The following is a 72089-nucleotide window of genomic DNA, read 5'->3' as shown; positions in this document are numbered from 1 at the left end:
TTAACCCAACCAAAGATCATAATGCATTAAAGTTAAGAAATACAATAAGATACTAGGTTATGGGGATGATATTATTTTCAATATGTACGGTTTTGTTCTTGTAAATTTGTACAGAAGGTAAAACTGTATAAAATTGAAACCCAATTCCAACTGTGTTCTCTTTTGCCATCCTAATAAAAGGGGTTATATATACAGCCTGGATGTCTCTCCATATTGGCCTTGGTCTTACGTTAAATTATGTAGCATATAACAGGTAATGCAAAGAAAAGATAAAGGGAAAACTAACACATAGAGGCCCTAGTGGAAAATGACTGTAAATAACTTGAGCATGAAACTGAAACACATATACAAACCACTTCTTCATAACTTGGTACTGGAGGAAGCTCCACTACAACCCAATCACGTAGAACAATTGTAACATATTTATTAACACTTTGAGGAGGTTACTGTCTCTTAATTATTCATTTTAGTGCTCTCAATTCCTGATAGGACCTCATTTGCTTGCCACCACTATCTATGCAGTCATAGACAAACAAGGTCACATGGAGAAACTATTTTTTGAATGAATCTGGAGATTACCTGATGCTCCAGATCAAATTCTTCAGAAAATGCCAATAGGTTCACCTGTATTGCCCTTGCCGCTGTAAAGGACCAACGTTCAACAGAACAACAAATATGGTTACACAATGCATTATAAATAAATATCCCTTCAAAAAGAGAGTAATTCCAATATGCCATCCATTTTTAGGAGGCTTTTAAAATTACCATGTGCATAAATATTTGAGTGGTCTCAGTAGGGAAGTTCTAATGTCATTTCAGTTGAATAAGATTATTAGCTATCCATGAAGCTACTCACATGTCTCGAAACATTAAATGGCAATAACTGAAGTAGTTAATTAGGAAATATGAGGGCTGCAGCACACCTAAATTCCTATGACATGTGAATTTTCAGCCAATGCTTTTTCTTTAGTTTATCTTTTTTGTCAAAGATGAAGGGATAATATGTACATTAGATCATGTAGAAAATGATTGCTTTTTGTTTACCTCCCATTGCTTGATAACCAGTTTGAGATCTACATCCATGTCCCCAGTCTGAGATCTGCAACCATTTCGCCCATGCATGAGTCCCTTATCGGTCCATCGTCATGAGCACTCCGGATCAAGTCTCAGACTTGGACGAATAAAAGAGAGCATGCACATTCTCTGTAGAATAGAGTTTCAATTAGACCATTATAAAAAGTTACCAGGCAAGTAAAGTTGAGGATAGCATAGTAATCTAAACCTAGCATAGTAATAGGATGTCAATCTTAGCCCGTTCGGGAGGCCGTAAACGATCGTGGATTATTTACTGCTTGCTGGTTTGGTGTGAGAGAAAAACACTGTTCCCGGCTGGAAATTTACGATCGTTTACAAGCAAGCGAACAGGCTATATTTGGCTAAGTAGAGCCTCTAGGCGGCATCAGGGTCCTAACAAAAAAAAAATTGAGCCAAATTACAGTATTGAAGCGAAAGAGAATAGGCTACATAAGCCGACGTATTCTGAATCAGAGCTCACACGGCATGCATATTGAAGTCAAAGACACTGACAAATGATCAACTTCCTGGAGATTTGAGAACTCCTTCAGTGGTAGAACTAAGCCCAACTCTTACATTCATGGTGCAAGATCAGGAGAAACTGCAGATGAAATGCTATAGCAATTAAATAACTTGTTTTTATTCAGTTGAGTACATAACAATGTTTAGGACAAGGCTTTGCAAGGCAGACAAAAAAACCACAGGAACATCAAATTAGAAAATGGTAGGCATGTATTGCTCGGAAGAACACACGCCGTGCCGTAGAAGAGTTGCAGGGTATTTCTGCCTCATAGGCTAAATAACAGCGTTGACTTGAAAGGATGGAATATACCCAAAGACTTAGCCTTAGATAGGAGTACTTGAAAAACAGCTATTCACGTGCCTGAACCTTGATTGCTTCTACCGAATTTCAACTCTAGTCTACCACAACTTATTTAGGACTTAAATGCTTTGTTGTTGTTGTTGTTGTTGTTGTTGTTGTACAGGAGAACAGATTTCGCAACCAGTCATCAGGTAGAGCTCTCTCGGACAGGCTGTGTATTCTATTGTCAGATCCGGCTTTATTCCATTCAAACGACAAAGCAAAGAGCAAGGCTATGTATTAGGAAAAGGAACTATAGAATCAGAATGGGCTCACCAAAAAAGCAGCCACCATGCTTGTCGCAGAACCGACCAATTTATAAGAGTACAAGTACAATGGCAGCCCGCAAGCGATCGCACTGTAATACTTGAACCCATATAAACCCGGTAGTCCATCGAGTACCACGACGGGTCTCGATAAACGATTTACAACAACCAAGATCGTACATGATTCAACATACATGCCACATATTACATAAAGTTCACAGATACATTTCATCATCAGAGTACGAATAAAAGTTATTACAAACCGAGTTTGATAGATAAAGCGGAAGCAATTAAGTTCGAAAATAAAGTTTCCAACATAGTTTGATATAGTGCCAAGTAGGATCACGGTCCACAAAAGCAAATATAGGGATTAATAAAGAAGCCTACCCAAGGCTTACTCCTCATCCACGGCGGGATAGAAGCAACTCTTGCAATAACCATGATACACAGTGCTATCTGCAACAATGGGAAATAAAACCCTGAGTACGAGAAGGTACTCAGCTAGACTTACCCGTCATAAACCAGAAATAAAATGACTCCAAGGATTATGCAAGGTTGTATAAGTGGAGATAACTCGACAACATTTTGCATAAAAGCAATTGACTCATTGTACAATTACGATTCCTTTATCGAGTTAATTATAACTATCCATTTCTAAATTAGCAACTATCCTGTGCCAAACATGTGGTACATCATTTAAAAGCATACAATAGTAACCATAGCAGGTATTGTACTTCCATATTCATTCGAACCGTCATGTTCCATAACACAGTTACTACGATGTTAGGACTAGCCAAGTTTCTCACTATCCGAGAGAGACGGCGATTCGAATCGATTTCAACCAGCTGGGAATTTATTCCTAACACAAACCCAGGCATACCGCGCGAAGGCAGCCTTAGGTCACCTTTGGTACAACTCAGGTTTACATTTCGTGGGTCCGTACTACGCCGCACAATCTGGGACACCAGATGCCAGGATGTTCAGGCCTAGCCTGCCCTTGGACTCAGTCTGATCGCCCCTCGCAAGGAGCGCACAACAAAACGGGTCTTGGCCTGAGTTGAATTACTCGGCTTCGCAGTCGGAATGAGTTATCCGGCCAGCTAAGTGAGAGGCATGCGTTCAATCTTGTCAGAAGCGCCAACAACGGTACGGTCCTTAATCGACATAGACGGGGATAGATCCACACCCAAGACCTCCATGTCTTGTTGCTTCTCTATCGACATTCCGCCCGGTCTCGATTTTCTTTTACCCCATGGTTCTGTTCCACGATAGCAAATATAGCCAACCGTGCTCCGGTATCCACCTATATCTCGCAGGTGACAGGACATCACCTGACTTCTATCGATCTAAGCATGGTAAGCATATATTCGATCCTGGACCTATACCGGTTAAAGGTGTAATATCTGGACAAGGAATTTATATGCATCAAGTGGTTCCATTCAACTCTTATAACCTAATGCATCAATCATAAGTACTTAAGTAATCATTTGTAAAATACTGGGAGACTTAGAATGCTTCGAGGCTTGCCTCGCAGAAAGGAAGTGGGGCGGTGGTCAGGACACTCCGGAAGCTCTTCAGGATTCTGCTCCGCGCCTTCGGGAGCTGCGACTTGAGGATTCTCCTGCTGGTCCCCTTCCTCTGCTTCGTCAAATTCCAGCAACGTTATTTCTTCCTCCGATCCTAGATGCATGAATATGGCATAAGATATCATGAATGCATATATGTTAACAAGTGCATCATGTTCTACTGAGTAGGTGCATATCTCTTCTTGATTATTTAATTAACTACTTCCACAATACATCTACTATATCACAAAACAGCAGCTACTTGTTTCACTCATAACTGGAGTTCTACTAATCCAAATGCAGTGATCCTGGACTTTCTGGAAAGCTTATCAATTTATCTACAACTTTGTTATTAACCATTTTTACAGCAAACATCATCCCTATCATGCAACAATACTTCTACTTCATGTAATCACTCAAAGTTTGACAACATAAAGCCTACCAACAGTTTAAGCATACAAAATACATCCAAGAAAATATAATTATGAAGCCCAAACTATTTCTTTATATGCCTTTATTATTTTATTTGGATACATAGGTTAAATAATAAACATATACCAGATGTACTTCATAAATTCTTAAAAATTTACAGTGCTTTACTAAGGTTACTAAAAGACTACTCTAAAAATTTCATGCCATTTTATATAGTAAAACATTCTATACAAAAATGACAAGACAGAAAGGCTTAAAGTAGCATAAATAGAAAACCCTAGTGAAAAGTGTCAAGCAACAGATTTCCTATTTTTCTTATCATCCTTATTGTACTAAGATATCCCCCAACAAATTTCATGAATAATGGATCCATAAATAATTTATAAAAATTCATACAAGGATTCACTATTTATAAAATAAAAATCTATAACTACAAATCTACACATGCACTTATCCTCAAATTTTTATCAGAGCTCATATATGTTAAGACTAACTTACCACAAAAATTTCATAATTTTTGGAGCACAGGAACTCTAGATATAAAATAAACAAATTTGCATGCATTCAAAAACACATTTCAAATCTCTATTTAAATCTCCTAAAATTTCTACTGTAAGTGTCAAGAATATATTTTTCTTAAATACTTCACTTCCTAAGGAACACTACACAATTTATTGCACAATTTTTGAAGCTACCAAACTGGAGATCTAAAATTCACAAAACACATGAAATCTAAATTCAAAATGAACTAGCTTTCAATACTGCTGTCGCTGACCGGTGGGACCCGCTGACAGAGGACCCCACATGTCATTGAGACAAGAATAGAGCAGGCGGCGCTACTCTACTGGCGCGGCCAGAGCTCGCCGACGACGAACCTGCCGGCGGTGACATCTTCACACGGTGATCTACTCGACCTCACGCACACAATGCACTACTTGGTGAGACCTCTCGTCGGAGCTAGCTACTACGGCGGCGCCAATGGCGGGGCGGAGGTGTGGGTCGACGGTGAGACGCCGGTGGAAGCCACGGCGGCTCAATCAAACGCTACGCCGAGCATCGACACACTACGATGAAGCTAATGCACTCACTAACACTGCTAGCGGTGGTCGGATTAGGTCTGACCACGGCGACGAAGGTGGTGGCGGAGCTCTGGCGAGGCTGTGCGTGGGGCTGGAGCTTACCGAGCTCAATCAGTGGGCACGGGCTGGCGTAGGGAGTCGCTGGGATGGCGGTGGTGCTGTTGCGGTGATGGAGAAGCGGCTAGGCGTGGCTTGTGCCGTCAACGACGACGGCGGCGCTGCGGTGCCGAGGTTGCAGCTACTGCGGGTGCTGTGAACGGCGAAGGAGAAGGCGAAATGCAAAAATGGAGGCGCGGCTGAGTGCGGGCGGTAGCTGCGGTGATAACGCCGAGCTCAGGCGCGTCGTGGCCTGCGCGGTCAGGGCAACGGCGACGCGCGGCCATCGCGACGTCCCACGCGGTGGCTCTATCCTGGTGACGGTCGGCCACTGAACCGGCTTTCAGTTCGTTCAGTTAACCCCGATACGAGCCTGACAACGAGTTTACACGGCGAATTATCTGCTAAACCATAGCTCCAAAGTGCAAACGATCTACACGACTTGCGTAGTCCTATGTACCAGCTACAACTTTGGTTAAGGGAGCATGCTCTAATTCACAACCAACACTGAGTAATGTCATCCCCAATATCGGCCTGTCAGTCTGTTAATGAACAATGACTTAGAAAAATTCATAAGTGTTGAAATGTTGATTTTACTAATTTTTGTGATCCAATTTCACACATGTTAGGAGCTGAATCAATTAATGACCCAAAAATAAAAGTTGTTCCTTATAGCAAATACTACAACTTTGCTTTAGTGATCTCCTCCATGCAAGGTCTCTAACACCTAGTTCAAATTTGGTCAAACATGTCACATTTAAATGATGATACACTTCAAATCATGGCTTAATGACCTAATTACCCCTAACCATGAATATCAAAGTTGTTCATAATGATACTCTAAACATGTTTAAGAAATTTGCAAGGTCATTCAATCATTTCATGTATTAGTCACTATAGAGCTATTTAGTGTAATCACATGAAACATGACTTAAGGGCTTGATCATGGGAAGTGACATTCATGAACCATGTTCCATTTGTGAACCTAAGTATTGCCAATATATTTTTGTGACTCATATCAACCATCTACATGTACACACTCATGATCATATGCATAGACACATGGAGTCATGAAATAATGAGAAAGTTGCATATGTTCAAGGAAACATGCGATAACAAGCAAATGTTGCAGATGTTTCAATCCAATGTTTCAATTGTAAATGCTTGTTTATGGATGCTTGATACTCATGCTCATGTTATGCAAGTCAAGTTATGCAAGGCTAACACTCGAGGTGTTACAATGCTGTACCATGAGAAGGGCCCTGATCAATGAAGCTGCACAAAAAAAATTCCAAAAACTTGTCAGTAGCTATGACAACCAAAACGGTAGCTAGCAACATAGAACCCAAACTCTAGGCATGCCCTTAGGATTGAATCGAAACAAAAATCCAATCACAATATAATAGCAGTTAGTGTGGCCCAATCCGAGGGAAAAAGGACCAAAGCAAGAAGGGGGATACCTTTTACATTGACATGGCTCTGATAGTGAATCGTCGGACACATGGTATGGGAACGCAGTAGACACTTGGAGTAGTAGTGCAGCTAGGCAAAAAGAGAAGCCGATTATTGGTGTTTCGAGTAACCACCGATGAGTAAATTTCTTATATTGCGCGTCTGGCTCGGATGGTGTGCTTAGGGGACACAAGGTCTATACTGATTCAGGCAGAAAGTCTCTACGTCTAGTTCGTCGCTGCTGCTCATGTTACTAGCACAGAAAGTTTGCAGTAGGGGTTACAAAACGAGCGAGAGAGGGAAAGGATTCCAAGTCTCTGATGGAAGGAGTGAACGGGTGCCGAGAGCTCGGTTGCCGCTCGGTCGTGTGCTTGTGTTGTGTTCTGATCGGTTCGAGGTGATTCCGATCGGATTGGAGTCCCCTTCATGGGGACGCCCTGCTTTCCCTTTTATAGATCAAGGAAAAGCATGGGTTCAGCGGAGGAATAGAGGAGAACGAGAGAGAGAAGAAGTCCTTCAGGATCGCTGGGTCCTTCTTCTCCTTCAGGCAGGTTCCACCAACCCTATAGATATCAATAGGGATGGTGCCATGTCGCAACCCTGTCCATCACTGGTGCCATGCGCAGGCATTGTCTTTCGGTTATGGCGCTCCACTCCATCCTGGTGGACATCGTGGTCAACTGATGCGCCTATCAGTATCCATATGAGGGGTAGGTAGAATAGCACCGGTATGCCCAACGCTGTTCTTGATGTGAACCATCAGGTATGGCCCGTCGTGATCGTGGGTTACATCAAGACGTGCCAGTCTTCCCTGGTGTCAGAGTTTTGACTTAGGCCCATACACTTGGACCTGGAGTGGCTGGCGGTGGTATGGGACCCCATTGGGCGAGACAGAGCCCCCACCTGAGGGGTCAGGTGAGGCGGAGTGTAAACCCAAGGGTCGGGCGAGGCGGAGCCCATAGCCTCGGGGTCGAGCGAGGCGGAGCATAAACCCAAGGGTCGAGCGAGGCGGAGCCCACGATCTTAGGGTCGGGCGAGGTGGAGCCCATGGCCTCAGGGTCAGACAAGGCGGAGCCTACCCCTAGAGGTCGGGCGAGGCGAAGCCCGCAGCCTTGGGGTCAGGTGAGGCAGAGCCCACAGCCTCGGTGTTAGGCGAGGCGGAGCCCACGGTCTCGGGGTCGGGCAAGGCGAAGCTCACAGCCCTAGGGTCAGGCGAGGCGGAGCCCTCCCTCAAAGGTCAGGCAAAGCGGAGCTCGCGCACCTGGGGGTCAGTTGGAGCTATAGTCACACTCTTATCTCTTGGATGAATCAATGCTAATGACCATTAGCTCCTCCTCTTCGGGTACCCTAGTATTGGTTCCTAATAGTAGCACCCGAGCCTACGGAGGAGTAGAATACTCCTTCAGAGGTTTTTCCAAACGAAAGGACTTTGAGGGCCTTGGCCTTCTTTTGTCATCCACGGCATGACCTAGGATGGTGATTCCCTTTCGTCGAGATCGAACCCTTCGGGGGTATAGCCATGACATTTGGTGGGTCGAAAGAGGTCTTTTCTGATTTTGTCCCCTACCAGGATCTGTCATTCTGTGACTGTATGTTCGGTCTCTGTGCGAGCCCAACTTTCCTCGAGCCCCTCGCCCGTAGCAGGGGTCAGGTCATGGATCGACTTGTCTTTTCTCAAGCATTTTTTCCAAAAAACAGAGGGGCCAAGCCATGCCATGATTTTCCTTTATGGACGAATCATGGTGCTCAGTGAGCTGTTAATGGGCTAGTCCGAGCGGGGCCTCGGCATCCCATTTGTGGGGATCCATCTTGGGTCATCTGGTGACTGACTCCGGATTCTCAGTGGTCAATCCATATCGTTCTCGGGTCTGTTCGACTAGTCCCGAGGGCTCTGTGCCTTTCTTCAAAGCAAAACTATGGATTGTATATGGCTAAGACTCGAACGTGGGCCAGGATACCCACGGCGCTCATGTGCCCGGGTACTGGCCGCTAGTGGGCCCACCCCTTTCCACCCCTCACTCTAAAGGTGTCCGGAGCGGTTATCGAACCCGTTGGTGGGACAACCTTCAAACTCCTAGGCCTAGACGGGCCGCTGTAACATTTTTAGCTCCGTATCCCTTTTACCTATGATGGGTCGTGGCCTGTCTAGAGAGGCAAAACGTCCGATGAGTTTTTTGAGGGAACAGACATTGGTTGCGTCCGCATGTATCGTAGGGAGACGTGGTAGGCATAGAGATCTAGGCGGGCGGTTGGTTTCCTCGCACCCGTCACCCCTATAAAACCAAAGGGTTAGCCCCTCGGGTTCCATAAGTTGCATCCTTGCCTCCGTAGCAATGCCCGCCGCTGCCAATCGCTTAGGTTTCTTGCCTCCGCATCTCTGCCGTCATTGACCTCGCATCCATACGCCCCCACCTCCAATGGATCTATGGTGCCGTTCTAACATCACCTTCTAGCATATCTCCTCCATCACGATCTTCTCCGCGCGCGGACCTCGGCCGAGGAGTGCCTGTTGCCCGGTGAGGAGGATTTGCCGTCGCCGCCCGATGGCTATGTGGGGTCGTTCGCCCACTTTTACGAACGTGGGTTCACGACCCCCGCCCATAAATTTCGTCAGGGGTTGCTGCACTACTACAAGATCGAGCTGCAGCATCTCAATCCCAATGGGATCTAGCACATGGCGACGTTCATCGCCTTGTGCAAGGGATTCCTAGGGATCAACACCCACTTCGACTTATGGAGGTACTTCTTCGCCGTCACCCTCTAGAAGAAGAGGGAGAAAAGCGGCAGGCAGGAGCTGCATATGCCAAAGGGGTGCATCCGCATCCAACTTCGAAACAATCAGGTCGGCGAGTACCCATCCAAGCGGCTCTCAACGTCCAACAAGGGGTGGCACTCGTAGTGGTTCTACCTCAAGAACAACGCTGCTGCCCTCTGTCGGAGTTCACCGGATGCCTGATCAAAGAGGCCCCAGAGCCGTGGAGGAAGTGGGGCATCCCGGAGAAGGACAAGAAGAAGATCCGAGACCACATCGCCGCCATCCACATCCTAAAAGAGAACGGCCTGAGGGGGTTGGGTGTCATTGAGGCCAACCATGCAAGGAGGGTGGCGCCATTGATGACGCGCGCGCTCCCGCTATATGCGATGGCACCTGAGGAGTCGTTCGATGGAACGGCGCTCGCTAAGGGGACGCTCCCCAACTTTGAGATCACGCAACGCATCAAGGAGGCGATGGAGCCTTTATGGGACGACACGGGTGCCGCCCTCGACTTCATTTACCCGGTGCCAGGGCATCCTCCGATGCGGTCGGAGCCAGGCCACATCGTCTTCATGTGTTTCCCTTTCTCTTGCCTTTTCTTCAATTGATTTCCTGACCTCTTGATACTAACTTTGAGAGGGGCGGGACCAGTCGAGGGACCTCATCCTCACGGATCACCTAGTGCCATTGCCGAGGAGTTCGGCTATGAGGACGGTGAATTGTGCTAAGGGTGAGCGGCTGAAGAAGGCAAAGGAGGACAAGAAGAGGAAGAAGCAGCGGAAGCTGCTGGCGTGGGAATGAGGGGAGAACACTGTCGCAGAACCAACCAATTTATAAGAATACAAGTATAATGGCAATCCGCAAGCGGTTGCACTGTCATACTTGAACCCATATAAACCCGGTAGTCCGTCGAGTACCACGACGGGTCTCGATAAACGATTTACAACACCCAAGATCGTACAGGATTCAACATACATGCCACATATTACATAAAGTTCACAGATACTTTTTCATCATCAGAGTACGAATAGAAAGTTATTACAAACCAAGTTTGATAATTAAAGCGGAAGCAAATAAGTTTGAAGATAAGTTTCCAACGTAGTTTGATACAGTGCCATGCCAGATCACGATCCACAAAAGCAAAGATAGGAACTACTAAGAAAGCCTGCCCAAGGCTTACTCCTCATCCACAGCGGGATAGAAGCAACTCTTGCAATAACCATGATACACAGTGCCATCTGCAACAATGGGAAAATAAACCCTGAGTACGAGAAGGTACTCAGCTAGACTTACCCGTCATGAACCAGAAATAAAATGACTCCAAGGATTATGCAAGGCTGTATAAGTGGACGTAACTTGACAACATTTTTGCGAAAAAGGCAATTAATCTTTGTACACTTGTGATTCCTTGATCAAGTTAATTATAACTATCCATTTCTAGATTAGCAACTACCCTGTGCCAAACATGTGGTATATTATTTAAAATCATACAATAGTAACCATAGCAGGTATTGTAATTCCATATTCATCCGAACCACCATGTTCCATAATATAGCTGCTACGATGTTGGGACTAGCCAAGTTTCTCACTATCCGGGAGAGACGGCGATTCGAATCGATTTCAACCAGCTGGGAATTTATTCCTAACACAAACCCAGATCTACCAGCCACGATAGTCTTAGGTCACCTTTGGTACAACTCCGGTACACATTTCGCGGGTTCGTACTGCGCCGCACAATCTGGAACACCAGATGCCAGGATGCTCAGGCCAAGCCTGCCCTTGGGCTCAGTCTGATCGTTCCCCGGAAGGAGCGCACAACAGAACGATTCCCGGCCTGAGTTGAATTACTCGGCTTCGCGGTCGGAACGAGTTATCCGGCCAGCTAAGTGAGAGGCATGCGTTCAATCTTGTCAGAAGCGCCAACAACGGTACGGTCCTTAATCGACACGGACGGGGATAAGTCCACACCCAAGACCTCCATGCCTTGTTGCTTCCCTATCGACCTCCCGTCCGGTCTCAATTTACTTTTACCTCATGGTTCTGTTCCACGATAGCAGATATAGCCAACCGTGCTCCGGTATCCACCTATATCTCGCAGGTGACAGGACATCACCCGACTTCTACCGGTCTAAGCATGGCTAAGCATATATACATTCGATCCTGGACCTATACCGGTTAAAGGTGTAATATCTGGACAAGGAATGTACATGCATCAAGTGGTTTCATTCAACTCTTATAACCTAATGCATCAATCATAAATACGTAAGTAAACATTTGTAAATTACTGGGAGACTTATAATGCTCCGGGGCTTGCCTCGCAGAAAGGAAGTAGGGCGATGGTCAGGGCACTCCGGCAGCTCTTCAGGGTTCTGCTCCACGCCTTCGGGAGCTGCGGCTTGCGGATCCTCCTGCGGGTTCCCTTCCTCTGCTTCTTCGAATTCCAGCAACGTGATTTCTTCCTCCGATCCTATATGCATGAGTATGGTATGAGTATTACGAATGCATAATGTTAACAAGTGCATCGCGTTGTTTGAGTAGGTGCATATCTCTTCTCGCTTACTACTTAACTACTCCTACAATGCATCGACTATGCCATAAACAGTATCTACTTGTTTCACTCATCACTGGAGTTCTACAATTCCAAATCTAGTGATCCTGGACTTTCTGGAAAGCTTATCAAATTTTCTACAACTTTGTTATTAACCATTTTTACAGTCTACATCAATTTCAACATGCAACTCATCATTTTCTAGAATCAGTCCGGAAATGACTTAACATGCAATATAAAGTAATAACACCTCTACTTCATGTAATTATTCACAAATTGACAACCTAGAACCTACCAACAGTTTAAGCATACCAAACATAGTTAGGATAATATAATGGCAAAGCCCAAACTATTTATTAAATTGCCTTTATTATTTTATTTAGATATCTAGGTTAAATAATAAATATATATCAGATGTGCTTAATAAATTCTCAGAAATTTACAGAGCCTTAATAATGCTATCACATGACCACTATAAAAATTTCAGGTCATTTTACTAAGTAAAACATCCTATACAAAAATGATAAGGAAGCAAGGCTTGAAATAGCATAAATGGAAAATCCTATTGAAAAGTGTCAAGCAACAGATTTCTTATTTTTCCTAACATCCATATGGTACTAGTATCATCTCCAATAAATTTCATGAATTTTGGACTCATAATTAATTTATAAAAAATCATGCAAGGATTAACTATTTATAAAAGAAAAATCTATAACTATAGATCTACACATGCACTGGTTCTCAAATTTTTATCCAAGCTCATGTATGACAAGAATAGCCTACCACAAAAATTTCATAATTTTTGGAGCACAGGAACTCTAGATATAAAATAAACAAATTTGAATGCATTCAAAAGCACATTTGAAAACCCTATTTAAATCTCCAGAAATTTCCACTGTTGAAGCCAAGAACATATTTTTCCTAAATACTACACTTCCTAAGGAACACAACCATATTTATTTCAACATTTTTGGAGCTACCAATCTGCAGATACAAAAATAACAAAACCAATCAAAAACTGGATTCAAAAAGGTTTAGCCTACACTACTGCTGTCGCTGACAGGTGGGACCCGCTGGTCAGGGGACCCCACTCGTCATCGACACAGAGCAGAGCAGCGGCGCTGCTTCGTCACGGCGCGGCGAGAACTCGACGACGGGGAGTTCGCCGGCGGTGAGGTCATCAGGGTAGGACCTACATGACCTGGCGAACCTATTGAGCCACTTGGCCGGCCCTATTGCTGACCCTAGAGCTAGCGGCGGCGGCCATGGCGGAACGGAGGCGCGGGACGACGGCGTTACGCCGGTGACGACCTCGGCGGCTCAATCAAACGCGCGGACAAGCATCTACGAGCTACTGGAAACCTAGCGCATCAACTAACGCGTGGAGTGGTAGACTAAAACGGCGTGGCCACGACGACGAGGTTGGCGGCGGAGCTCCGGCGAGCTAGCGCACGGCGCTGGGGCTTACCGAGTGCTAACAGCGGGCACGGTAGGGCGCAGGGGGTTGCTGGGAAGATGGTGGAGGGTTGCGGTGGGGATGGAGGAGCTGGGCGCGAGCTGGCGCCTCCAATGGCGATGGTGGGCTCTCGGCACCGGGGTTGCAGCGGCTGCGGCGAGGTGAGTGGCGAAGGAGAGCCGGGAAAAACGAAAATGCAGGCGCTGGGCGTTGCGGGCGAGCGCGGGCGACTTGAAGGCGTGCCCAGACGCGGCGTGGCCTGCGCGGACAGAGCAACGGCGACGCGCGGCCGACGGAACCTCCACGCGGCGGCTCTGCTCTGAAGCTGGTCGGCCACTGTGCCGATCGGTTCAGTCGATTCAGTTACGCGATGCAGGCCTGACAGCGCGTTTTCAAGTCGATATATCCGCTGATCCGTGGCTCCTTCGTGCAAATGCCCAACATGAGTTTTGTAGCCCAAGGTACCAGCTACAACTCTTATTCAAAGATCAAGCTCAAATTCCCAACCGAAATCGAGTAAAGTCATCCCAAAGATCGGCTGTCAGGCTGTTAGTGAGCGAACCCTTAGAAAAATTTGTTAAGTGTTGAAAACTGGATTTTGCTGGTTTTTGTGGGACCCATCCAAGCATGTTAGAAGCTAAATCAGTCCATGACATAAAAATAAAAGTTGTTCCTTATGTCAAACACTACAACTTTGCTTTAGTGAACTCCTCCATGCAAGGTCCCTAACACCTAGTTCAACTTTAGTCAAACATGCCCCTTTGAAATCAAGATACACATTCAAACCATGGCTAAATGACCAAACTAGCCCTAGCCCTAAATACCAAAGTTGTTCATGATGATACTCTAAGCATGTTAAAACAATTTGCAAGGTCATTCAAGCATTTCATGAAGTAGTCACACATATAGCCATTCAGGTCAACACATGAAATAACACTTAAATGCTTGATCAAGAAATGTGGTCTTCATGAACAAGGTTCCTTTTGTTAACCTAAGTGTAGCTAAGGTGTTATAGTGACCAACATTACACACTAGCATTTATTTGCACATGATCATATGCATATGTTACAAGAAACACGAAATAACAAGAAATGTTTCATGTGTTTCGATCAAATGTTTCATAGGTAAAGGATGATTTATGAATGCTTGATGCTCATGCTCATGTTATGCAAGTCAAGTTATGCAAGGCTAACACCCGAGGTGTTACAGCCCCTCCCCCTTATAAAAATCTCGTCCCGAGATTTGCAAGACCTACCATTCTTGGAAAAAGGCGGGATAAACTTCTTGCAGATAATCTTCCCTTTCCCATGTAGCATCTTGTTCACTGTGATTGTTCCACACCACCTTATAGAACTTAATGATCTTACTCCTTGTTACTCTCTCCATCTCTTCTAATACTCGAATTGGCTTTTCTTCATAAGTCAAATCCGATTGAAGTTGCACGTTGGTGGGTGCAATAGCTTCTTCCGGTACTCGAAGACATTTCTTTAGCTGAGAAACATGGAACACATCAAAGATTGCACTCATCTCTGGTGGTAGTTGTAGCTTGTACGCAACATTTCCTTTTCGTTCCAATATTTTGTATGGCCCTACATATCTTGGTGAAAGCTTCTTTTTCATCCCAAATCTCTTCACACCTTTCATGGGTGATACTCTCAAGTACACATAGTCACCTACTTCAAAAGTTAGTGGTCTTCTTCTTCTATCGGCATAACTCTTCTGTCTTGATTGAGCTGCCTTCATGTGTTGTTGGATGATACGTACTTGTTCTTCGGCTTCATTGACAAAATCAATACCAAAATATCTCCTTTCACCGGGCTCAATCCAATTCAATGGAGTTCTGCACTTCCTGCCATACAGGGCTTCAAATGGAGCCATTTTGATACTCGCTTGATAACTGTTGTTATAGGAGAATTCAGCTAAAGGTAACCATTTCTCCCATGAACCTTTTGAAGATATTACACAAGCTCTAAGTAAATCCTCTAGAATTTGGTTCACTCGCTCTGTCTGTCCTGAAGTTTGTGGATGATAAGCTGAACTTCTGATTAGTTTGGTTCCCAAAGCTTGGTGTAAGTGCTCCCAGAAACGAGCTATGAACTGTGGTCCTCTATCTGAGATTATAGTCCTGGGTACTCCATGCAATCTCACGATCTGGGCAACATATATTTCCGCGTATTTCCCAACTATATACCGCGTGTTCACGGGTATGAAGTGTGCTGACTTGGTGAGACGATCAACAATGACCCAGATTGAATCGTGACCTTGTGGTGTTGTTGGAAGGCCTGTAATAAAGTCCATACTGATCTCTTCCCATTTCCATCCTGGAATAGGCAGTGGCTGAAGTAATCCAGCGGTTTTCATATGGACGGCTTTCACTCTGCTGCAGTTATCACACCTAGCAACATAGGCTGCGATCTCTTTCTTCATCTTAGTCCACCAAAAACGGGTTTTCAAATCTTGATACATCTTACTACTACCCGGGTGGATAGACAATTTGGAGGAGTGAGCTTCTTCTAAAATTTGATTCCTTAGCTCACGGTCTTTTGGCACCACTAGTCGGTCCTCAAACCATAATACACCTCTTTCGTCCAATCTAAAATGTTTGGTTTCTTGCTCTTGCATTTTTCTCTTGATGTGACTTATTCCAACATCTGTCTGCTGTAGCTCTATGATTTTGCCTTCAAGCGAACAACTGATTGTGATATTGTGTAATACAGCAGGATGTAGCAAGTTGAATCCATCTTCCAATAGCGCTTCCACTGTGTTGCAATGGGACTTTCGACTAAGTGCATCGGCTACTACATTAGCTTTACCCGGATGGTAATGCACTTCCAAATTATAGTCCTTAATCAATTCCAACCATCTACGTTGTCTCATGTTCAGTTCTGGCTGGGTAAAGATATACTTGAGGCTTTTGTGATCAGTATAGATATGACATACATTGCCCAACAAGTAATGTCTCCATATCTTTAGTGCATGGACAACGGCTGCAAGTTCCAAATCATGTGTAGGATAGTTGACTTCATGTTTTCTCAGTTGCCGAGAGGCATATGCAATTACTCTCCCTTCTTGCATAAGTACACATCCCAAACCTATTCCTGATGCATCACAAAATACATCAAAAGGCTTTTCAATGTCTGGTTGTGCTAGCACAGGTGCTGTAGTCAACAAAGTTCTGAGAGTGTGAAAAGCTGTTTCACATTCTGGTGTCCACTTGTATTTCTCATCTTTCTGAAGTAGTCTGGTCATAGGCTTGGCTATCTTTGAGAAGTCTGGAATAAACCGACGATAGTATCCTGCTAACCCTAGGAAACTCCGAACTTCATGCACCGAAGTTGGGGCTTTCCAATCCATGACCTCCTGTACTTTTGATGGGTCTACTGAGATTCCATCTCTAGATAAAATGTGACCTAAGAAAGGCACTTTGCTCATCCAAAATTCACATTTGCTAAACTTGGCATATAGCTTATGTTCCCTCAGTCTGGATTGGACAATCCTCAGATGCTCTTCATGATCTGACTCATTTTCTGAATAAATCAATATGTCATCGATAAACACGACCACGAACTTGTCAAGTTCGGGCATGAATACCGAGTTCATTAGGTACATAAAGTAGGCTGGAGCATTTGTTAGTCCGAAAGACATAACCAAGTACTCGTATAAGCCGTACCTAGTAGAGAAAGCCGTTTTAGGTATATCCTCCGGTCTAATCTTTATCTGATGGTAACCTGACCTCAAGTCAATTTTGGAGAATACCTTTGCCTTCGCTAGCTGATCGAACAAGATGTCGATGCGGGGTAACGGATATTTGTTCTTGATGGTCACAGCATTGAGTGGTCTGTAATCTACACACATCCTCAGTGACTTATCCTTCTTTTTCACAAACAGTGCTGGACATCCCCACGGAGATGAGCTAGGTTGGATAAGACCTTTGTCCAATAGATCTTGCAATTGAACCTTCAGTTCTGCTAACTCATTGGGTGGCATTCTATATGGCCTTCTGGATATGGGTGCGGTACCTGGCACTAATTCAATCTTAAATTCCACGTCCCTATCCGGTGGTAGACCTGGTAATTCCTCTGGAAATACATCCGGAAACTCACAAACCACGGGGATATCACATAAGGTGGTGGTTTGGATAGCACAGGCTAAATGTTGGGGTTCGAAATCGCGGGAGAGTGGAACTAGAAAAGCATTCCCTCCCGTGGGTTCTCGCAACATGATAGTACGGGTGCTAGTGTCGATAAGAGCACCATGATACTTCATCCAATTCATGCCTAAGATTACACTTATCGACAATCCCGGCAATATTATCAAATCTGTTGTGTACTCCCTCCCTTGTATCAAAATGAGTACATTTTTGACTATCTTTTTGGTAGTAACAGTACCCCCTGCTGAACTTATGTTAAAACCCCCTTTGCTTACTTCAATTATTTCTTGATTATGTCTAGATGCAAATGCTTGACTCATAAATGAATGAGAAGCTCCTGAATCAAATAAAACAACAGCGGGGTGCTTGTTGACAAGAAACATACCAGCCGTGACAACTTCTCCAGCGGGCACTTCCTCCACAGCGGTATAGTGCACTTGTCCTTGACGTGCCCTGGCATTCACCTGCCTCTGATTGTTCTGCGTGGGGTTGCTATTCCTCTTGGGGTGGGGGCACTCCTTGGACCAATGACCCAGTTGGTTGCAGTTGAAACAGGGTTGATTACTTTTGAATCCGGCTGAGCTGTCCTGATTGCCATTTCCTTTTGGCAAGGCAATAGTGAACGCCTTACGAAATGGTTTCTGTGGCCTGTTATTCTGAGCTTTCGGTGGTGGAGGCCTGAACTTGGGTGCAGGTGGACGGAATTGTGGCCTAGCTGTGATAGGCGCTTTCGACTGGAAAGATCCGGATGCACCGGCCTCATAGGCCCTCTTGCGACCTTTAGCAACTGCATGCATGTTGTTGTGATTTTCTTGGGTCAAGGCATCACTAATGAATTCATTGTACGTGGCACATCGAGAATTTGCCATAGTCTTCATTAGTTTGGTACCCAACCCTCGCTTGAAACTCTCAATCTTTTTCTCTTCTGTATCCACGAAACTGGGAGCATATCTTGACAAGTTGTTGAATGCGTGCATATATTCTGTGAGTGACTTGGTTCCCTGAGTGAGCCTCATAAATTCTGCTGCTTTCATGCGCATCAGGCCTGGGGGAATATGGTGTCCCCTAAAAGCCAATTTGAATTGATCCCAGGTCACTCTCGCATTAGCAGGCAGAGACGACAGAAAGTGCGTCCACCAGATTCCTGCTGGTCCTTGCAATTGGTGAGAAGCATATTCTGCTTTCAGGTGCTCTGTGACCCTTAGCAGACGAAATTTCTGCTCGATGGTATTTAGCCACTCATCGGCCTGCAGTGGTTCCTCAGCCACCTTGAAAATCGGAGGCTTTGTGTCCAGAAACTCCTTGAATGAACTGTGCTGATTTGGCTCGGCCCCTGGTTGCTGTGGGTGGCCACGAGCAGTGTTTTGCGCGATGAGGCGCAAGGTTTCTTCCATTGTCCTCTGGCTCCCTAGGAACTGGGCAAAGAACTCCTGAGCAGACGGCGGGGGTGGGGGTGGCAAGTCATCGTGGTTGCCATCCTGGCTGCTACTAGCTCCTGCACGGGTGCGCGTCATCTGCGAAGTTGCAACAATAAGTGATTATTGGTTGATGCCAAGAGATTGCAGATGAATTAGATAATCATGCCAAACTGAAATTACTGGAGAAAATTTCTCAAAATCACAATAAAAACAGAGGCATAATAATTCTTTCTCGCAACATGACATCACCAATTTGACCACTTATCGTGCTCATAACGCATGCAATTCTAAAGCGTGGTTAACGACAAAGTACAGGAATTGCATTGACGTTCCTCCAAACGTGCGATTAACATTACATGATAGTCTGGTTACTAATGCCAACTTGGAACTACAGGTCCATTACATAAATAGAGGTAATACATTAGTCCTTCCACTAAATGCGAAGCGATCTAATCCTCATCATGATCACTATCGAGGTCAGACGCAGAATCGTCTCCTTCCTCAGGTTCTACTTCTTCTTCAGGTGCCACTTCTTCTTCTTCCTCGTACCCCTCTAGATCCATTTCTGCGGCTCCAGGTGGTACATAAGGGTGGAGCTGATTGTGCAGTAGGTGAACCTCTTCATGCAGATTATCATTGTATTCTTCCGCATTTGCCAGCTGCTGTTCCAGCTCAAACTGTCGAGCTCTCAGGACATCTTCCCTGGTCCAGGCTGCATTCCGTTGGTGAGTTAACCGAGTCATCTCTTCAGTGAGCCTTTCAATCTCGGCGTCGTGCTCCCTCTGAAGCTGACGTCGGTCTTCGCGGGCATGACCAAGAGCACCAGACACACGTCTGAGGCTACCCTCAACTCCATCTAACACTCTCATCATTGCGAACATGGCGCTCATTGCAGGGTTATCACTGTTCTGTCCTTCTGCGGCACCAATTTCCAAGGGTCTTCCTCTAGCCTGCTGCCATGAGTCAGTGGAGGGATTACCTCTTGGAAAGACTCCAACCAAAGCGGCTGCCAGCTCCTGAGGAAAACGATCCATGATATCCCTCAAGATTCCAAAGGCTGCCCTGCCAGCTGCTTCTTCAGCAGTCCTGCCAGTCGACTCATAACACCAGCCTGTCCACTCAGAATCGTCACCTCGGGGACGAACAACGGCCTCCACAGTAACTAAGAGACCTTCTCCCAACCGCTCATTCGCCCAGAAGTAGCGGGGTTCCATTCCATCAGGATAGCCTACATAGCTGAGCACTCTCCACAAAAGTGTAGGCATCCCAAACTCTCCAAGGAACGTGTGACGTTGACGGGTACGTGGAGCAAGCTGACGGCTAGGGGCTCTTCCTCCGGTGGACTTGCGAGCAGTCTGCTTGGTGCGTGCCATCTGTACCATTAACATGTATCCTTGGTGAGACAATGCCATAATGGACAAGGGTTACATAACCGAGTAAGAATCTTATAAGGGGAGAAACAAATGTAATTATGTGAATGGTATTTTAACATGATGCATGCTCGTGCCGTACGTCCTCACAAACTTAGGAAAAATGTGTTTCTAACGGTAGACACGGTGGCATACATACGTTCTCTCATATATATCGTAACTAATCGAGCTACACGATTCGTGGTTAGTGTACCTGCCAGCTGTCGCAGAACCGACCAATTTATAAGAATACAAGTATAATGGCAATCCGCAAGCGGTTGCACTGTCATACTTGAACCCATATAAACCCGGTAGTCCGTCGAGTACCACGACGGGTCTCGATAAACGATTTACAACACCCAAGATCGTACAGGATTCAACATACATGCCACATATTACATAAAGTTCACAGATACTTTTTCATCATCAGAGTACGAATAGAAAGTTATTACAAACCAAGTTTGATAATTAAAGCGGAAGCAAATAAGTTTGAAGATAAGTTTCCAACGTAGTTTGATACAGTGCCATGCCAGATCACGATCCACAAAAGCAAAGATAGGAACTACTAAGAAAGCCTGCCCAAGGCTTACTCCTCATCCACAGCGGGATAGAAGCAACTCTTGCAATAACCATGATACACAGTGCCATCTGCAACAATGGGAAAATAAACCCTGAGTACGAGAAGGTACTCAGCTAGACTTACCCGTCATGAACCAGAAATAAAATGACTCCAAGGATTATGCAAGGCTGTATAAGTGGACGTAACTTGACAACATTTTTGCGAAAAAGGCAATTAATCTTTGTACACTTGTGATTCCTTGATCAAGTTAATTATAACTATCCATTTCTAGATTAGCAACTACCCTGTGCCAAACATGTGGTATATTATTTAAAATCATACAATAGTAACCATAGCAGGTATTGTAATTCCATATTCATCCGAACCACCATGTTCCATAATATAGCTGCTACGATGTTGGGACTAGCCAAGTTTCTCACTATCCGGGAGAGACGGCGATTCGAATCGATTTCAACCAGCTGGGAATTTATTCCTAACACAAACCCAGATCTACCAGCCACGATAGTCTTAGGTCACCTTTGGTACAACTCCGGTACACATTTCGCGGGTTCGTACTGCGCCGCACAATCTGGAACACCAGATGCCAGGATGCTTAGGCCAAGCCTGCCCTTGGGCTCAGTCTGATCGTTCCCCGGAAGGAGCGCACAACAGAATGATTCCCGGCCTGAGTTGAATTACTCGGCTTCGCGGTCGGAACGAGTTATCCGGCCAGCTAAGTGAGAGGCATGCGTTCAATCTTGTCAGAAGCGCCAACAACGGTACGGTCCTTAATCGACACGGACGGGGATAAGTCCACACCCAAGACCTCCATGCCTTGTTGCTTCCCTATCGACCTCCCGTCCGGTCTCAATTTACTTTTACCTCATGGTTCTGTTCCACGATAGCAGATATAGCCAACCGTGCTCCGGTATCCACCTATATCTCGCAGGTGACAGGACATCACCCGACTTCTACCGGTCTAAGCATGGCTAAGCATATATACATTCGATCCTGGACCTATACCGGTTAAAGGTGTAATATCTGGACAAGGAATGTACATGCATCAAGTGGTTTCATTCAACTCTTATAACCTAATGCATCAATCATAAATACGTAAGTAAACATTTGTAAATTACTGGGAGACTTATAATGCTCCGGGGCTTGCCTCGCAGAAAGGAAGTAGGGCGATGGTCAGGGCACTCCGGCAGCTCTTCAGGGTTCTGCTCCACGCCTTCGGGAGCTGCGGCTTGCGGATCCTCCTGCGGGTTCCCTTCCTCTGCTTCTTCGAATTCCAGCAACGTGATTTCTTCCTCCGATCCTATATGCATGAGTATGGTATGAGTATTACGAATGCATAATGTTAACAAGTGCATCGCGTTGTTTGAGTAGGTGCATATCTCTTCTCGCTTACTACTTAACTACTCCTACAATGCATCGACTATGCCATAAACAGTATCTACTTGTTTCACTCATCACTGGAGTTCTACAATTCCAAATCTAGTGATCCTGGACTTTCTGGAAAGCTTATCAAATTTTCTACAACTTTGTTATTAACCATTTTTACAGTCTACATCAATTTCAACATGCAACTCATCATTTTCTAGAATCAGTCCGGAAATGACTTAACATGCAATATAAAGTAATAACACCTCTACTTCATGTAATTATTCACAAATTGACAACCTAGAACCTACCAACAGTTTAAGCATACCAAACATAGTTAGGATAATATAATGGCAAAGCCCAAACTATTTATTAAATTGCCTTTATTATTTTATTTAGATATCTAGGTTAAATAATAAATATATATCAGATGTGCTTAATAAATTCTCAGAAATTTACAGAGCCTTAATAATGCTATCACATGACCACTATAAAAATTTCAGGTCATTTTACTAAGTAAAACATCCTATACAAAAATGATAAGGAAGCAAGGCTTGAAATAGCATAAATGGAAAATCCTATTGAAAAGTGTCAAGCAACAGATTTCTTATTTTTCCTAACATCCATATGGTACTAGTATCATCTCCAATAAATTTCATGAATTTTGGACTCATAATTAATTTATAAAAAATCATGCAAGGATTAACTATTTATAAAAGAAAAATCTATAACTATAGATCTACACATGCACTGGTTCTCAAATTTTTATCCAAGCTCATGTATGACAAGAATAGCCTACCACAAAAATTTCATAATTTTTGGAGCACAGGAACTCTAGATATAAAATAAACAAATTTGAATGCATTCAAAAGCACATTTGAAAACCCTATTTAAATCTCCAGAAATTTCCACTGTTGAAGCCAAGAACATATTTTTCCTAAATACTACACTTCCTAAGGAACACAACCATATTTATTTCAACATTTTTGGAGCTACCAATCTGCAGATACAAAAATAACAAAACCAATCAAAAACTGGATTCAAAAAGGTTTAGCCTACACTACTGCTGTCGCTGACAGGTGGGACCCGCTGGTCAGGGGACCCCACTCGTCATCGACACAGAGCAGAGCAGCGGCGCTGCTTCGTCACGGCGCGGCGAGAACTCGACGACGGGGAGTTCGCCGGCGGTGAGGTCATCAGGGTAGGACCTACATGACCTGGCGAACCTATTGAGCCACTTGGCCGGCCCTATTGCTGACCCTAGAGCTAGCGGCGGCGGCCATGGCGGAACGGAGGCGCGGGACGACGGCGTTACGCCGGTGACGACCTCGGCGGCTCAATCAAACGCGCGGACAAGCATCTACGAGCTACTGGAAACCTAGCGCATCAACTAACGCGTGGAGTGGTAGACTAAAACGGCGTGGCCACGACGACGAGGTTGGCGGCGGAGCTCCGGCGAGCTAGCGCACGGCGCTGGGGCTTACCGAGTGCTAACAGCGGGCACGGTAGGGCGCAGGGGGTTGCTGGGAAGACGGTGGAGGGTTGCGGTGGGGATGGAGGAGCTGGGCGCGAGCTGGCGCCTCCAATGGCGATGGCGGGCTCTCGGCACCGGGGTTGCAGCGGCTGCGGCGAGGTGAGTGGCGAAGGAGAGCCAGGAAAAACGAAAATGCAGGCGCTGGGCGTTGCAGGCGAGCGCGGGCGACTTGAAGGCGCGCCCAGACGCGGCGTGGCCTGCGCAGACAGAGCAACGGCGACGCGCGGCCGACGGAACCTCCACGCGGCGGCTCTGCTCTGAAGCTGGTCGGCCACTGTGCCGATCGGTTCAGTCGATTCAGTTACGCGATGCAGGCCTGACAGCGCGTTTTCAAGTCGATATATCCGCTGATCCGTGGCTCCTTCGTGCAAATGCCCAACATGAGTTTTGTAGCCCAAGGTACCAGCTACAACTCTTATTCAAAGATCAAGCTCAAATTCCCAACCGAAATCGAGTAAAGTCATCCCAAAGATCGGCTGTCAGGCTGTTAGTGAGCGAACCCTTAGAAAAATTTGTTAAGTGTTGAAAACTGGATTTTGCTGGTTTTTGTGGGACCCATCCAAGCATGTTAGAAGCTAAATCAGTCCATGACATAAAAATGAAAGTTGTTCCTTATGTCAAACACTACAACTTTGCTTTAGTGAACTCCTCCATGCAAGGTCCCTAACACCTAGTTCAACTTTAGTCAAACATGCCCCTTTGAAATCAAGATACACATTCAAACCATGGCTAAATGACCAAACTAGCCCTAGCCCTAAATACCAAAGTTGTTCATGATGATACTCTAAGCATGTTAAAACAATTTGCAAGGTCATTCAAGCATTTCATGAAGTAGTCACACATATAGCCATTCAGGTCAACACATGAAATAACACTTAAATGCTTGATCAAGAAATGTGGTCTTCATGAACAAGGTTCCTTTTGTTAACCTAAGTGTAGCTAAGGTGTTATAGTGACCAACATTACACACTAGCATTTATTTGCACATGATCATATGCATATGTTACAAGAAACACGAAATAACAAGAAATGTTTCATGTGTTTCGATCAAATGTTTCATAGGTAAAGGATGATTTATGAATGCTTGATGCTCATGCTCATGTTATGCAAGTCAAGTTATGCAAGGCTAACACCCGAGGTGTTACAAACACTGATAGTGATGATGATGATGGTGATGACGGCAAGGTAGCTGACGACATAGAGTGAGACAACCTGGAGAATGAGGATGCGCTGATAGGTATCGGTTTGTCCTTGCAGGCATTGGGACCCTTCCTATTCCATGGAGGGGGTACGTCTAGGGAGCTAGCAGAGACAGGCCATACCGTCGGCCTGCCCTAGGAGCCAATAGAGGTGGACGGCTCTACCGTTGTGCCTGAGGTGGTAGTGGAGGCGGGCGGCTCCACCGTTGTGTCCCAAGAGCCAAGCGGAGGGAGCCCCTCTACCTAGGAGCAGGGGGTGCGCTCGAAACAGCCTTGTTCCGATGAGGCGGAGCGAGGGTCAGGGGGTTCACCCCCCGAATGCATCTACCACCCGACGGTGCTGAGGTGAGTTATCACTTCCTCTGTTTTTTCTACTTTAGTCGGATTTCATTATGACTTATGTTTTTCATCCCTTGCAGCTTCGACAAGCAGCAGAATCCTTTGGCGCTAGCGCCAAAGAAGAGCATCGCCCTCCAATTGAGGTGGTAGCCATCGGCTAGCGTCACGCCCATTTTGGGTAGGAGCAGTGCTATTGTGACCACGTCATTGGTCGGTTGGACTCTGCCCACGGTGACGCCTGTGCCCTCGGTGGGACGGGCAGACACAGGGGCTCAAGGGGTGCCTTCGGAGGTCGTAGAGCAACCGTTGATGGCCGCAATACCGCTACCGATGGCGGGGCGAACGGGTCTGCCAACCGTGATCATGGCACCGACCGTGGTAGGCACGACGCAGCCTATTGTGACCCCGCCGACGTAGGTGGAGGTGGCGGCGACCGTGACAAATGGGTCACAGCCGGGCGCAACCGCAGTGGTGCCTAAGGCACCGGCGCGACCAAGCGATGATGCCTAGCATGGGTCAGACGGAGGGCAACGTGGCCAAGGGGTCCCTAGGAGTCATGGTGGTAGGTGAGAGGTTGGCATCTGCACCGCTGACCCCTTCCATCGCCGAAGGGGGCGACCCGGCAAGGACGTTATGATGAGAGGGGTTGGCGGCGCTTGGAGACGGTGGGGAGTCATCCCTGCCCCTAATGTCATCGGGCAGCGCCTCGCCCACGTGGGGCGAGTCCCTGCTCTAGTGGACGGATCTATGGTATCCAACATCGGCGCTTTTCACTCTTGACGATGCCGCACAGAGCATAGAGCGGGAGAGCCTCGACATGGGGATCGTGTCCGTGCTCAAAGCCCTGAAGCACGCTACGGGCACATTGCATGACATCATTGTTTCATCCAGCCAGGTATTGCTTGATCCTGCTTCTTGCCCTTATCTTCCTTTTTCTATTTTTTGTATCCTAACCATCGTCTTCCTACAGTCCCTCATAGCTCATAGCCAGGGGAAATCTCAGTTCCTTCATCAATAGAAGGAGGCCTGGGACCGCCTCATCGAGGAGGTGTGGCTACATGGGGAGGTAATAGCTCAGCTTGTTGCCGCCCATCAGAGGGTGGCCAAGCTGACTCCCCTCACCGAGAATGCAGGCAATCTTTGGTCGTGGGTGACCGAGGCCTGTCAAGACGCTGATGAGGCCAAGAAAGCATTTGAGGCCCTATCGGCAAGGTTGTGGAAGGACGATGAGGAAGCCACCAGGGTTAGGAAGGAGCAGGATGAGCTGCTCCAGAAGGACACCGAGACCAGCCAGCGGGTCCTTGACCTTCTAGGCGAGGTTGAGCAAGAAAGGGAACTAAAGCTGGGGGCTAAGGAGAAGCTCGTGGCCCTAGAGAAGAGGGCGAGCCTGGATGCCATGGCAGTCGCTCAGCTACGCAAGGAGCGGGATGAACTGATCCAAACTATGGAGAGGCTCCGCTCAAAACATGGCGCGGCTCATGAGGAGCACGACTAGGCTCTCCGAGAGCGTGACCAGGACTGCCAAGAGCACGATGACGCGTAGTAGAAGGTCGGCTCACTCTAGGCCGAGCTTGAAAGCGTGACGACCCAGAAGCTGGAGGCCGAGAGTGTTTCTGTCGGGCTGGCTATGGACCTCACCAAGGTGAGGAGGAGTCTTTCAGACAGAGAGTGACGAGCTCAGTATCCTGAGCACCGTCCTCGGAGTGGTCTGCGATGACCTTTAGGTGGTGCGGTCAGAGGGGACCAACTCGCTCGCGGCTCATGCCGTTTAGATCACGGGTCGGGTGTGCTGCTCAAGAGGAGTGCCCTTCGCGCTGGTGTCAATCAATCCTTCATGATTGCTCGTTCTCATTACGGGGACATCATTAATCTAGAGGCGATGAGCCACGGCTACGCACCCGACTATGAAGTCCATGAGCTAGAGGAGATGGAGACGGTGGTGGCTCTCCTTTTGCTGGACCTAGAGGACAGGATCAAAGACATAGTTCTCCCCCGGAGGGGTTAGTTAGTTAAATAAGTTGGACGATCATTCTTGTGATAAGCGGACAAGTTTCGACCCTTTTCGTATTGTTTAAACAAACTTGTCATTTCGTTTGATCAAATTTGTTCTTTTATTTCGGTGTGAACAGATTTGTTTTTCCTCACTTTTTATGTGTGAAAAGGGGTTAATGTGTTCCGACCCTTCTGTTTATTAAGACTGTAGAGTTTGAGGTGTAGAAGGGAAACTCTGATCATGCTAGTAAGCAAGAATGTCGTAGCCACTAGGGCATAGGTTTCTTGCAGTCCGACCAGCCTTACTCAGTCGTTCATTTCTGCGAACCTTGCCACTAGGTTTTTAACATGAGGAAGGGGTCAAGGATGATGACTATTTCAGAAAGGGTATATGTACACCCTTATCAGCCCCCAAGTGAGACCTGACCCCCTTCTGTTGCTGGGGTCGGGTGTCGCTGAAGTTCGAGGAGAGGACAGCGAAAATAGTAGGAGGAAGTGTCTCTTGTTTTTGAAACATTATTCTTAGTTTTCGCACGTACCCCCTCCGTAGGATCTGAGCTATCGTCCTACAACCACACATTCGGTCTCCTTGCGAGTCCAACTTTCCTCGAGCCCCAGCGCATAGCAGGGGTCCGGTCAAGGGTCGGCTCATCTTTGTGATCGTCACCCCATCCGTGGCTTCTACAACTAGAGGGGTTGAGCTAACAACACTTGCCTTGATGGCTCGAGTGTGGCGCTCGGTGAGCTCGTTAATGGGCATGTCCGAGTGGAATCTGGGTCTATCATTTGTGACGGGGTTGGCATAGCCCTCATGTGGCATTCCACTGCTCCATAACCCACCTCCCAGTAGATGTTCGAGTCATTCTGGAGATCGATTCAGGTGGCCCACTGGCCTCTCTAGAGATTCTATAGGCTTGGCTCGAGGTTAGGATCGAACGAGAAGGTCGAGATGTCCCTGTCTGCTTCTAAGCAGGGTCGGGCAAGGCCGCTATGGCTCATCTACATTTTCTCTCCAGGCTCTATTTGACGCGAGGCGGTCTCGAGCCCTTTGCAGGCTGGCCTTCGAACCTCGGTCGATCACCGCTCATATCGAATGAGATGACCACCGCTTCATAACACGATGCTAAGCGTTGTGATGCAATAATTGCATATGCGATGCTTGGATGTATGGGATGAATGTATGGATGAATGTATGAATGAATGTATGGATGCATGCATGAGAATGGATGAATGACTAATCTTGCACTGGAAAAGAAAAGTGAGGGTTGGTAAAGTTACCTTGATGGCTCGAGTGACGGGTTCGGGGTGCTTACCGGATATGTCCATGTGGGGTCTAGATCCGTTGTTCATGACAGAGTTGGCGTAACCTGCATGGGGCATCCCACTACTCCTTACCCGTCTCTCGGCAGCGGCCCGAGCCATCCGATTGACTTGGGTGACCTGTTGGCCTCTCCTCGATGGAGATTCCATAGGTGAACCCCTCCGAACCCTTCTTGGGAAGGCGGACGCTAAAGCTCGGGGTGCGGGGATAAAAACTTTGATCACGCTGGTGAGCCAAAATGCCGTAGCCGCTGGGGCGTAGGTTTCTTGCAGTCCGACCAATTTTACTCAGAATTTGTTTCCACACACCTTGCCTCTAGGTTTAAGTGTGAGAAAAGGGATTAGGCATAGAGAATGTGTATCAAATAGACACTCTTGCTAGCCCCCGAGTGAGGCCTGACCCCCTACCATTGCTGGGGTCGGGGGCTCAATAGCAAAATTAATAAGAGAGAACATGCATAAATTAGGGGTGACCCATCTCTCGACAGCGGCCCAAACCGTCCGATTGACTTGGGTGACCCGCTAGCACAGGACTTACCTTGATGGCATGAGTGATGGGTTCAAGGAGCTCTTACCAGATATGTTCAAGTAGAATCCAGGTCTGTCGTTTGTGACGGAGTCAGAATAACCCGCATGGGGCATTCTACTGCTCCTTACCCATCTCTCATAGCGGACACGTTGTCCGATCGACTTGTGTGACCCGCTAACATAGGGCTTTCCTATGGAGATAGAGGATGAGATCATCTCCCCTAAAAAATTAGTTAGGCAGATACACCAGATGGTGAACTTGTACTAAGTGGACAAGCTCTTAAATTTCATTATGGCCTTAATAGATTTTAGCCCTGCTCCCCTTTTCGTATAAAAAGGTTAGTGCGTTCTGACCCCTTCGATTGTTAAGGCCATAAAGCTCGAGGTGTGGGTTAACAAACTTTGATCACGCTGGTGAGCAAAGGCGCCTTAGCCACTAGGGTGTAGGTTTCTCGCAGTCCGACCAGTTTTACTCAGTGTTTGTTTCCGCAACCCTTGCTTCCAAGTCTCAACGTGAGAGAGGGTCAGGCATAGACAATGTTTACCAGGTGGACATACTCTTAGATGCATACCGACTCTTTCCTTAGTTAAGGCTAAAAAGCTCGGGATGTGGGTGAACAAACTCTAATCACGCTGGTGAGCAAAGGCGCCGTAGCCACTGAGGCGTAGGTTTCTCACAGTCTGACCAGTTTTACTCAGTGTTCGTTTTCGTGACCCTCGCTTCTGGGTCTTAATGTGAGAAAGGGTCGGGCGTAGGGACTGTCTACCGGATAGATATGTTCTTATTAGCCCCCGAGTGAGGCCTAACCCCTTACCATTGCTGGGGTCGGGTGTCACTAAAGATTGGGGAGTTGATAGCGAAACTGATAAGAGAAAGTGTGCATATATTAAGGGTAAAAGTGAGGTAGCTGCTTGTTGTTCCAGGCATTGACGAAGACTTCGCCATCGATGGTCTTGAGCTTGTAGGCACCTGGTCAAAGCATATCCACGATGACGTACGGTCTCTCCCATGGTGGAGAGAGCTTGTGGCGGTTCTTGTTGCTCTAGACGAGGCAGAGCACCAGGCCCCGACAATGAAGGCCTGACCCCGCACTCAATGGCTATGGTACTGGTGCAACGCTTGCTAGTATTTAGCCGAGTGGAGGAGGGCGACATCGCGCGCTTCATCTAGCTGGTCCATGGCATCTTCGAGGGACGCCTCTACTCCCTGTTCATCATACGCCCTAACCCTTGGCGCTCCATAGTCGAGTTCGGTCAGGAGGATAGCCTCAGAACCATAGATCATGAAGAATGGTGTGTAGCCGGTGGCCTGGCTAGGGGTCGTCCTCAGGCTCTAGAGCACCGTGGGAAGTTCCACGACCCATTGTCCACCAAACTTGTTCAACCGGTTGAAGATTCTAGGCTTGAGGCCTTGTAGGACCATGCCATTCACGCGCTCAACCTGGCCATTCGTGCGGGGGTGCGCCACGGCTGCCCAATCGATGCGGATGTGATATTCATCGCAGAATCGAAGGAACTTCTTTTCGGTAAACTATGTAGCGTTGTTTGTGATGATGGAGTTTGGGACCCCAAAGCGATGTACGATGTCAAGGAAGAACAGCACGGCTTGCTCAAACTTGATCGCAGAGATTGGTCGAGCCTCCACCCATTTTGTAAACTTGTCTACGGTGACAAGTAAGTGCGTATAGCCCCTAGGCGCCCTCTTGAGAGGTCTGACCAGATCGAACCCCCAGACCATGAACGACCATGTGATGGGGATCGTGTGGAGTGTTTGGGCCGGTAGGTGGGTCGGCCGGGCATAGTACTGACACCCTTTGCAGGTGCGCACAATATGTTCAACATCGGCTACCATGGTCGGCCAATAGAAGCCTTGTTAGAATGTGTTTCCGACCAGGGTTCTAGACGTGGCATGGTAACAGCATACCCCACCATGGATATTACTTAGCAACTGCTTCCCTTGCTCGATGGAGATGCAGCGCCACAGGATCTCGATGTGGCTCCGCTTGTAGAGTTCACCATCAACAATGGCAAAGGACTTGGCACGACGCACAAGCCACCGAGCCTCAGTCTTGTTCGTTGGCAGTGCCTTGCAGAGAAGTTAATCGAGGTAAGGCGTCCTCTAGTCAGCTAGAGGATCAGACTCTGTCGCTGGATCCTCGTCAAGCTCCATGACCTCAGGGTCGGATGGAGCCGATGGCTAGTTAGCCCCCGAGCCCTAGGTAGGTGGCCTGTCACTGGCTTGTTCCGGCTCCTCGTAGTGGACTAAGGGCTTGTGCTGATCGCTGGCGAAGACTCCCATTAGCACTAGCTCTCCTTGAGACACCTTGGGATGTGGTTGAGCTTGAGACCATCGAACTTATCCTCCAACTGGTGGACTTCTCGGCAATATGCAGCTGTCTTGGCGTTGTGGTAGCTCGACTCCTGCATGACTTGGTCGATGACTAGCTAGGAATCACCCCGAACATCGAGGCGTTGGATACCTAACTCGATGGCGATGCGTAGGCCATTGATGAGTGTCTCATACTCACCCACATTGTTGGGGAGGGGAAATGAAGGTGAACCATGTACCTCATGCATACCCCGAGGGGCGAAATGAAGACCAGTCCCTTGCCGGCGCCTTTCTTCATCAGCGATCCATCGAAGTACATCGTCCAGTACTCTTGGTCGACGACCGCTGGTGGCATTTGGATCTCGATCTACTCTACAACGAAATCCACTTGGGACTTGATGGTCATTCGGGAGGCATACAAAATGCCTTGACCCATCAGCTCGAGTGCCCACTTTGTGATTCTTCCCATGGCATCCTGGTTTTGGACGACCTCGCCGAGGGGGAAGGACGTCACAACCATCAGACTCGAAGTAGTGGCGTAGCTTCCTCTTAGCACTGAGGATGGCGTACAGGAGCTTCTAGATTTGGGGGTAGCGGGTCTTGGAATCGGACAAGACTTCGCTAATGAAGTATACGGGACGCTGCACTTTGAGGGCGTGTCCCTCTTCTTCTTGCTCTACTACTAGGGCAGCACTGATCACTTGCATGGTGGCCACGATGTAGAGCAGAAGTGGTTCCTCATCGTTCAGAGGGACCAGGATCGAGGCGTTTGTCATAAGCTACTTGACCATGTCAAGTGCCTCCTAGGCCTCGGGCATCCATTCGAAATGGTTGGCCTTCTTTAGGAGCTAATAGAGGGGGAGACCTCATTTGTCGAGGCACCCTATAACTCGCTGTACCCCTTTATGTTCTGAATCGGGCCCATCCTTGTGATGGCTGAGATCTTCTCTAAGTAGGCTTCGATGCCACGCTCAAAGACGATGAAACCCAGCAGCATACCCCTCAAGACCCCAAAAACTCACTTCTCGAGGTTGAGCTTAATGTTGTTTGCTCGGAGTTTTGTAAAGGTCTGCTCAAGGTCGGCTATGACCTGGTCAGCCCGTTTGGACTTAACCACGATATCGTCCATGTAGGCCTCAATGGTTCGCCTAATGAGCCCCCCAAAACATTTGAGCATACAACGCTGGTACGTAGCCCTAGCGTTCTTCAAACCGAATGGCAATGTAACATAGCAGAACGATCTAAATGGGTGATGAAAGATGTCACAAGCTAGTCGAACTCTTTCATCACAATTTGATGGTACCCGAAGTACACATCAAGGAAGCAAAGGGTTTCACACCCTGAGGAAATTTGATGGTACCCAGAGTACACGCTTTGTTAAGACCCATGTAGTCAACACACATTCTCCATTTCCCACTCTTCTTTCATACAAGAACAGGATTGGCTATCCACTCAGGGTGGTATACTTCCTTGATGTACCTGGTCACCAAAAGCTTCGTGATCTTCTCGCTGATGGCCCTACGCTTCCCCTCGCTGAAGCGACGCAGGCGTTGCTTCACTAGCTTGGAGCCTGGCCTAATCTTCAAGGTGTGCTCGACGACTTCTCTCGAAATACCTAGCATGTCCGAGAGTTTCCATGCAAAGATGTCTCTATTGGCGCAGAGGAAGTCAACGAGTGCGCTTTCTTATTCAGAGGAAAGCATGGTGCCAATGCGCACCACTTTGCCCTTAGAGCCGCTAGGGTCTACGAGGACCTCCTTGGTGCCATCTATAGGCTCAGAAGACCCAGCCAATCGCTTGGAGTCGGGTGCTTCTTCGGCGACCTCCTTCCTAATGGCCGCGAGCTCTTTGGAGGCGACAATTGCCGCGGCATGTTCACAACACTCGACCTTGCTCTTGTAGGCGCGCTGGAAGGAGGTGACGATGGTGATGACCCTGCATGGGCCTGGCATCTTCAGCTTTAGGTAGGTGTAGATGGGGATGGCCATGAACTTTGTGTAGCATGGACGTCCTAGGATGGCATGATAGGTTCCAAGGAACCCGACCACCTCAAAGGTGAGGGTCTCCATCCTATAATTGGATGGATCTCCGAAGGTGACAGGTAGATTGATCTGCCCGAGTGCATGACCTACTTTCTAGGCATGATGTCGTGGAAAGGCACCCCAGTCGATGCCCATGGCATGGAAAGGTATCCCATGAAGGTAGATTGATCGGTGGAGGTTCGCGTAATCAGGAACCGGATGGTGACACAAGGCATAGACACAGCGATTGAGACAGGTTTGGGCCATCTAATCGATGTAAGACCCTACGTCCTATGTCTTTGGTGTATTGTATTGGATATAAGATCTGATGGAGATGTCGACTAGGGGAACCCTGCCTCTCCTTATATACTCTAGAGGGGTAGGGTTACAAGGAAAGTATCCTATTTGGTACTATATAATATCTTGCGGTGCACGTCGACCAGTGCCGTGAACACCTTGATCTTGTGGGTTGGGGCACCTCTGATGGTGTGGCCCATGTCTTGTCTTATGGATACCAGGGGTCATATCCCCCATAGCTAGTCCTCGAGCGCCTTGTATCCGTTGTGCAACACCGTCTTGAGCTTGTCCGAGCAGGTGCGAACAAAGCCGAGCAGTCAGACTCATGGTCCAACCACCGTGATGAGTTGCCGAGCAGTTGTGAACCATTGTCGAGCAGTTGTGAACCGTTGCCAAGCAGTATGAATCGTTGCCAAGCAGTGTATCCCAAGTAAGGCTTGCCATAAGGATGTAAGGAGCTCAAGTTTAAAATCTAAAAATTCTTCCACTTAGGAGAAGTGTAGCCACTTAGACTCTATCAATAAGGAGGGTAAATTAAGAAATAAGCACTACATTCACCGCCAGGTGAAGTGTAGCCACTTAGTCCCCAAGCCTACTGGAAGATGGAGAATGAATCTTGTAGCAGGGTCAAAGAAAAGAAGTCTAAAGCTTGCCGACGTCATCTAACATGCACGTATCAAGACCCCAGATGTACTGCCCAAGACCAGCACCCTGATCCGAATAGCTTGGAGCAGCTTGATAGCACACCGATGAGACGTAGCAAGATCCGACCACCAAGAGAGTCCTCAACTTAGCCGACGATGCTTTCACGAAGAATCCAAACACTGAGGAGTCCCTAGGTCAACTGGTCGGTGATGAAGTGAGCATTGAGTAGAAGCGACTGGCGAACAGTCTGATCAACTAGTCGGCGACGAAGTCCATGAACCTAGCGGTCCGACCAATTGATCAGTGCAGAAGTCCAAACACCAGGTGGTCCGACCACCTGGACAATGATCCTGCAATACAAATATGTAGAACGGGTAGTACATGATGTAAAATATATGAACTCCAGAGAAGAATCAGCAATGGTGATGAAATAGGGTATGCAGCTCGGCGATCAGTTGGTGTGAACACTTAGTGTTATTCTAAATATGTATTTAATACAAACCGCCCGACCAGTTAGTGTGTAGCTGAGTCTTCAACCCTAGCTAGCCCGTTAACCATAGCACGGAGCGCGGAGCCCGTGTGCATGTAGGAAGAACAAAGCATCGCTAAGGAGCCACTGTCAACCACACATAACGTAGAGGGCAGACGCTCATACACGTGTAGGGAGGAGCCGGAGATAGGGTTGTCTCTGGGGACATCCGAGCATCAACATGACTATTCGGGGGTTCACTTTAGACTTTGTTGTATATCATCTTTAAGATGGTATACATGAAAGAAAATCGTTTGAAGAGCAAACATGGAGAAAACAGCTCGGAGAAACATTATGGCGATATACGGAGATTGGAGAATATTTAGAAAAATATTAAAGCGTGACTTAGCTTTAGACAAAATGTCTGGTCGGTGGGGTATGGCGTTATCTAGTCGGCGACACGGGCAGTTCGCTTAGCAGCTCGCTTGACGGCTGGAACGAAGTTGATCTCGTGTTGAAGTAGGACGTAGTCGGAGCTTGGCGGTGTCAATCCGCGTACGAAGACGTGCGCCATAGTTGTCGAAGGATGTCAACGCGATCAGCCGAGTTACCGTGAAGGATGTTGATCTTGAGTTACGCCATCTGGTTCACCAGGGATCAGCACGCACGAGCCCCATGATGGCCGCCAACTGTCGACAAAAGATGCTCGGTAGTCCTTCGAGGGGTATTCCACGAAGGTAGATTGATCGGTGGAGGTGCGCGTAATCAGGAACCGGATGGTGACACAAGGCGTAGAGACAGCGATTTAGATAGGTTTGGGCCATCTGATCGATGTAATACCCTACGTCCTGTGTCTTTGGTGTATTGTATTGGATATGAGATCTGATGGAGATGTCGACTAGGGGAACCCTACCTCTCCTTATATAATCTAGAGGGGTAGGGTTACAAGGAAAGTATCACTACTACACAAACGTTTATGGAGGCGGGCGTTTTTGATTTTCCGCGGCGGGCAAAGCCGTCCGCCGCGGCCTAGAGGCCACGGTAAATCGTGGCTTAACCGCGGCGGGCGGCTTTGCCCGCCGCGGTTAACCGATTTACCACGGCGGGCGATGTAACGTGCCCGCTGCGGTAAACATACTTTTACCACGGCGGTCACGTTGAACCGCCCGCCGCGGTAAATTATTTTACCACGGCGGACACAGTACAGAGCCCGCCGCGGTTATGTTCGTTAGCCGTGGCGGGCATTATCATTTGCCCGCCTCGGTAAATTTTTCCCTGAATTAAAAAAAATACAGCAGCCATATAATTAAATTCAAATTCAAATTCAAATTCAAATCACATCCAGATTTCACAAATTAAACTTAAAAAGTATGCAGGCATTACACATGAGATAATATACATATATATACATTCACTTAGTCGTTCTTGTCATTGTTAATTCATTACATTTACATATTGAAGTCGTTATACATGCCCTAAGGTGTAATCTTGCGGACGCATCATCGTGGGCCATTTCCTCAGCCTCTCGTACTCCGGTAAAATCGCTAGCTGGCTGTTTTCATTGAAGAACGTGCTCCCTTCAAGCACGCATTTGTCTAAGACAAACTTACATATGTCCGCCTTTGTCTGCTTGAAGGAGTGTTGGGTGCTCTGCACGTCTCTCCACCAGTTCAATCCATTCTTGAGCACCCTCCAACTGCTGCTATACTGCTTGCACTCCCTCAGGTACTCACAGACGTAGAAGCCACAGGTTTGTGATCCTACCGGTTGTTTGGCACACTGCATGATCGATACACAAGCATTAGAATACAGGCATTAGAACGCTTATGAACAGAACGCACAATTAAACCTTTCAAATACTTACCGGAAAGTTGCGTCTGATTTTGATACGGTTCTTATGCTTAGCCTTAAAATTCTCTGTTCTTCGATCATAGCATTCAGGATCCTTCACGTACTCCTTATAAGCGCTATATGAAATGTACTAGTATTAGGCAGGGCATTAGAACGCATATGAGAAGACAGTTCAGTCACTTACACTCTGAGGCAATCTTCAAAGGCCTTGTACCCTTTTAAGTTTGGCATTCTCAACGAATCAAATACGCAGGCCCTGCCATCCTGAGGGTAGATGATAAATGCAACCCAGTGACCCTCGAGGCCTTGGCTGCGCCATTGAAACAAAATACAGGTTACAATGAGAAATAATAATACTAGCTAGCTACCCACTTATCTCTACAGGCATGTCTTCGACTTACCCAAAGTGGTAGGCAGCTACGATACACCCATTTCTCCTGATCTTCTTCATTGCTCCTAGTATGTACCTTGAAATGTTCAACTTCTCATTGTCCATCAGTTTCTTCCTGTGCGCCTCTCTCTGTCGCTTGGTCAAGTCTTTCATGGTTGGATGATTGTCATCTAGGTGGTAACCAATGATGACTCTTTGAGCAATATGCATTGGAGATAGATAGATAACATCAAGTTTTAGTTCCTTGGATATATAGGCCATCAACCTGCAAGGACAAGCCATCGTGGCATATATAAGTAGTCTTGACCGATTCAAAGGCAGGTGATATGTGAAACTCGCAATTCATCACTTACATAGAGAACAAGGTGACTTGGGCGATGTCAAGGTCTTGTTCCCGTAGTAGTCTGTACATGTCGTGGAAGTCCACAGGGAGTTCTACATCGTTGCCGGGCAAGTGGAAGTACTCCGCCACAACCTTGACTAGAAAACCATGTAGGCCAGCTTTTGCCGCTTCCATGTACCAGAGATGAAACCTCCTTGTCTCCCACCTTTCCTCGTCGACGAGCTGGGCCTTGGTTATCATGAACTTCCCATGCTCGTAATGGCCGGGGCAGTCATCCGATTCAGGAAATAGATGGAAAGGTGATCTTGGCCTGGGATAGAAATGTTAGTACCATATTATGGCAAAGAAAAGTTATTAGCAAATTATGCTCGCCGCTACCATACCTTTCGAACTCAAGTGAGTATGTGAGATGCCCTTGGTCGCCTTTAGTCTTCGCCGGCGGTGGAGGACAGTGGCTTGTGCTCGCAATGGCAGCAGGCGGTGTCTTTGCCCCCGGTTCCTCCGTGCCTCCCGGTCCTTTGCTTGTGCCCTTAGACGGACTATCGGGAGGTGCGGGTGGACTTGTTGTTGGAGTAGGAGAACGAGGGTGAGGGCTTGTGCCTCGGGGTGACTTCCTTCCCTTGTCATCCCCGCCATTGCCTTCGTCATCGCCGTCGCCGTGATCCGGATCATCGGGGGGACAAGATCCGGCAACGGATGGTTGTGATGCTGGTGTCGCCATCGGCGTAGAAGTCGGCGTCGAGAGAATGATCTCTATGTCGTCCTTGTTCCACAGGACTTCGGAACCAATGGCAGCTCCAAGGATCGTTACCCCTTGTGCAGTTGGATATTCCATTTCAAATTCTTCATATTGGGTCGCATACCATGTAAGTATCACGGCAGCATAGTTGGCAGGGATCTGGTCTTGGTTGAAATCTTTGATATCTTCTTTGGGGTGCATGTAACCCTCACCCACGGTCAACTTTTTCGCCCTGCCGAACGGGATGTTGAGGTTGACGCGCATGGGTTGCCGGATGTCGTCGACGGGGTGCCTTGGGCGATCCTCGATCATCGGCAGTGGCTGCCCTTGTGTCTGCCCTTGTGGAACTTGTGGCACGGCCACGCCTGCCTGGCGAAGCATCTGTGACCTCATCGACACCATATCTGGGTCATTGCTCGTGAAGGCTTCTTTTATGGACCGACTGATCATTTCGGCCACGCCTTGATCATAGCCCTTCTGAAAGATGCCCTCCTTGTACCTCTGCCTTGACCGGTATGTGGCAGCGTCGGATTGCCATGACTCCACTGAGTTCCAGCTCATCTTCGACGACATGCCACGGACGCGGCCACGGTGCTCGGGGGTTCCCAGCGCTAGGGTCAGCAAGTCCTGGCCCCTGCGAACCTCGAAGCTGTCCTTGGATTTAGCGGCCTGGATGAGAGCCCTCTCCACCTCCTCGAACTTCGGCTCATTGAACTTGCTCGCGCCCTCCTTGAGCTTCTTCGGCTTGCGGGCATAAATGAAGTCCTTAGCCCTCAAGTCTAGACCGTCGTACAGATCGGGAAGCCCGGCGGCAGCTCTAGCCCTTTCTTCCTCCCGCCACTGGGGCCTCTTACCAGCAAACCCAGTCATGCCCAAGTGGTGGGGGTGCAGGTTCTTCTTCGCGAGTGCGCTGAACTTGGCGCTCTTTGCCTTTGCTTCTTCTGTTGTTCTTTGTTTGCAGAACTCTTCCCAGTGATGTTCCTTTACCATAGTGTATTTGACACAGGGTGACTTGCCTAGCTTCAGGTAGTACCTGGTCAGCATGGACTTGAAGTTTCTAAAGGCTCTTCCTGCCACGTGCATGACCCACTCCCTGCACTTGTCTAGATCGGCGTCCTCGGGATAATGGAAGCTCCTCGTCACCTCACCCCAGATATGTGTCTTGTAGTCGACCGGGACATTGTTCCACTCCGCCCAAGTGATCTCCACCTTGTCCTTGACTATACATGCCACCTGGTTGCTGAACTTGGCAAGGACCGTGGGTGGCGACAACGGGTTTCCCTCTGGTCCCACCTCATGGATCACATGGACTTCGCCGTGGATTTCCCTCCGGTGCCTCCCGTGTTCCCCCCTTCTCAGCTTTGTCCTCTGACCACTAGACTTGCCTGAAGTGGTTGGAGATGGAGCGGGGGGTTCTTTGTCACTGACTTCTTCCTCCTCGAAATTCAATTCTCGAGGCACCACCGGCATCTGTTCAGGGTTTGGAGACCGCGCACTTTCAACTTCGCCGTCCCTCGGTTGGTAGGTCGGATCATCATCGTCCTCTGTACGACGTTTCTTTGTTGGCCTAGGGGTCACGGACACTTGGCTCTCGAGGCTAGTTGATGATGATGCACTAGGGGTAGGGTCGCGCCATTCGCTTATCGGTTCCTCCGCCATTGGAAAGCTACAATGAATACATATTTCAGTTGTATAGACACAGTTATAGAGTAGTAAAGTAGAGTAGTACTAGAGTAGTAAAGTAGTAGTAGTTGGCTCAGATTTGCCCCATTGTCATCACATCGCTTTTAAACTGGTTGCTTGTATCTGGTATACAAGCCATCCTAGTTTAGCGGGGGCACTCGATCATCATCGCCGCTGCCTCAGCATAAAAGGGTTCACATCATTGCATATGCCACTGCCTCAGCAATAAGTTTAAAAGTTCATCATTGCATATGCCAAAAAAGGAAGCAGCCCCATTAAATAAAAACCTTTCACAAATCAAAAACAGGAGCAGCAGTAGTAGAATAGTAGTATAGGAGGGAGTAGAGGAGTAGAGGAGGGAGTAGTAGTAGGCAGTAGTAGTATACTAGTAGTAGTATACTACTAGAAAGTAGTAGGCAGTAGTAGTAGTATACTAGTAGTAGTACAGGAGGAAGTAGAGGTAGGCAGTAGTAGTAGTATATACTAGTACTAAAGGAGGGAGTGACCAATTCATCTCAAAATTCTCACAAATTATATCAAATCTGACAAAAATGCAGCAGAGTGACCAATTCATCTCAAAATTCTCACAAATTTAGCTCAGAATTAGTTTAAAGGCAAGGTGCATCATAGGCAGTGGCATATGCTCAGAATTTTGTCATAAATTTCTTTGGCATCATAGGCAGCAAAAAGAATTGAATTCAAATGCTACGGTTCACCAAAAGCATCATAGATCAGTAGTATAGCAGTTCAAAATTCACCAAGTGTAGTACTGCTTTGTTCAGTTGAATTCAGAGTAGCAGCAGCAGTAGTAAGACAACAGTGGTAGAGAGAAATAGGTAATACAAGTACCATTTTGCATCAAGTAGTAGAGTACCAGTAAGGGGATAAGTAGTAGCTAGCCATCTCAAAAAACTTTCACAAATCAAAACAGTGATCAAATGAGTTTGCACCTCGCTGTGACAAGCAAGAGGGTTTGGACAGTCTGAAACAGTGATGACACAAATTCATCACAAATAATTTATCAGACCAACTTTAGCCTGCAAGCTGTCGCAGACATTTCTCAACATACAATGCTCACACTAGTAGTCAACCTTCCCAGAAATTGCACTATGCCTATATGTGGTTAAACTTTAAATTCACAGAAAGAATACAGTAGCATTAAATTAGTCAGTTAGGCTATTCCTAGTGCACTGTTATATCCAAATCCAAGAGACCACAATGGCCATGTCACTAGGATATCATTAAAAAGATGTATAGAAACAAATCCTACAAAGCACTGTATAATATTGTTGTTTCCTAGGACCAGTTTTTTGAAGGCGACTAGGCGTCCAGGAAAGTGCTGGATCGCCTGGACGCCTAGGCAGTGCCTAGACAACAAGGTGCCACTGTTTCCCAAGGCGAACTGGGTACGCCTGGATGCCTAGTCGACGCCTAGGCGTTAAAACACTGCCTAGGACATTCAAAGTAATTAATTGTCCCATGTTTGTGTCTATAAAAGTGAACAAAAAAATGTGAGCACAATTGTTAGTCCTGGATATCGATCCCAATTGTATAACCATGATGATATAGCTTTGTTCTCTCAATTCTTTAACTATGTGGCATGCTATCAAAAAACTAGATCAGAGTATTATTAGACCCAGCACCAATCTCAACAAACAGAGATCCTAAATTTGATCAATAGATAAGCATAAATATAGCGAGGACAAGCCAACTGAACGGAGGGACAGACCCGACCGGTGCATTGCGGTGGACGCGCGACGCCCCAGTATGAACGGAGGGAAAGGGGAAATGGGTAAGCAAACGCAGCGGCGACGGGGGTAGAGGGTAACTCACCGGCGTGTTGGTGCCGGCCGCCTGGAGAGCAGGTGCTAGGGTTCCGGTGACGGGGCGCCGGAGGAGCACGGGGGCGGGGCGCGGGCAAGGTAGAGGGTAACTCACCGGCGTGTTGGTGCCGGCCGCCTGGAGAGCAGGTGCTAGGGTTCCGGTGACGGGGCGCCGGAGGAGCACGGGGGCGGGGCGCGGGCAAGGGAGAGGAGGACGGGGGCGCGGACCGGGCACGGGGAGGAGAACGGGGGCGGGGGTCGGTGCGCGGAGGAGCTCAATCGGCGGTGGAGCCCGGCGGCGGCGGCGGCGGCGTGAGATTTTGGCAGCCCTTCGGGGTAAAACTGAACCGCACGAAAGACCGCCGAGATGTTGAGGGTGGGGACGGCTTATATAGGTTGCGATTAACCGCGGCGGGCAACGTTACAGACCGCCGCGGGAAATGTTTACCGCGGCGGTCTGTTAAGTTGCCCGCCGCGGTTAATCTATTAACCGCGGCGGGCGCTGTTATATGCCCGCTGTGGTTAATCTATTAACCGCGGCGGGCGCTGTTATATGCCCGCCGCGGTAAATATCATCAGTTCAGAATGAATTCATTACCTATTTTAAGTCTCATGAAGATGAAACTAGTCTATACTAACATAATTCATTAGCTAATTCATTAGTTGTATTCATTAGTCTATACTTTTGAGGTCCCTTGGCTTTTTATTACTTGACTTTTGTAGTACACTTAAGAATTTTATCCTCTTTTATAGAGTATGCATATAGAGTATCTGGGATTGTTACATATAGAGTCTCTAGGATACATTATTATATATATGTCTCTGGGATACGTATAGAGTCCACTACATTATTACATATATATATATATATATGTCTCTGGGATACATTAATCATTTTGGTGCAGGTGCTTTCACCGTCCTCTTCTCACCATCGGGGCGGGCCCACGGCATCATCCTGGACTTGTTGAATCGGTCCTCGACGGCCTTGATCTTCTTTGGGTGATCGGTAAAAAGCTCGAGCTCTGCGTAGTTGTTGTATTGTTCGGGACTCTGCACCCCATCAGCTCCCACAATCCGCTGCTTTCCGGACACAACCACATGCCTTTTTGGGTCCTCTGCATATATATAGTAGGCCACTTGTGCGACATTGGTTGCTAGTACCCACGGGTCATCTTTGTAGCCGATACTTTTGAGGTCCACGGTGGTTAGCCCATAACTGTCCACTGCAACCGCATTCGGTTTGACCCACTGGCAATTAAAGAAGTATGACATCCGTGTGATGACCATCTTCACGTACTCTGGACGGATAGCCCTAATCGCAATTGGTAGGAACACCGTCAGCATGACGTGGCAGTCGTGTGAGTTGTAGCCGGTCATTATGAGGTCTTTCATGGAGACCAGGCTCTTGATGTTGGAAGAGAAACCAGTCGGCACCTTGATACCCCTAAGCAACTTAAGAAAAGCCGTCCTCTCGTCTTGCGTTAGGTTGCAGGCCGCACCCGGGATATCGACTTTACCATTCTGAGGCGGTCCCGGGTGAAGGTCCGGCCTGATGCCCAGATTGACAAGATCCGTCCGTGACTTAATACCATCCTTTGTCTTGCCCTTGATGTCCAGCAGGACACCGATCGTGCTTTCGAAGACATTTTTCTCCAGGTGCATGCAGTCGATGGCATGGGGTGTATTCAGTGTTTTCCAATACGACAGGTACTTGAAGAAAATTGACATCTTCTTGAAAGGAACGGCGGCGGGGACTTCCTCCGTCTGGTCCCGCTTTCGCTTCCTTGTCTGCTTGGGCCCCTCTTTAGGCGGCTTCTTCTTCTTTCCAAACTCCACCTGATCCATGTCCTTGACCATCTCATACACCTTTGTTCCCCAACTAGTCTGCGTCATTTGATCACGCTGCGGCTCGTCTTGATTGTCAAAGTATTTGTTCATAATACTTCTTCTATACCTATGATTTTTGGTGAGGAACCGTCTGTGCCTCGTGTACACCATCTTATTGGATCCCTTAAGGTAAGTGTAGCAGGTCTCGTCGATACAAATTACGCAGCCGGTCTTCCCTTTGATCTGCCCCGATAGTGAGAAGAGACCGGGGTAATCGGTGATGGTGACAAAGATGATTGCTTTTAGTGTGAACTTCTCCTTGCGGGATGCATCCACCATCTGGACCCCAACATCAAATAGTATCTTCATTTCCTCCATGAACGGCTCTAGGAACACATCTATATCGTTGCCGGGCTGCTTCGGTCCGGAGATAAGCATGGTCAGCATAAGGTACCTACGCTTCTGACATAGATGGGGAGGTAGGTTGTACATGGTGAGCACGACGGGCCAAGTGCTGTGCGAGCTGCTAAGCTCACCGAACGGGTTCATCCCGTCAGTACTTAGCGCGAACCTAACATGCCTGGGCTCCTTGCCAAACTCCGGGTAGGCCTCGTCGAAATCCTTCCACTGCTTGCCATCGGATGGGTGCCGTAGCTTGCCATCGTCGTTCAGGCGGTCAGCAGATGCATGCCAGGACATGAGCTTGGCATCGTCCGGGTTCCCGAATATTGCACGCAGGCGATCGGTCACGGGCAGGTACCACACCGACAGTGCTGGACTTTTCCTGTGCGTGTAACCCTCTTCTTCATCGTCCTGCTGAGCCGAGATCTGTTTGGCCACACTGCTCTTCTTTGCCCCCTTCTTGTTCTTCTTCCGACCACCCCGCAAGTCTCCCTCGTCTTCTGCATCCACGCGACAACCAGCATTTTTCTTGTACCGACTAAAGCCACAGTGCGGACAACTCGTCAAATTCTCATACTCATTGCCCCGATACAGGATGCAGTGGTTAGGGCATGCATCAAACTTTCTAAGCTTCATCGCCACTGGCCGGATCAGCTTCTTGGCCCGATAAGTATTGGCGGGCACCTTGTTAGCCGTTGGGTACGTGGTGGCAAGGTAGCTTAACAACTCATTGAAGCTAGTGTCAGACCAACCATGACGAGCCTTCAACATCAACATATGGAGGTTAAAACGGAGCGCCGTGCAGTCCTTTGGACAATCGCCGCCGTCCTTATAGAGAGGATCAACTGCCGCCTGTTTCAACTCTCTGAAATTCTCCAACCACTTTGGGCAACCCAACACAACGTCGTCTTCATCGAAGTGTTTGACTAGATCTTCAACAAGCTGCACATCCTCGGGTTGGCTCACAGTATCCTGACCATCAACACCGTCGCCGGCTTCGTCGGCCATGTCTTGCATTACATCATCCACCGTGATGTAATCACGACAACTGTTGTCACTGTCGGCTGGCGCAGCTGCTGCGGAAGGATCTGTATTCACCGGTGGTGCTGTCGTCATCGGCGTCGAAGAGGTAACTCCAGATGCAGCGCCACTCGCACCAACTCTTTCGCCGTGAAATGTCCAGACTGTGTAGCCCTCGATGAAACCATACATGATCAAATGAGTTTGCACCTCGCTGTCTCGGTGGGCTTTCAGGTTCTTGCAACGAGAACATGGACATATGGTTGTCATCCGCTTCAGTCTCTCACGGTGAGCTTTACCAGCCGCAATAAACTTCCTTAATTCAAAGAGGTACCGCGGATCATTCACTCTATCGATCCGGTACATCCATTCCGATCTATCCATCGTATCTGCGAACATTATCCATCACAATCAACATTAAATAAAGAAGAATTAGGAGAAATTGATGATTTTTACGTCCAAAATCATGAAAAAGAGAGAAAATGACGATGTGAAAGATGAAGCATGCATCTATGATGAATCTAAAGTTAAAGAAATACATAACATCATTTTTTCCATTAAAATTGATCTAGATCTAGATCTAGATCTAAAGAGAACTCTAGGTGATGGAAATAAAGAGAGAGGATGGAAGGAGAGAGGGAGAGCCTTTATGAACCTCTTATGATGTCCTCCTCCCTCAAATCCAAGCCCTTCAACTCAAATCAAAAGTTTCCTCAAATTTTAGGGCAAAGCCTCCCCCCATGAGTTTTGAGAGAGGAAGACCCGTGGAGAAGAAGGAGGGTCCGAGGGCTGTATATGTACAGGCTTTACCGCGGCGGGCAACATAAAACGCCCGCCTCGGTAAATCAAGTCTTTACCGCGGCGGGCAGTTTAAAGCGCCCGCTATGGTAAACCGTATTAACCGCGGCGGGCTATTCATACCGCCCGCCGCGGTAAATAACGATTTTATGCGGCGGGCAAGTAAGGTGGCCCGCCGCGGTAAACCAATTTCCCGCAGCGGGCGCCCCGGTGGCCGGCCTCGCTGGCCGGCCACCGGTTAACCGTGGCGGGCAAAAAAGGTGCCCGCCACGGAGCGTGTTTTGGCCACGCTGCGCAAATTCATTCCTGTAGTAGTGTATCCTATTTGGTACTATATAATATATTGCGGTGCATGTCGACCAGTGCCGTGCACGCGTTGATCTTGTGGGCTGGGCCACCTCTGATGGTGTGGCCCATATCTTGTCTTATGGATACAGGGGGTCATATCCCCCACAATGATGTTGAGGCTGCTGCCTCCATCCATCAGTACCTTGGCAAGCCACTTCGTGCCGATGATCGGATCGACCACGAGCGGATATCGTTCCGGCTATGGGACGTATTCCGGGTGGTCGGTCCGATCAATGGTTATGACAGACTCCAACCATCGGAGGAAGGTAGGCGTGGCCGGCTCATCCGTAGAGACCTCACAGTGCATAAGTTTCTAGCGGCGCTTGGAGTCGTAGGCCGCCGACCCTCAGAAGATCATGAGGCAGCCATCCAGTGTCGAAAAGCCATCATCCTTCTCCGCGTCGTATGTGATCAGCTTGGGGTCCTACCTATGCTCCCCCTATTGGAGCCTCCGGATAAGAACCGCTTCATGATGTCGCAGTCCTTGTAGAGATGCCTGACGGGGAAGGCATGGTTCGGGCATGGCCCTTTGAGTAGCTTCTCGAAGTGGTTCGGAGTACCCTCAGCGGGTTTCCCACCCCCTTGCGGTCGGCGGTGGCCACGAGCGAGCCCTCGCGCCGCTGCTTATTCTTCCTCTTGCTAGGACAATTGGAGGCACCTTCGCTAGTGTCCTTGTCCCGCTTCGCCTTGCCCTTGAGGCAGTCGAAGATCGCTCCAACCGTCTCCTCACCCGAGGCGTGCTAGTGGCGATGTTCGAGGAGCTCCTTTAAGATGGTATACATGAAAGAAAATCGTTTGAAGAGCAAACATGGAGAAAACAGCTCGGAGAAACATTATGGCGATATACGGAGATTGGAGAATATTTAGAAAAATATTAAAGCGTGACTTAGCTTTAGACAGAATGTCTGGTCGGTGGGGTATGGCGTTATCTAGTCGGCGACACGGGCAGTTCGCATAGCAGCTCGCTTGACGGCTGGAACGAAGTTGATCTCATGTTGAAGTAGGACGTAGTCGGAGCTTGGAGGTTTCAATCCGCATACGAAGACGTGCGCCATGGTTGTCGAAGGATGTCAACGCGATCAGCCGAGTTACCATGAAGGATGTTGATCTTGAGTTACGCCATCTGGTTCACCAGGGATCAACGCGCATGAGCCCCATGATGGCCGCCAACTATCGACAAAAGATGCTCGGTAGTCCTCCGAGGGGTATCCCACAAAGGTACATTGATCGGTGGAGGTGCGCGTAATCAGGAACCGGATGGTGACACAAGGCGTAAAGACAGCGATTTAGACAAGTTTGGGCCGTCTAATCGATGTAATACCCTATGTCATGTGTCTTTGGTGTATTGTATTGGATATGAGATTTGATGGAGATGTCGACTAGGGGACTCCTACCTCTCCTTATATACTCTGGAGGGGTAGGGTTATAAGGAAAGTATCCTATTTGGTACTATATAATATATGGCGGTGCATGTCGACCAGTGCCATGCACGCGTTGATCTTATGGGCTGGGCCACCTCTGATGGTGCGGCCCATGTCTTGTCTTATGGATACTAGGGGTCATATCCCCCATAATGATGTTGAGGCCGCTGCCTCCATCCATCAGTACCTTGGCAAGCCACTTCGTGCCGATGATCGGATCGACCACGAGCGGATATCGTTCCGGCTGCGGGACGCATTTCGGGTGGTCGGTCCGATCAAAGGTTATGGCAGACTCCAACCATCGAAGGAAGGTAGGCATGGCCAGCCCATCCGTAAAGACCTCACAATGCATAAGTTTCTAGCGGCGCTTGGAGTCGTAGGCCACCGACCCTCCGAAGATCATGAGGCAGCCATCCAGCGTCGAAAAGCCATCGTCCTTCTCCTCTGCGTCGTACATGATCAGCTTGGGGTCCCGCCTATGCTCCCCCTATTGGAGCCTCCGGATAAGAACCGCTTCATGATGTCACAGTCCTTGTAGAGATGCTTGACGGGGAAGGCATGGTTCGGGCATGGCCCTTTGAGTAGCTTCTCGAAGTGGTTCGGAGTACCCTCAGCGGGTTTCCCACCCCCTTGCGGTCGGTGGTGGCCATGAGTGAGCCCTTGCGCCACTGCTTATTCTTCCTCTTGCTAGGACGATTGGAGGCGCCTTCACTGGTGTCCTTGTCCCGCTTCACCTTGCCCTTGAGGTAGTCGAAGATCGCTCCAACCGTCTCCTCACCCGAGGCGTGCTAGTGGTGATGTCGAGGAGCTCCTTGGTGGTTCGTGGGCCCTTATGTCCCAACTTGTGAACTAGGGACTCACAGGTGGTCCTAGACAGGAAGGCCCCTATGACTTCGGCGTCGGTGACGTTGGGCAGCTCTTTGCACTGCTGGGAGAAGCATTGGATGTACCCACAAAGGGTTTCCCTAGACTTCTGTCGATAGTTTTTAAGATCCTAGGGGTTCCCAGGATGCGCGTACATGCCCCGAAAGTTCCCCACGAAGATCTCCTTTAGGTCCACCCAACTCTGAATTCTGTTAGGCGAAAAGTGTTCCAACCATGTTCGCGCTGAATCGGCCAGGAACAATGGAAGGTTGCGGATAATGAAATCGTCATTATCCACTCCACCGGTTCGGCAAGCAAGTCGATAATCTTCAAGCCATAGTTCAGGGTTTGTTTCCCTAGAGTACTTTGGGATGTTGGTCGGCGATCGGTACCATGGTGGAAAGGCGACGTTGAGGATGTGCCGGCCGAAGGCCTGAGGTCTTGGAAGGCCAGGGCTCGGGCTTTGGTCCTTGCCGCTATCGTAGTGTTCGCCACGACGATGGTGGTAGCCGTGGTCAGCCCCCTCCCTCGCATCGCCGTGGGTACGTCTGCGGGCGTCGAGGGTGTCGCGCGAGGCGGAGTCTGCCCCCAGAGGTCGGGCGAGGCGGAGGCTGTGGCCTTAGGGTCAGGGGAGGTGGAGCCCGCCCACAGAGGTCAGGCGAGGCAGAGCCCACGGCCTTGGGGTTGGACGAGGCGGAGCCCGCCCCCAGAGGTCGGGCGAGTTGGAGCCCACGACCTCGGTGTCGGATGAGGCGGAGCCCACGATCTCAGGGTCGGGCGAGGCGGAGCCCTCTCCCAGAGGTCGGGCAAGGCGGAATGCACGACCTTGGGGTCGGGCGAGGCGGAGCCCTCCCTCAGAGGTCGGGCGAAGCGGATCCCGCGCACCTAGGGGTCGGTTGGAGCTGTAGTCGCACTTTTAACTGTCGGATGAATCAACGCTGATGACCATTAGCTCCTCCTCTTCGAGTACCCTAGTATTGGTCCCCGACACCGATCTTCATGCATCCTATTACTTGATATCTACAAAATTAGCATGACAAAGGCATTGGCATATATTACAAAAGCACAACACCAATCGCAACCCAATAGACCACACCATTTATGTCTGAGCAATCAAGGTATTTGCTAACGCATAGCACACCAAAATGGAGGAAAAATTAACTCCAGACGCACCAGGTTATCATGTTTCGAATAAGAACTGTGCAATCAAAGTGGTTGGGTTCAACAAAAACTCTACATCTATTGTCCTAGCTTGCTGTCTTTCCTCCCATCATTTGTCCATCATTGAGATACTCATCTATCTCTGCAGCATATAAAGCAGGAAAAGATGTCCAAACTTGAGAAAACTTTATGATCCAGACCTATTGACTGTACCATGGAGAGAAAAAGAAGGAAATTTAGAATGAATGTACATGGCAAATTTAAAATAACTTCCCACCGTTCAGATTTGGTCTCACCATTTGTTTGAACAATTTCTGTTCATATAATAATAACTTCCAATCAAAGAGTACATTAAATAGGACAAAACAATATTCTGGTAGCACAAATTAAGGGTAAGCATGTGGTTGTTTTTCTAACTGTGCCATGCATAGGCACACAGAAGTGAACTAAGTAGCAATAAACGAAACAATAGAATGGAGTTGTCATATTTATCTGAATAAGTAAGTACCGCAAATTCGGAAACTAATTTTACAGTTATTTACTGAGGCTGCAATAAAGACCAGAAAAATATGAAGGAGGGTGAAAGCACGAGCTGCTGACCTAAACAACAGCAGAAACATGAAATCCTGGCTGTTAACTGAACTATTATGAAACGTAGCACGCTGATTAGTGCTTTGACAGCAAGTAGAGTTAACAAAGCTGCAGCAGACTCCAACGTGTAAAAAAAATACAGCTTTAATAACCCCCCACAAAAGCTATTTTAAAATGAAATTGGCTACAGATTTTAGGGCTGCATATAACGATAAGTCATTAGGATTTAATAATTTTGATAGAAAAGACGATGTTTAGGAACAATAACATACGAAACTTTAATAGTGGAGCTGCCTCTAATATTTCAGAAGAATTGTGATGGTCGCCACGCATTCCAATAATTATTTACCATTAAGGAGGCTGGGAGCAGGCGCTATAGCTAGAATTCTTGAAGGAAGAAAAATGATGCAACTTGGAACCATGACTACACTTAGGAAAAAATTAATATCATACGGTAGGGAGGCCATGCATGTGACATGTATCAAAGGAACCATGGATAAACATTGATAATAGAATTTGTTACGTTTAGCAGTTTATATTTTTGGATAAGCTAGGGTCATTTGTACATATTGTAAAATGGGCCCACCAAGTTCCTTCTACATGTGTATGCATGCGCAGCATCTAGCTAAGTAATTTTAAGGCTAACTAATTAAGTTTTTCCATGTTGCTACACAGCCTAGCTAGACTGCAGCAGGCAATTTTCAATATCCTTATCATCATCCTGACTCTACGACTCAAGAAGGCAAAGGCTGAAAAATGGACACCAATTCTAGTATTGAATGTTATATTTTCTGGCATGACTGAGCGGGAAAAGGTTAATTGCATCACCCTGCATAATCTATGTGGTAAATATAAAGCCCTGGATAACGTAATAATAGGGAGGTTACTATAGCACTATGAAAACACACCTTTCCTTTGAAGAAGCTTGAATGTGTATAAAATATAGAATCCACTCAGGAGATACCTGAATATGTGTGATGAACCACTCATATAAACCTGTAAAATTTATAAGATGAAGCTGAAATTTAAATAGGAAGTTAGGACCACTCTGATAATCCGTAGCTGAAAGAATTTACTCACCGAACACTTTGGCAGTCCCAAAATGACATATCTTTCTCTTGTGTCCATAAGTCACGGTCAAATATATATTGCTGAACCAAAAAATGGAGAGCATGTAAAAACCTGAAACCTATTCAGGAAATGGCAAGAGAACCAATTCTACAATTAGAACTATGTACCAAAGATGCAAACAACGGAAAGGTGTACATGTAAAAAACCTGAAATCTATCGAGGCTATAATAGGAGCATCAATTTCTGTGCTCGTCATTACGTACTTTATCTTTGAAATTTCAATCTCCTCTAAGAGCCTGCAAAATCTGTAGACGGTTTTAGTACATGCATCCTCAATAGACTAAGTCACTAATCAAATGAAAACAATGATGGGAAAATAATTATTGCATTATTCTATTAGTATCCACTACCTGGTGATGTAGTCAAGCGCTTCGCAGCCATTGTCAGATTATTGCTCTGCGTGTTCATCTGCCTTTTTCTCTGATGGGATCATTCTTAGGAAATAGTCTACAAGATTTGGAATAAAGAATGAAACATGACACATAACTCATTATTTGAAAACATAATAACACATACTTATTCTATAAGAAGAGTTGTATAGAAATCAAGGAATACCTCGATTAAGTGGGACGCATCGCACTGATGGCCACCCTAATCGGCACCTCCATCACCGAGCTGATCCTCCACTCGCCGGAATCGACCTCCGGTCCTCCACGCCTGGATCAAGAAGAGGATTGAGGAGCAGGAAGACGAGAGGTAGAGACGTGCCTAGATTTGGAGCCGGTAGCAGTGGGACGGGGAGACGAGATCGATCTACAGATGAACTCACCTCTTTGGCGTGTTCGCGGCACTCCACCTCCTCGAGCAGACCACCCACGCCAGTGCGCCTCTGAGCCCGAGCCAAGGCCGGTTCCGCGCCGAAACCCTAGGTCGGTGTGGCGGCGGCGCCGGAGGCCGGCCGCCCAGGCCAAGGTGCCGCTCCGTGGGGAGGAGAGGCGGAGGCGGTGTCGACGTCGGCGCGTGGCGGAGGCGACGGCAGAGGGTGGTGCGGCGGACGCCACGGGAGAGAGCGATGTGAGGGAAAAGCCCGGAGGCAGCATCTCGGGCTGAGGTCGAGGGGACGAGGGAGATATTTTTCTCCCCACCAGCTGTACGGTGACACGTGGGCCATCCTCAGTAGAAGACGGTGAGGGTGAACTCAGATCGTAAAAACAGAATCGAACGGTGAATTTTTTTTCTAGTATCGTGGATGGCCTGAGGAGCGGCCGAGCTCCGCTGCCTTAATAAGAAGAAAAATGAACGCGTACGTACGTCAATGCCTAAATTCATTATGCTCTTCGAGGAGATTACAATGAGAAGGGATTGAAGTTAGCACATGGGACGCCTACGCGAGACCGGGCTGTTACAGCAAAGTGAGCAACAACGTACGCAACAGCACACAACGTCGATCGCCCCTATCGTCATAGCAGCCCAGTGCGTCTATAAATACAGGGAGTTTGTTCCGATATTACATGACAAGAACATTCTTGCTCTACCCACATCGCATAATTAGCCCTGAGCCTGCCATTGTTTTAACACCGATCCATCAGCATGGCATTCAAGTCTTGTCTAGTACCGCTGCTGCTCCCCATGGCCCTGCTTCTTCTCGCTTTTGGCAGCTCGCCCGCGGCGGCTCAGCTGGAGGTCGGCTACTACAGCAAGACATGCCCGAGCGTAGAGGCCATCGTCCGCAACGAGACGGAGAAGATCCTCGCCGCTGCGCCCAGCCTCGCCGGTCCACTTCTCAGGCTCCATTTCCACGACTGCTTTGTCAGGGTAGGTGTGCCGTCGCAGTAGAGAGGTTTCAGTTGATCATTGTATATGTAGCAGTACTTACAGAAACATAAATTTCCAGGGTTGCGACGCCTCAGTCCTGCTCGACTCCACCGGGGGCAACACGGCCGAGAAGGACGCCAAGCCGAACCAGAGCCTCCGGGGCTTCGGTTCCGTGGAGAGGGTGAAGGCCAAGCTCGAAGCCGCCTGCCCCAACACGGTCTCCTGCGCGGACGTCCTCGCCCTCATGGCCCGCGACGCCGTCGTGCTCGCCAAGGGCCCTTCCTGGCCGGTTGCCCTCGGCAGGCGAGACGGCAGGGTGTCGAGCGCCACGGAAGCGGACGACCACTTGCCTCCTGAATTTGGGGACGTCCCGCTGCTCACCAAGATCTTCGCGGCCATTGGCCTCGACGTCAAGGACCTCGCCGTCCTCTCCGGCGGCCACACCCTCGGCACGGCGCACTGTGGGTCTTACGCCGGCCGGCTCTACAACTTCAGCAGCGCCTACAGCGCAGACCCATCCCTCGACAGCGAGTACGCCGAAAGGCTGAGGACGCGCTGCAAGAGCGTCGACGACATGGCCACGCTTTCCGAGATGGACCCCGGCAGCTACAAGACCTTCGATACCAGCTACTACCGCCACGTCGCCAAGAGGAGGGGGCTCTTCCAGTCCGACGCCTCCCTCCTTGCAGACGCCACCACTAGGGAGTACGTCCAGCGCATCGCCACCGGCAAGTTTGACAACGTGTTCTTCCAGGACTTCGGCGAGTCCATAATCAAGATGGGAAATGTTGGCGTGCTCACCGGTGCTCAGGGGGAGATCAGAAAGAAGTGCTACATCGTCAACTAACTAGTTATTATACTACCAAATTAATCTTTTGTTTACCACCACGAAATTGTAGTGTGTGTACATTAGTTCATGCACGTATGTCTGTATTAACAGTTTATTATGTTAATTATTTTAGTTCATGTGATTATATATTCATGTGTTGCTAAAGGCACTACAACGCAGAAAATATCAGTAGTTTCTATAATAATGTACCAAGAAAATATCAGTAGTTTCTATAATAACGACCTGGTCATGTGGCCGGTGGGCCTGAGCTTCCTGTGGCCAGCGGCCGTGCTTGGCAGCGGCCCGCGAGCAGCCACGCAGGCCCACGACGTGGTCACACGGGATGTTGAGCGCCTTGACTCGTTCGTAGACACCGTTTTCTCTTAAGAAACGGTTTCTTCTCTCACTTTAATAAAAGGCTACCACATCACATCAGCAAATTACTTACTCACGTGACAGTGCAATTAATGTCTATAGAAACTACTCCGTACCATGGTTTCTACATTATGAGTGCCCCTAAGAAGGAGATCGCAGATAGTTTTTTGAAAATAGAAATCGGACAGCCTATCATTATTTATTTGCTTATGTAGCCCATTATCAATATGGATATAGAACTTGCATTAATTAGTGGATAGAGTATCATAAACAAGTGTTGAGTGGTAGCCCAGTATTTGCATTAATTAATGGATATAGTACCATTATTTGCTTATGTAGACCATTATTAATAATGGATATAGTACGTAAAGCTTGTCATATGATTCATATGTAAGCAAATTTGAAAAGTGGTTCAAGAAAGACGACGTCCCAATGCTCCAAGTTGTGAGATGTAGTGTTGAGTGGTAGTCTCGTTGCTGAGTTTAATAATATAAAGAATAAAGATGTTGAGATTGAAGCACCATTGCTTCGTTAAGCATCGACAGCTTAGCGTGCTGCTTAGTGCATTTTTTTAGATATAGTCCATAGTAGTAGCTATATATGATTGTTCAATATGCTCCATTTAATCACCCGGGTTCTGGGATCGGATTTACTTATGAAGAGCTCGATCGGGGGCACGTCTGTTCAGTTCTTCTCCCACTAAGTCTCAATGATCTTCCTTTTACTATTATATATATATATATATAATTGTTCACGTTCATCTTGCTAGAATGATATGATGCTCTCTCAAGCAACAGCTGATTCTCACTGGATATGCCAGCTGCTAAAAGTATTCAGGAATGCCCAAAAAAAATACTCCATGCATGTGCCCTCAAATTCAGGTTGACACTTTCCTACCAAGGATGCTGCTGATTCACAGAAGCTCCGAAAGACCCGGTTTTCAGAGGGCGTCCCCATCCTGGCAATAATGCAATTGCAATCACTGACAATAGCAGCTAGTAGCAATAACCTAGAGGGAGCAGCTAGCCGCATCCGAAGAGATCGAGATGAAGTGTTTGTCGATCTGGATGATTGCAAATTTTACTTTCCTGCTGAATGATTCAAGTTCGTTAAGGCAGTGGGCCACCAAGAAGCGCCATCAGCACTCGATCGGATTGGATGAACACAGACTGCAATAACTTTGGCATGGACGAAGACATTTCCCTGTAATGTACTTGGTTGGTTTTGGACTCGTTCTACTTCGAATTCCAAGTGGGCAGTGGCGTGCGTCAGATGCGACTGGGGCTGTAGTAGTGGCCAGTAGTAGGGCCTTGCTTGCTTTTGACGTGCCGTCTGAATTAATCACCGGATCATGATTGATTACCCCTAACCGAACCGAACAAGGAGACCTGCATGCATATGCTTAGAAGTAGGGATGAAAACGGATCGGATACGGACGGATATTACATTTGTTTTTATATTTCTGTTTGGATTCGGATTCGAATACGGATAGTGTCAACTATGTCGGATAGGATACGATTAGATATCGACATCATAAATATATGATTTGAGTATTCGGATACGGATACGGTATCGGATGTTGGATATCCGGACTCGGATACGGACATATCTCAACCCCTCTAAACGGATTCGGTTTCGAATACGGTCGGAAAATATCCGTACCGTTTTCATCCCTACCCATCGGGTACGCTCTCGTGTACCCTTAGACCATAGAGTCAGGCCGAGCTGGCTCGTCAAGGCTTGCTCTGCAGTTGACAACGACTCGTCAAGACATGTAAAGTGGAGCGAACGAGATAGCGGCAGAGGACGTGGTTACCCGGGCGGCCGTTCGTCATGCGAGGAACCGCCAGCCCGCAAAGATGCATGAACGCACAGCGGCCTGCCGGGTCAGGCAAGGCAAAGCACGCGTTGATTGACCGAATTTTTTTTTTTAGTCTTTTTTTTTAAAAAAATCACAAATATGTCGCTGGAGGTATGATTTCAAAATTTGAACCATTAGCTTGACGCCATCGTTGGTGGCGCCGAGCTTACACGTCTCGGCGTCATAGATTCTAGCGCCTAGGTCAGGGCCACATTGGCGGCGTGAACGCTGACATGGCAGCCAGCTCAGCGCCGTGGATCTTGCCACTGAGCTTGGCGTCGAGATCCACGGTGCCGAGCTTGTATTTTAACCCAGCGCCCAACCTTCCTACCCGAGCCTTCTTCCTCTTCTTTCTCCTCCCTCTCGGAATTTTTCTCTACCCACTTCGCCCTACCTCACGAATAGGCATATTGGACCTTAGAAACTTTGATTTGATCCATAGATCTTCAAGAGCAAGGTATCCTCGCTCCTTCCTAGTTTTTTTTAAATCAATTCGTTATATATTAGTCGGATTTTTCAACTTAAGAATCGTCATTACTTAGGGTTTCATATAATTTTAATATTTATATTATACAACCATAGGATGTCAAGGCGTGAAAAAGCTACCAAACCAAGGTAACCTCCGCGCATTGTTGTGGATCAAATGGGAAACCCTAGGTGTAGGGTTTAATGTTAATTACTTTCGGTTCTTAGAATAAAAATAACTAAATTGTAGTTATGGTCGGATGACCAGAAATGCCTTCGACCCATTGCCTCTGCCTAGTGGTGTTCCAGTGCTCATGTGCTTTACGGCGATCCTTGCAAGGTAGCCAAGTCCGATGAAGAGGACACATATAGGCAGAGGTATTGGATGTGTTCTAATTTTGCGTTTGAGCCTACACTTCGTCAGCGCCGCATTAACAAGATAGTGAGGAATTAATGTTTGTGTCATATGACATCATGCATGATTTTTTTGTTTTGTAACGATTGCATTTTTTGCAGACCTCTCCACAGCTCTATGATTTTGAGCAGTGGATCGACACTAAGATCAAGCCTAAAGACAAGGAATGGAAGCAAAAACTATTACGGTGGGAGGCAGAGGAAGGAGATGATAGAGAAGAGACACGGACGGGAGGCTGAAAAAAGAGCGCAAGGAATAGGAGGAAAGGAGGCGTGTTGTTGCGTATAGGAAGGAGAGAGAGAAGAAGCTTGAGCATGCACGTCGAATGAAAGCAGCGATGGAGGAGAATCCCGATGCCCTGAGGAAGGGAAAGTGGCCTCGTTGCACTCAGTAGTCTCCATTACTTGCTAGTTCTATGGTTTATTCATGAACAATATTGTCTACGGTTGGACTTTTCATTGTGTTGTCGTGTAATGCACTTTAAGTATGGGCATGCTTAGGTCATATACTACGTTATTTAGTTTATCGGCACGTATTTCTAGTATTATTGTGTTGTTTAATATGTCATAGTATTGGACTTTTCATTATGTAGTTGTTTTCATTATTTGTTGTCATAATATTCAGTTTAATATTACGGACGTAGTAAAATGTGATAACGTGCTGCAAACAAAATCTAACGAAGTAGGACATTATATAATTCAACACACAAAACACATGAAATGGCATGTGAGAACATATACCGAACTAGGGTACAAAGGTCTTGAACTAAACCTAACATGCCTTAGGTAATTGAAGCAAACAAGAAGCACAAGAAATAGTATGTGAGAACATGTACCAAATAAGGATACATAGTTCCTTCGACTAAACCTAACATGCCTTAGGTAATTAAAACAAACAACAAACACATGGATGTGCCATGTGAATAAGATAGGGTTATCCTAGTAGTGTGGCTACATAGCAAATTATGTTGCACTTTCTCCACAGTAGCCTCTCATTGTTGGTGGTGGTGGTGGCTGTGGTGATGGCGGAGGCCCCTTGTTCTTATGATTAGGGTAGGTGCAATATGGATCATTGCAGAGTGTCTTCTATGAACTTGCACCATTGTTGTTGTCGTCGTCTTCGCCTTCCTTGTACCTACTGCTAACTTCTCTTTGTAGATCGAAGATTGGGTCCTGCAGGTAGTAGATGTACTACTGATGCGGATAAATTGGTCGAGGATCGACCCACCTAGTGAACCCATAGTTTTCTTCGGACTCGGAAGACTACAATAAGTATGTCATGTGAGTTATAAGGGTATTCGAGAAACATATTTAACAAACAAAATATAATAGCAATTACCCATGATCGCAGGCATTTGAAGAAGCGACGACCTCCGTGGATCCCCTCGGTGAACATCTACACTAAGCAGTCCTCACCATGCATGCATTTTGGCCAATCTTCCATCCTGTTATCATATCCTCTTAGAGGGCACTTTTAGTGAAATCACTCTTGCTCTCGGGGGAAAACTGATACACTGGTTCCTCAAAGAAATCAGGCCCAAGAGACCCTCCCACACAATGGGAGTTCCCTTCATCCCCCCTTTCCTCTCCCACTCCTGAAACCCTTTTCTCTAGATGACCGTACAAACATTCCTACTCCAACGAAACCTAATACTAGTTTAGTTTTCCTTTTGGTTAGCATTGCATCCTAGAACGCATATATATAGGCGGAGGCAGGTTTGCTAGCCATTGTATTGTGTTGTAAATGCTCCTGGAAAGTCTACTCAAAATCACTGAAAAGACTACATCATAGGACACTGGAGAGCCTAGATTCCATGACTGAAAAGCCTATTTAATTTCAGACTTCAATCACTATTTCAAAGGACACTGAAAAGTCTATTCGACGGTGATATGATAAATCACTGTAAAGGCTATTTCCCCTATATTCTGTGACTTAAAAGCCTATTCGATTTCAGACTTCAATCACTATTTTGAACTAGAAAAACTGATGTCGCTGATTAATACGTACTTTAGGCAGAAATTTTCACCATAATTTCCCCTATTTTTGATGCCATCCATACATAAATATGAGATGAATATTTAACCTCAATACAACATGTACAAACATACAAATATATGCCACATTCATCTAAAACCAAATACATGAGCATATTAATTGTCCACACAGTCTATAATTATAGTCTATAGTAGTTCATATTAGATAATAATAGTCCATACAGTCCACAATAGTTCATAATGAAAGTCCATAATACTACATAATAACATCTACCACAAACACTCACTGCCTCCTACTCTTACCCTTACCCTTGTGACCAAGAGCGTCGGTGCCTGGAGTGTAAGGGTCAGGTGGACGGCGTCGCCTAGTGCCTGAAGGCTGTGTAGGCTGAGTCGAGGGAGCATCCTAGAGCTAAGACGGGCCAAGCTCCTCGTGCCTCTGCTCCACCTCGTCGTTGTCCTCGTACGCAATGCCTATGGACCCTGTAGGTGCTTGGCTAGATGAACCTAAGCCTCCTCTGTCTATGGAAGGAACGTCGGGGAAGAGAACACATAGAAACAGATTAGAGGGCACCTCATTCTGTAGAAGTTGTCATCGCACCCACACATGTTGCTCAACTGAAAAGGAAGTGCCCCCTCTCCATCGTACGGCTCCCACGACACCTGCAACATGTCCAAACAAGATGTTAGATGCTATACTAAACCATTTCAAACCAGCATAGGAAATAAAATTTACTTACACTAGATGTCGTGAGCGTGTCTAGCTCATTCGTGAACTCAATGTATGTCCGCTCTAACCTCGCGTGTGAAACCATAACCTAGTCCCAAAGGTACGCCCACGTCGGCTGCCGACGTGGAGGCTAACCTAGGAACCACTCATGATGAGCCAGAACCTCAGGACGACCAACTGGTAGACGAGCCCATATCCACAATTAGAGTAGGTACACGCATCCACCAAGTGACGCTGAGGACGAAGTCCGACAACACGCCTCACAAAGCTGTCGATAAAGAAAACCCAACACTGTAGAGCCCCAGCTGTACTGACCCGCCTGGTCCCAGTCAGTGAGGTAGTGGACCCACATCCACGACGCAGTGTCACCTGTGGCATCGGGGAAGAGAACGTAGGCAAATAGCTATAGGATCCACACCCTGCAGTAGTACCCAACTATCTCCTCATGTGCCTCCTCGGGGCACTATACGAACTCTTGCCGGAGCCAGGAGATTAGAACTCTAGAAGTGCGAGCCCCTTGCTCATCAACCTCACGCCCAAGGAAGGCCTATACTCGTGCTCTCCAACCTTCTGACCTATACTTCCCAGTCACTGCATTGCCGTGAATCCTCAGACCTAGCATCTTCTGACAGTCCTGGAGCGTGACTGTCATCTCTCTGAAAGGCAAGTGAAAATTATGAGTCTTCGGCCACCACCTACATTTTAGACAAAGCAATATTACATGTCAAAAAGGCAAGCGCATGAACAAATGGCCATGAATGGAGGCAATGATTGAAGATAATACCTATCAACCAATGCAGTTATGGCCACTGAGTTGAACTTGGGCAACCCACGATGAACCTGAAAAGAGATGTCATCTAGGCCAGCTCTTTGCAGGAAAGGAGTATACCTGTTGTCGTACTGCATGTCCAAGAACCCATTGTGGGTTCTAGGACGAAGGAGCGGAAGGTCCTGCATGGAATAAAACATAGTCTCCCTTTACTTCACGAACAAATGTACGCTCATAAAAATTTGAACAAGACATATAGATTATTACCTACCCCTCCGCTATGAGACGTCCTCGGTGGGTCTCCTCGTACGCTGGGTCGAGCAGGTGGAATTGCGCCATCCTACAAAAAAGTCAATGAAATAGAAATTCAATATACAATGAAACATAAACTTATAAATGTACAAGTAATTGATACAATTACAAGCATAAATTGAGACATGCATAATTAATTGAATGAATACGACAAATATGAAATAATGAAAACAACCAATAGTTGCACCTCACTAATCTATCAATGGCAAGTGCGTGAATTGTGGCCCAATCCACTGCACTTGCCACACTCGTACTGCTTGGGGTCAGTAAGAAATGGGGTTCCTCTCCCATGCCTCTTTCTTCCTAGTATCTGATCCATAACCATCCTATGCCTCGTCCTCTTCTTTGATCCACGCTTGTTCCAATGATAAGCTAGATCCGCAATGTACTTAGGCCCATCATATGGAGGCCACTCTCTAGGGTCCCAGAAAGGAACGAAGCGGGGGCTCCATGTGTGCACAAGCGTGTCAACACTGAACTCGTGAGGTATCCTGCTATCGATATTAAAATTGCGATGCCTAACTACTGCCACCAAATGAGAACATAGAAAGTGGTACTGCCTTGGTTTACCACAAGTGCATGTGAAATCTTAGAGGATTACCACATGCATCCTCGACTCTCAGACCTTGCCGTCGGACGTTGTACCGCCCCTATGCTCGACCTTATAAGTCCCTATGGCATGGTCAAAATATGTAACCTCATGTGTGATAGCCCGTTCATTTGCCTTCTCTAGGTGTGCCTTTAGTTTCAGAGCCCATATCTCTCCATCACTCCGCAACTTCAATGCATGGGTGTGTCTATTGTTGAACCAGGCAACAAGCTTGTAGAAGATGAATTGAACGATTGCATTCATGGGCATACCACGTATCCCCAATAGCAACTTATTGAATGACTCTGTCATGTTGCTGCACTGAAACTCGTACCTCCACCCACCGGCGTCGTGAGCTCTTGTCTATTTCTCCAAATCCTTCATCAAACCTCTAAGCCATTGTCTACCTTCTGTATTTGATGCAGTTCTGACCTGCTCCAACTTTTCTAAAAGTACTTGTCCTCAAGCTGTCGAGCAGCCTCCTAGAACAGATGAAAGTTATCCTTCACACCATCCTTCCGGAGTAGATTCTCGGCAAGGTGCCAAGTACACCAACGATGGTGCAAAGGTGCATACCCCTCTATCTGCTCTCGCACGATATTAAGTATGCCCTAGTGCCTATCAGATATGACGCCAACCTCCCTGCCAGGCCCAACCACATGTATCTAGACTAGCCTCAAGAACCATCCCCAACCATCATTATTCTCCTTCTCAACCAAAGCAAATGCCAAAGGAACCAACTTGTTGTTCGCATCACAGGATATGGCTATAAGAAGTGTGCCCTTGTATTTGCTAATCAAGAATGTACCATCAATAGAGAAGACAGCACGACAGTGCCTAAAGGCCTCGACACACTGAGGGAAGCACCAGAAAGCACGGAAGAATATCTGCCTCACATCCTTCCATGCATTTGGTTTTGGGATGTACTCATAATGCATGCCTGGATTCACCGCTTTGATTGCATTGAAAAGTATAGGTAGCTGCTCATACCCATCCTCCTAGTCCCCATATATCATATTCCACACTCACTGCTTAGCCCTCCAAGCTTTACCATAAGTTATCACATAACCTCCATACAACACCTCAACGGTCCTAATAATTGTCCTAACCTTCATGTTGGGTTCTCCCTACAATATTCCCATCAACCGCTTGGCAATGAGGGTAGATGTCAACTGTCGATGCTTCAGTGTCATCACATGGTCAGCACAATTGTGTGGCCCAACAACTTTTGTGATCTTCCACTTTTCGGTGACCTTTTGCTTCCTTGCACAAACCCTCCATGGGCAGCATTCCTTGTCACACACGACTGTGTAATGGCGCTCCACATATGAATGCAATACCTTGTAAGGTCTCTTTCATATCACTGCAAATGCCTGCAACCACCTCTTCAACGTAGGGAGGTCCTTGAATACCCTACCCTTCTCAATTATCATGTTAGGGCCGGCCTCAAGAGCGTCTAGGAGCTCATCATCACGTCCTTCTGCACACGCCTGATCAGAATGAGCAAGATCGCTGAACTCGTGAACTCTTGGATCATGGGGGTCTGGAAATATACGCCTCAACATCACTCTCTATCAGCTCTCCAATAGGACGATCATCATCAGAATTAAGAGCCCTTGCTATCTCATATGGCTGCAAATCATTCATAATTTCAACACTATTGGAGCCACGGAATCCATCTCCATAGTGCACTTGCACAGCAACAGTGGGCACATTCACATTATCAGGAATGTCTCCTGCAACATAAGTAGAAAAATGAGGAAAGAATGAAAAAATGGATGTAAGGAAGGGGGTAAGCTCCCAATAACCATGCAGATAAGACACCTACTCGGATGATTCTATGTCAAAGGGATCTCATGAGGAGGATCTGCCACAACATCATGAGTCTGATAAGCATCTCCAACTAACTCATTGGGGGTAGATTGAGCATTGAGAATCATAGGTGCAACCTGCACATCCATATCAGGTTCCGAGATGGGAGGGTTGAAGTGTGCCTGCTGACCCATTGGTGGGGAAAACCCATAAGGGATGGGATCAACTAACACCCGACATACAACCATGTCCAAACTTTGGAACTGGCACTTCATATCCGATCTCACATAGTTTTCCCACTGGTCTGCACACCCTATTGGGATCATCATCCTTAGGATGTTGAGAGGGGTACCTAGGTGAAGTACACCCTCCACTGCGATGCCATCCTCATCATCAGCTCCATGGCAATGTAGCTCCTCCCGAGCCCTTGCAACCAACTCACTAAATGAAGGCTTCTCATTGAATAACACAGGCACGCTTTGCATCTCAACAAACTCAACATATCCATAGCGATCTCTTTCCACGGTGCCTCCATGATATATGCTCACTAGGTTGTCCATCTAGTAGTTTAAACAAAAATTGAAATATAGTTCGTTTAGTCCAAAGTAGCTGCTATATAGTACCTCTCTAATAGATACTAACCAACTACACCCTAAATAACTAAGTCACTACCTATCTAACTATATTTATCTCACTAACTAAATCAACTAGCTATCTAATAACTATATCTATGTACCTATGTCACTAGCTATCTAACTATATTTATCTAACTATATCTATATCACGAACTAAATCAACTACCTACATCATAAAATTTACTAGAAACTACCAAATAATCAAAGTAGCACTACAATTCAAGCTAACTGAGTACCTACATTGCATATTCAAATATTTTACCTGTCCAAGTCAATGCAATGTCGCGGGCGCGAGCGCGGGCGCGGGCTTGTCGTGGGCGCGGGCGTGGTGGGGCGGCAACGCTGGCGGTGCGGTGGCACGGGTGCGGTAGAGAGGGAGGAAGAGAGAAAGGAAGGGAGGGCCCATACGTAAGACAAGGCTCAACGCCATGCTTGGTGCCAAGATCTACGATGTAGAGGTGCTTGTCAAGTCACCGCTACGTCTACGCCGAGCCCAAGACCTAGGCGCCAGAATCTATGGCGCCGAGCTAAGGATCCAGATTTTGAAATCATACATACAGGGGCATATTTGTGTAAATTTTTCAAAAAAGGGCTAAAAATAAAAAATTCAGGTTGATTGACCTGACCACGCTAGATTTCGTGTGTCCCCACGTGAAATCAATCAGACATAGAGGGACAGGGCTTAGGCCCTGTTCTTTTCTCTAGTCATAGGACTAGAGACAAAAACAGTAACTAAACTTTAGCTTCCAATCCTGTTTGATTCCAAGAACTACAGGGGACTAAGGCCACGTACAATGGAGGGGCTCCTATAGAGACGCTTAGAGGGAGAGAAATTTTTTTGTCAGCGAGCACCTCTATGGGAGCTGCAGCTACAATGGAAAACTCATTTTTTGGGCGCTTAAACTATTCGTTGAGGCTGTTGCATCGTTATCTTGAGCGCCCGGCTCCTGGGGATCCCGGGCGACTCGATCCTGGCGTCGCTGCCTCGCGGAGCGGCGACTCCATCCACAAGCGCTTCAACATCTTTGAGCTGGACTCCACGGTGGACAAATAACTAATTAACAGCCCATAAGAGCCATGCATTGTACATGACCTAAAGGGCATTAAAGCTGCTAAATAAAGACTAAAATACCCTTGAAGGGGGTAGGGGGACTGGGAGGGGTGGGGACCGGTGAGGGGCATGGGGTGTCAATTTAGCCCCATAGGTCCCAATAAGCCTCACTCCATGTCACACCTGATTTTAAGGATAAAATGGGATGCAAAATCTTATGTGCGCCTAGAGATCAGTCACACACATAAGCTAACAAATTATAGATAGTACCATCACAAGTGTTTATTATATCATGAATAATAGAACATAGTCTTCACATATATGTAGCGGAAGTATAAAGTAAAATCTCTCGTGGAAGCTCCATATCAGAGGGACGTCAACTGGTTGACCACAAGTCTAGTAATCCTCAGGAAAGTCATCATTACCAAAACCATCTGTTACCCATCCGTGATTTTTATCCAAATAATAAAAATAAACAAGCATAAGTACATGTCATATGCAACAAGTGTAACATGGAGTTCATGAGGCTCAAAAGGCTTGACACAGGTTTAATAGCATTCAGCTTTTAATTGTCATAGTTTTAGCATAAGAGTAGCAACAAAGGTGTTTCAATCCCAAAGTAAAACACATGATCAATGTAAACATGAATAATGAATAACATAAACCAATAATCCTTAGTGATCATCTATTTCATAAGGGTCCAAGGCCGCTCGTGACCGTGAGCATGGCTGATATACCAGTTTAACACTCTATAGAGGTTATACACTTTCACTGTGAGTCGTGATACCCATATGCCCGGGTTAATTACTCCCAAAATACTTTCAAGGTGAGCAGACAGGGGTCACTATGAAGCCTTTCAAAAGTTCATCTAACAAGTTAGGGCCATTAGATTCACTTGGCAAATAGATGTAGAGCCCCCTTCCCGATGGCACAATGACGCGCAACCTATATTCAAGGGGACAGAGGCCGAACTATATCTGATTCGTCAAGCCATTCTTACGCCAATAAAGGTAACCTCTAACAAGCTAGAAAATGTCCTCATACTTAGCTGAAGCCAGAGCCATGTAGTCCTCACAGCTGTACTATAAGTTCCGGATGTTCGCTTACAGATAAGTCCTTAGGGAGAGGAATCTGGAGCATTTAGAAAGTAGCTAAACACTCCAGCCCCCTGTTTCCAAGTTGCTAAAAAGTCATGTTTTAACGTTTATTACATATGCCATTAGTCTAGTTATGAGATCATGGTTTAATTGAGCACTAGCAAAGCTACCCAATGCATATCCCATATGAGACAAGGTATAAGTTCAATACTAGGAAATCCCTATCAAGGTGACACATGCAACATGAATTAAATGTATTAAAGTTGATAGAAAATGAGGATGATCCCATGCTATACTTGCCTTGAACAAAGTACTCCTAATGATCCTGCTAATCAAAGTAGTATTCTTGATCCCCACGATTTGCTCATCGTCTATACTCGATAATCACATCAACATACAAGCATCCAGAAGCAATCATGCACAACAAACAAAAGCTATAGATTAGAACAGTACACCAATCAGCATAAAATCAAGATGAAAAGTTTGTAAAATGAATCTACATCTCACTACGAACACACATACGCGAAGATCATAAAAATCAGAGCTAAAACGGAGAAGTTATGAATTAAACAAGATTTCCTTTAGTAAAATAATAGATTAAATCTAACCTTGAATTTTAAAAGTTGAAAACATACTTAACAGTAGTATGAACATATAGATTATGTAATTATGAACCTAACGCAAGTTGAACGGATCAAATCATAGTTAAAACAGAGATTTTATGGCTAAAACAAGATTAGTGGCAAAACTGTAAATAGGTGAAAAGGTATTTTGAATCAAATCCAAAGAAAACTACGCTTTCGAAAGAAGAAAACGTATTCTGGATTTGCACGTTGGACTGCGGGTTCTATAATAAAAAATCCGAGGGGTTCTTTAGAAAAAATACAAGGACGGCGAGTTGAGATCTAAATAGTTGTAATGGTCTTTTTGCAAAATCAACCGGCGAAGGGGTATCGGGCGATACCGGCCGTTGGATTAGAATTGAGTGGCACAGATTGAATCGGGCAGGGGGGAGAGAGAGTTGACCGGTCGGAACAGGGCCGGCGCGGCGGTCCTCCATGGACGGTGACGAGAAACTCGCCGACATTGTCGGTTTGGACAAATCCGACCCCCATATGACACGGGAAAAGGACGGGGAGCAAGAGGAGAATGAGGCGAACACAATGGAGGGGATTAGGGTGGCGGAGACGGTCCAAGGGTGACACGGTGCTAGATGGGGCGGCTTGAGCTCGCCGGAGATCAACGGCAACGCGAATACAAGCACAGAAAGCAAGGGAGAGGGCACTGAGAGCCACCTGCAGGTCACTCACCTTCTCGCAGAGCTCGTCGCGGCGACGGAGGAGCGGTGGAGCGGCGAATCGACAGTGATGGCGGATCTACGTCTCACGGTGGCGCTGTTTTAGGTCACGGGCGGCTACGGCTTGCTTCCAAAACTGGACGAGGATGCGGCTTGCTTCCAAAAAGTTTTTTTTTGGTATAATACGCGTACAAAGCTCGCCGTCGCATGCATATACTACTCCAGCGCACACACCTGCTGGGTTCCCAGCTTAATCCCCGGCCGGGGCGTGGCGGACTCGCGGAAGTTTCCAAGTCCAGCTTCAGTAGCATCATTCTGGTCCGTTGTACTTTACCAGAGTTGTAAGAAACTTTGCTAGCTAGCTAGAGCAACCAAAGCTTAACTTCCTTACTTTGCATATATGGTGGTGTCAACTGTGAACTTAGATCGAAGCATCAATTAATCCGACCAAAGTTGAGAGGGATGTGCATTTCTCTGGTTTATTAGTCGTCGTTGGTGGTTGGGGTTCGTCAAGCTAGCACGGCGTATTCGTTCCTTGCAACTGCATGCATTACAGTTGGAAGGAATCAGTCGACCGGATCATGCACGAACGATATGCATGGTTGCACTGGCCGTACGGGAACGTGCAGAGACCAGAGTAAGTCCAGCTCGATCGACCTGCGGATCGAAGCATGCGCTTTCGTGTCGCCGTCGTTGGTAGTAATGCGTAGTAGAAGCAGACCGCCAAGGTGCAGGTGCATGGACCCCGCATCCTCAAAGATTTTGCGTCGTCGTCGCCCCAACCAAATTTACCAAATCGTTTGGACGCTGCCAATGCAAGCCACTTGCATATATAACGTCGACATGGCTTTTGCACTTGGGGCGTGCTTTCTGGAGTACGAGTACTTTCTAGTCGCGATAAACTGGGCCATTGGGGGTACAATTTGCCAATGTTTCCTAAGGTTGTGGACGTACTACCTAGTGGTACATTTGACCCCAACTTTCGCCGGGAAAAAATTCCATGTCAACCGTATCCACTACAACCTCCGTGCATACATACCCAGCTCCCCGCAGCTTCCTCCGCTCGGCTTTGACGCATGACTCCATAATTCCCTCCGACTCGACTCCGCTCGGATGACGCACGACTCCGCATGACTGCGCGCCGTTGGATCCATCTGTCTGTACACGTGGCAAACATCTAGGAGTCCGTGGATATAGAATTTTTTTCTCCTTCTACCAGGGGTCCAATTCGTCTCCTCGCCAGTGTCCAATTCGTCTCCTCCAATTAGAGAATCGTTTTATTTTTTTTACCTCCTTCTGTCTTTTAAATCATCTGATTTTGCTTTCCACCAGTTTTGATAGCAGTTTTGGCTCACATGTCGCCAACTACCTTCATAGTTCAGGGGTCAAATAGAATTTACTAAAAATGTTATGAAAACATATTTTTCAAAAAAGTTATGCAAACATTTTTTTTTTCAAAAAGTTATGCAATTAAAAAACTCAAAATCTAATTTAATCTTAAAAAATGCATAAAGAATTGTTTTAGCTCAGAAAATATGAAACCAATTTCAATTTTGTTTTCCTAACATCAGGTCCTATCTTATGGTGTCTGGATCAACAGCTCAGATGACGTGGGAAAGCAAACCAGCCAGCCATACTGTCGGATACCGTGAGAAGGGGTACCCTAAGCAAGACCCAAAAAACGACTGCTTAGACTTCGTAAAAATCGGAACCAGCTAAACATCGCTGGCCTCGGCCGATTCTCCGACTCGCCCGAGGCCCCCTCACCACTGACTCCGAGCGATCCCCCACCAAAGGCCTCGGCCGGGCCACCGACCCTCCGTCTCGCGCGAGGCGGGCTCGGCAGCACTCCGCTGCCTCTTCCTTCTCCCGTCCCTCTGACAAAACATCGTGTCGCATTAACTCAGCCAACTGCCGCCCCTGACATCGACCGCATGCCCGGCACAGTACAGCGGAATGGCCGACGGGACAGGAGGCAGGACTGGGCAGGGGTTATCCGCCACTGTGCTAACCACTATGCACATGGTTGACACCCGTACCTCACTATGCTGCCAACTCCTGCTCCGAGGACAACGCAGCGTGGGGAGCCACGTCTGGGCTACTGTGGCCTCGGAATCAGTACCCAGGACCAATAATTCCCTCCAGGGCCTCGGCAGTTTGCTGCAGGGGCTCGGCAGCCTGAGGATCCATATCCGCCAAGCCCCCCGCGATGGCTCGGCCTCGGCACCTGCAGAGCCGCAGCTCCCTACGACGTCATCACACGATGACCTGCACGTCGCCCGAACTGGGCAGGGGTTACCCGCCACTGTACCAACCACCATGCACATGGTTGACGCACATGCCTCACTGTGCTGCCAACTCCTGCTCCGAGGACAACGCAGCGTGGGGAGCCACGTCTGGGCTACTGTGGCCTCGGAATCAGTACCCAGGACCAATAATTCCCTCCAAGGCCTCGGCAGTTGGCTTCAGGGGCTCGGCAGCCTGAGGATCCATGTCCGCCGAGCCCCCCGCGATGGCTCGGCCTCGGCATCTGCAGAGCCACAGCTCCCTACGACGTCATCGCACGGTGACCAGCACGTCGCTCGCCGTGTCCTGCATACCTACTGGAGCCCCACGACGCATAAGATCAAGTATGACCGGCGCGTCACTTCTGCACGACTAGGACAGGGCCACTCCATCGACCATACCACAACAGTGGCTGGCTACAGGACTCGGACACGCCACCCCCATTTATAGAAGCGCTATGCAGCAACATATGTACGTTCCTGGTTCTCCCTTAGAGTATAAAAGGGAGGGACCGGGGCCATTTCTGGGGGGAGGCAGAAAGACGAACACACCAATAGAACTACACACTTCTACGCTGCTTGGGAACAACGCCTCAAGCAGCCCGCGCCACCCTCGCCGAGACCTAGGGCTAGCTCCCTCTCTCACCTAGCTTGTAACCCCTACTTCGAGCACTCCGGTGCAAGGAATACAAGATCGATCTCTCAGACTGGACATAGGGCCTCGATTGCCTGAACCAGTATAAACCTTGTGTCTCTTTGCATCACCATCCGGGATTAGGGGCACGCAGCACAAATTCACTCGTTGGTTGAGGGACCCCCGGTTCTAAAACACCGACAGTTGGCGCGCCAGGTAGGGGCCTCTACGTGTCAGCTTTGTCATCCTAGCAAGTTCCGGATGGCAGACCCCATACGACCATTGCGTCTCGGCACCGTAGTTTGGTTCGGGAGCCTGGAGTTCATGTCTCTAGGGCATGAGTACGACATGGTGCTCCTCACTCCTCGAGCCCCACCGTCCGACGATGAAGTCACGCCCCGGCAGCCCAGGCGCAGGCGGCGCCCGGGCGGCCGCTCTCGTCACGCTCGCCAGGCACGACGCGAGCAATGCCACCCCGACGCTACGCGAACCCGGGGCGACACGCCACTCCCCGCCGATATCCTACGGCCAACTGTTGGTACGAGGTCCCTGGCTGGGGACCTGTCTGGCCTGAGCATGGACGAAGGAAAATCGCCGGTGGCTCGTGCCGATGCCCAGTCATCTAGCTCCGCTCCACCACTCCCTGAAGAGCCGACCTCGGCGGGGCAGAATATGGAGACGGCACCGTCCCCATACCCCTTTGGGTTGAGAAATGCCGCTGCCTCTTATGCCAACGCTTACGCTGCCGCTTACGAGCACCCCTCGGAACGCCGCCAGCGCTTCGCTCTCGACCTAAGCACCCACTCCGACCCCTCGGACGAGGACGAGGCATCGCCCAGGGTGGATTTCTCCGAACTCCACAACCCTGGGGCTTTGCGCCAATTCTTGGCCGCAAGCGACTACTGCCTCGGCTATTCCGACTCCGACGACGAAGGGACTTACGATCCATCCCGTGAGTGCTTCCACGTCGGGCTCGGGATGCCAAGGGCGGGCGAAGAGGAAGAGAGGACAGGCAACCATTCCCCGCCCCGGTCAGGGGCGGGTGATGCCACACCTCCGCGTCTCGAAGCCCCGACAGCACGGAACGAGAATCCCATGGGCCCGATCCGAGACCTCAAAGGGGTGCAGAGGGTCATGGGATGCCTTGCGGCCCTAAGCCGCTTCATCTCGCGCCTCGGCGAAAAAGGCCTGCCCCTGTACCGCCTCTTGAGAAAGTCCGAGCGCTTTTCTTGGACCACCGAGGCCGAGGAAGCCCTCGCCAGGCTCAAAGCACTGCTCACCAACCCCCCCGTCCTGGTTCCGCCCACCGAGGGTGAGCACCTCTTACTCTACGTCACTGCGACGACCCAAGTGGTCAGCGCGGCCGTAGTAGTCGAGAGGCAGGAGAAGGGACATGCTCTACCCGTCCAACGACCTGTTTACTTCATCAGCGAAGTGCTCTCCGAGACTAAGACGCGTTACCCCCACATCCAGAAGCTGGTTTACACTGTAGTCTTGGCTCGACGCAAGCTGCGTCACTACTTCGAGTCCCACCCGGTGACTGTGGTGTCGTCTTTTCCTCTGGGAGAGATAATCCAAAACCGGGAGGCCTCGGGTAGAATAGCCAAGTGGGCT

At 47.7% G+C, this 72089-nt stretch overlaps 2 protein-coding genes and 4 long non-coding RNA genes across 6 annotated transcripts in view; 2 read left to right on the top strand and 4 right to left on the bottom strand.

Moving 5' to 3' along the window:
• Positions 1–1109, bottom strand: part of LOC136520097 (uncharacterized) — a 1669-nt gene extending 560 nt beyond the window's left edge. Inside the window, exons 1-2 of the long non-coding RNA XR_010775132.1 lie at positions 1045–1109; positions 580–641 (exon numbers count right to left, since the gene is read on the bottom strand). This is a non-coding gene — a long non-coding RNA (uncharacterized lncRNA). The remainder of the gene's footprint in view (positions 1–579; positions 642–1044) is intronic.
• A 35559-nt stretch (positions 1110–36668) lies between these two features.
• LOC136523050 (uncharacterized) lies at positions 36669–43235 on the top strand. Its single transcript, XR_010776077.1, has 3 exons — positions 36669–36712; positions 36814–36902; positions 42913–43235. It is a non-coding gene; the product is annotated as an uncharacterized lncRNA (long non-coding RNA).
• Positions 37623–40492, bottom strand: LOC136523143 (uncharacterized). Its single transcript, XM_066516926.1, has 2 exons — positions 38146–40492; positions 37623–38072 (listed from the first exon to the last, which is right to left on the bottom strand). Exons 1-2 carry the CDS (start codon positions 40158–40160, stop codon positions 37769–37771), a joined length of 2319 nt encoding a protein of 772 aa, XP_066373023.1. The 5' UTR covers positions 40161–40492; the 3' UTR covers positions 37623–37768.
• Positions 43236–49947: 6712 nt separating the features above from the next.
• Positions 49948–51630, bottom strand: LOC136522007 (uncharacterized). Its single transcript, XR_010775758.1, has 3 exons — positions 51520–51630; positions 51348–51435; positions 49948–50055 (listed from the first exon to the last, which is right to left on the bottom strand). It is a non-coding gene; the product is annotated as an uncharacterized lncRNA (long non-coding RNA).
• Positions 51631–51716: 86 nt separating this feature from the next.
• On the bottom strand, positions 51717–52216 carry LOC136521390 (uncharacterized). Its single transcript, XR_010775538.1, has 3 exons — positions 52126–52216; positions 51921–52017; positions 51717–51815 (listed from the first exon to the last, which is right to left on the bottom strand). It is a non-coding gene; the product is annotated as an uncharacterized lncRNA (long non-coding RNA).
• A 799-nt stretch (positions 52217–53015) lies between these two features.
• LOC136521174 (peroxidase 1-like) lies at positions 53016–54301 on the top strand. The gene is made up of 2 exons (XM_066514876.1): positions 53016–53325; positions 53405–54301. The coding sequence occupies exons 1-2, from the start codon at positions 53101–53103 to the stop codon at positions 54170–54172; spliced, it is 993 nt and encodes a 330-aa protein (XP_066370973.1). The 5' UTR covers positions 53016–53100; the 3' UTR covers positions 54173–54301.
• The last annotated feature ends 17788 nt before the right edge of the window (positions 54302–72089 follow it).

Source organism: Miscanthus floridulus, chromosome 18 (genome assembly GCF_019320115.1).
Source record: "Miscanthus floridulus cultivar M001 chromosome 18, ASM1932011v1, whole genome shotgun sequence".
NCBI lineage: Eukaryota > Viridiplantae > Streptophyta > Magnoliopsida > Poales > Poaceae > Miscanthus > Miscanthus floridulus.
The sequence above is the reverse complement of the archived record's forward strand: the minus strand, read 5'-3'. Positions and strand labels throughout refer to the sequence as shown.

Coding starts and splice junctions, on each gene's coding strand:
- LOC136523143 (XM_066516926.1), bottom strand. CDS start 40,160: ATGGCGGAGGAACCGATAAGCGAATGGCGCGACCCTACCCCTAGTGCA. Junction 38,073..38,145: donor TACTCACTTGAGTTCGAAAG/GTATGGTAGCGG, acceptor TTTCTATCCCAG/GCCAAGATCACCTTTCCATC.
- LOC136521174 (XM_066514876.1), top strand. CDS start 53,101: ATGGCATTCAAGTCTTGTCTAGTACCGCTGCTGCTCCCCATGGCCCTG. Junction 53,326..53,404: donor TCCACGACTGCTTTGTCAGG/GTAGGTGTGCCG, acceptor ATAAATTTCCAG/GGTTGCGACGCCTCAGTCCT.